The 72,089-nt window shown below is 42.6% G+C and overlaps 2 protein-coding genes across 2 annotated transcripts; both read right to left on the bottom strand.

The window, feature by feature from the left end:
- Positions 1–5,335: 5,335 nt before the first annotated feature.
- Positions 5,336–32,093, bottom strand: LOC133236370 (adhesion G protein-coupled receptor F4-like). The gene is made up of 10 exons (XM_061398371.1): positions 31,874–32,093; positions 22,949–23,057; positions 21,662–21,716; positions 18,893–19,044; positions 17,676–17,927; positions 14,823–16,202; positions 12,403–12,444; positions 11,906–11,965; positions 10,402–10,458; positions 5,336–6,214 (listed from the first exon to the last, which is right to left on the bottom strand). Exons 2-9 carry the CDS (start codon positions 23,033–23,035, stop codon positions 10,411–10,413), a joined length of 2,076 nt encoding a protein of 691 aa, XP_061254355.1. The 5' UTR covers positions 23,036–23,057; positions 31,874–32,093; the 3' UTR covers positions 5,336–6,214; positions 10,402–10,410.
- Positions 32,094–32,832: 739 nt separating this feature from the next.
- Positions 32,833–69,556, bottom strand: LOC133236369 (putative adhesion G protein-coupled receptor F2P). Its single transcript, XM_061398369.1, has 10 exons — positions 68,999–69,556; positions 60,583–60,689; positions 56,879–56,921; positions 55,293–55,444; positions 53,272–53,502; positions 50,132–51,490; positions 43,833–43,874; positions 42,133–42,192; positions 37,444–37,520; positions 32,833–36,262 (listed from the first exon to the last, which is right to left on the bottom strand). The coding sequence occupies exons 2-9, from the start codon at positions 60,661–60,663 to the stop codon at positions 37,473–37,475; spliced, it is 2,016 nt and encodes a 671-aa protein (XP_061254353.1). The 5' UTR covers positions 60,664–60,689; positions 68,999–69,556; the 3' UTR covers positions 32,833–36,262; positions 37,444–37,472.
- Positions 69,557–72,089: the final 2,533 nt, after the last annotated feature.

The following is a 72,089-nucleotide window of genomic DNA, read 5'->3' as shown; positions in this document are numbered from 1 at the left end:
CTGTTCAGTTCAGCTCAGTTACTCAGTCGTGTCCGACTCTTTGCAACCCCATGGACTGCAGCAAGCCAGGTTTCCCTGTCCATCACCAACTCCCCAAGCTTACTCAAACTCATGCCCATCGAGTCAGTGATGCCATCCAACCATCTCATCTTCTGTCGGCCCCTTCTCCTCCTGCGTTCAATCTTTCCCAGCATCAGGGTCTTTTCCAATGAGTCGGCTCTTCGTATCAGGTGGCCAAAGTGTTGGAGCTTCAGCTTCAGCATCAGTCCTTCCAAAGAATATTCGGGCTTGATTTCCTTTAAGATTGACTGGTTTGATTTTGCCATCCAAGGGATTCTCAAGAATCTTTTCCAGCACCACAGTTCAAAAGCATTGCTTCTTCAATGCTCAGTCTTCTTTATATATATTTATATTTATATACATATATATATTTGTTGTTTAATTGCTAAGTCTGACTCTTTGGGGACCTCATGGACTGTAAGCTACCAAGCTCCACTGTCCATAGAATTTCCCAGGCAAGAATACTGGAGTGAGTTGCCATTTCCTTCTGCAGGGATCTTCCCAACCCAGCATCAAATCTTTATCTCCCGAATTACCACTGAGCCACCAGGAAAGCCTATATATATATGCACACTTTGGTTGTTTCCATGTCTTGGCTATTGTAAAGAGTGCTGCAATGAGCATTAGGGGGCATGTATATTTTTGAATCATGTTTTTCTCCAGATATATGCCCAGGAGAGGGATTATGGAATCATATGATAGCTTTATTTTTAGCTTTTTAAGGAACCTCATATTGTTCTCCATAATAGCTCTACCAGTTTACATTCCCACCAGTAGTGTGTAGTACACCATACCCTCTTCAGCATTTATTATCTTTTGGTGATAATAATAGATAACAAAATATAGATTTTGTGATAAATGGCCATTCTAACCAGTATGAGGTTATACCTCATTGTAGTTTTGATTTGCATTTGTCTGATAATTAGTAATGTTGAGCATCTTTTCATGTGGTGACATTCAGTTGAGAACTCTGACCTCCAGAACTATAATATATAAAATTCTGAGGGGTTTTTTGCTGTTGCTGTTTTATTTCTTTTTGGTTATGTGGGATCTTTTTGCCATGTGGGCTTTTCTCTAGTTGCAGGGAGTGGTGGCTACTCCTTAGCTGAGGTGCTCAGGCTTCTCATTGCTGCGGCTTCCTTGTTATGGAGCACAGTTCTAGGCACACAGGCTTCTGTAGTTGCAGCTCCCTGGGCTCCAGAGCACAGGCTCAGTAGTTACCATGCACCGGCTTAGCTGCCCTGGAGCATGTGGGTTCTTTCCAGATCAGGGATAGAACCCACGTCTCCTGCATTGGCAGACAGATTCTTTACCACTGAGCCACAAGGGAAGACCAATTCTGTTGTTTTAAGACACTAAATTTGTGGCAACTTGTTATAATAGCTACAGATAACTGGCATTCATGCCTATCAAGTCCAGCCCATCTCTCATCCCTACCCTGGCCTGCTGCTACCCATTATCTCCTGCTTTCTGCTTCCTGTGTACATATATTGTTACAAAAAATACATATATATTTTTCCAAAATTTTCTTTCTTTCTTATACAGAATTTCCATACTATATACAAACTCTTTGCACCTAGGCTGTTGTTTTTTTTTTTTTTTTTTTTTTTTTACTAAACAACATACATTCATGTTCTTTGTTAGCACCTGCACAGGACTCCATAGTGAGGATGATCTATAACTCATTCAACCAGTCCTTAAATGATCAACATTTAGGTGGATTCCGATCTCTGCTAATAAAAACGGAACTTTATTAAGAATGACTTTATGAACATGGTCTCTAATAATCAGGGAGCTGTGTTCTCACACTAGATTTCTAGACATGTTTCCCTACAGTAAAAGTATATTTTCGTGTGTGTGTGCTTGCTGAAATGCGTCAGTTCTGTTGGGCTCTTTGTGACCCCATCGACTTCTCTGTCCATGGATTTCCCAGGCAAGAATACTGGAGTGGGTTGCCATGCCCCCCTCCAGGGGATCTTCCTGACCCAAGGATCGAACCCGGGCCTCCTGCACTGTCAGGCAGGTTCTTTGCCACGAGCACCACTTGGAAAGTCCATGTTCTTTTGTAAATATTGTCAAGTCCCCTCCATAGAAGTCATACTGCAACAAGTTTTCACTGCAACAAGCAATACATGAGAATCCCTACATCTTCACAATCTCCCCAAAAGCACGAGCTGTCAAACGTTTGTGTTTTTGCCAATCTGATGGTTGGAAATCGTTTTTAGCGTAGTTTTTAATTTTCATTGTCCTTATGTGTGACAGTAAGACACTCAAATAGGCCATATATGTCCAGGCAGGTTCAGATTTTCTGTACAGAAAAGATCTAAGGGTGCTTTCTAGTTAAACAAGGTTGAGAAGTGTTGATTGTGCATAACTAGTATCGGGAGAGTAGCGGTCTGATAAATTTGATGGCGTTAGTAAGGCTTGAATGGAATGAGAGCTCCCCCAGGCACTGGCCACCACCGTCACTGGCTAATGGTTCGTAGGCAGGTCTTACAAGCTGCCTGTGTTCTATCACGGGTCCTTGTAATAAAATGCTGTATCCTTGAATGCGTGTAAGTTGAGTTTCTTTTCCCACTGTATCGTTAGGTAATCCATCTGAACCATTTCAACCTTATTTCATCATCTGATCACAATTAGCCTCCTGGCCTGCTTGGGGGATAGTATGCCTGCTCTTTGTGGGGAAAAGCTATGGGCAGATGACATTTCAGGTCCTTCACTGTAGGATTTCAGCCACCAGGTGGCACTAAAGTGTTTATGCTATGCTATGCTAAGGCACTTCAGTCGTGTCCGACTCTGTGCGACCCCATAGACGGCAGCCCACCAGGCTCCCCCGTCCCTGGGATTCTCCAGGCAAGAACACTGGAGTGGGTTGCCATTTCCTTCTCCAATGCATGAAAGTGAAGAGTGAAAGTGAAGCCGCTCAGTCGCGTCCGACTCTTAGCGACCCCATGGATTGCAGCCTACCAGGCTCCTCCATCCATGGGATTTTCCAGGCAAGAGTACTGGAGTGGGGTGCCATTGCCAGCCACCAGGTGGCACTAAAGTGTTTAATGTATTCAAATCAATCATTTACACTGTCCGTTTGTCAAGACTGCGGCTAATTTGCCTGTGAATTATTTATGACAATGTAGTTACAGCTACTCTATTAGCTTCCTATCACTGCTGTAACAAACTGCTACAACGTATTGGCTTAAAACAATACAACATATTATCTTACAGTTCTGCTGGTCAGAAGTCCAAAGTGGGTCTTGCTGCCTTAAAAGCAAGGTATTGACAGAACTGCGTTCCTTCTAGAAGCTCTAGGAGAGAACTCTATTTTTGGCCTTCCCCAGCTTTTAGAGGCTGCCTGTATCTTTTTACCAGTAATGTCACTTCCCCCATGGAATGCTTTGTACGATCTCAGTTTCACCAGACAGAGGGCCCTGACCACTAGTCCTCCATGAAATGTACATTGGATTGTGGGATTAAGTGACTAAAGTAGTTCAAGAACGGAACTTGTCAAAAAAAAAAAAAAAGAACGGAACTTATCTTCTGCATACATCATTACTCTGAAAACTCATGTTATCCAGGTAGAGTTCTTTGCTCTCTGGCATCACCTTCCAGATCCAGTTTTAACTTCTATTCCTTGCTCTGAAACCTTGTCCCTTTTCCTATCTTGGGACCTGGCCAATCCACTAGAAGCACACTGACTCTTGCTCTTGAGTCTAATGAAAGCGCTAGGTCCTCAATTTCACTTCTTTATTAGTTAGTCCACACCACCACCCTGCTTGCTGCAGAGTCAAAAGCTCTGCCACAGGAAAAGCAAAGCACACACGCCCCATCCGCAGACAGGTGGAAGGATGGGGAAGGGAACTAACATTTCTCGGGCATCTCCCATGGGTGCAGGGACATTCACAGACATCCTCTTCTTTGCTCTCCACAATACGATAAAGCATGTTTCATGGGACCATTTTATAGATGACCAAAGTAGGAAACTCCTAAGGACTAAATAATAGCCTCCCCAAGTCACTCATTAGAAGATGGAAAGAATGGACTCCCCTGGTGGCTCAGTGGTTAAGAACCCACCTGCCAATGCAGGAGGAATGGGTTCAATCCCTGATCGGAGGAAGATCTCACGTGCTGTGAAGCAACTAAGCCCGTGCACCACAGCTACTGAGCCTGTGCTCTAGAGCCCATGCTCTGCAACAGGAGAAGCCACTGCAATGAGAAGCCCCTGGGCCACAACCAGCAGAGCAGCCCCCACTCACCACAGCTACAGAGAAGCCCTTGCAGAAGTGAAGACCCAGCACAGCCAAAAGTAAATAAAGAAAATTACAAATTTAAATCTTCTACAATTAAAAAAAAAAAGAAGGTGGTGGTAAGGTAAAAATTGAAACACATATCTGTCTTCAAACCCTTTTTTCTGGCCCACACAGCTTTATGTATAAAGGATATCACTGAACCACGTCTGAATCCATGCCGCCCCCTCCCCAAATTCCCCAGGCCCAAAGGCTGAGGTGTTTGTGGTCTTCACCTCCTGAGTTTCACAGCCCATTCTTGTCTCTGAACAAAGTTTCTACCCCTGTCTTAAGATGTCTTCTGTCTACACTTGATTGTTTCCTGCTGAATGAGTTTCAGCATTCTTCATTTGTTTTATCAGCTGAGAGCTTCTCTTTGCTGCCTCATCATATCCTGTGCTGAGGGCTCTTAAATCTTAGCAGAAGATTGAAGAGGAAATTGTGGGAAAGCAGGATATGCTTCCTTCTCTGTTGCCTCTTTAAGTCATGTTGCTTTCTCACGGACTGCTTCCCAGAGATCTTGTAACTCTTTGAAAGCCAATTCCCCTCTCCCTGAGCAGTTGTTGGCTCTTGAAGACTTGGGTTGGGAAACCAAACACTAAGTGAAAGCCACGCCTGCTGTTTGCAATGCAAACTTTTAGCCACACCTCTTTAAGCAAGGAATGGGATGTGGGAAGGTGGAAAGAGATGATAAAGCATCACCAAACCACCTAACAAGGGTGAAAAATCTATTTCTCAATGGAGGCATTGAGTTATGCCCAAAGATGAGAATTACCAGGAGGGGAAAAATTCCAAGGAGAAAATTAGTCTTCAAACTGAGTCGCTCAGGTCTAAGATATCTCTGCCTAAGGTCACTCTTGGATGCTGGAGTCAGAAAACAAGATATTAATATTTTCAAGAAGGTGAGTATTTCACTTCTGAAAGCATAGGATTATGCAGGAGATATTGTATGTTCTATTTTGTAATATAATTATTTTAAATAAAGAGACAAAAAAGAAAATAAAAATTTTCATTTTTATTTCTAAAATAACACCCAAAATCGTTTTACATATGTACAGTGGTTTAAACAGACACACACACACACACACATGCACACACAAATAATAATAACTACAAGAATTTTTTTTTCTGCTTCACAAATGAAGAAAGTAAGGTCCCAGGGGCAAAATTATTTTACTCAAGGTCTAAAACAGAGCAAAATAGCAAGCACATTGAAAAGTCCTCTTGAGAATTGCCTGGTGGTCCTGTGGTTAGGATTCCACAGTTTCACTGCTGAGGGCCCAGGTTCGAATCCTGGTCGGGGAACAAAGATCCCACAAGCTGCACAACCAGCTCCCCAAAAAAGTCCTCTTTATTATTATTATTGTTGTCCCCTATCTTTAGGAAACCTAGCATGCTTTAACTGTCTCCAAAGTAAATAAAGTGTGTTTCCTGCCACCTCATTTCCCCCACCCCACCCCCATGCCTATCCCAACCTGCCCCAAACCTGGATCCAGATCCTGACCTCCCAAAGGGCCAGGATCCATTCAGAGACATGGGAGGTTGAGCCAAGGAACCGCAGAGCAAGTCCTCGGGGGTGAAAGGGGATTAAGTCTTAATCTTGCCAACGCTGACCAAGAAGCTAGGCTTTTGCAGGTCACGGGTAGATCAAAGAGCTCATAAATCCACGTCCTTAAAACCCAGTCACCAAATGCTCTCCTCAATTTTTCCTCGGCAAACCTTCTTACTGAGAGTTCAGGCGTCATTTCTGGCAAGAAGAGAAAGTCTTCCAAGGAAACATGACTGTCCCTCTACATTCCAGCCTGCCTTCCAGCCTCCCGCAGGAGTTCAATTCTCCAGCCAGGACCCAGGACTTCCATGAAGCATGGGGCATCCTAGGCAAAATGATTGACATGCTGGTTAAGTCAGAATAATAGCTGGCATGTATGGACAACTTGCCTCCCAGGTGGCTCAGTGGTGAAAAAAAAACTCTGCCTGCCAAGTCAGGAGACACAGGTTCGATCCCTGGGTCAGAAAGATTCCCCTGGACAATGAAATGGCAACCCACTCCAGTATTCTTGCTTGGGAAATCCCATGGACAGAGGAGCCTGGCAGGCTATTCCATGGGGTCGCAAAAGAGGTGGATACAACAACTAAACAAAAAAATCAAAACCCGATAACTTAATTCGAACCAGGTATTAGTCTATGAATCTTGAGTATGTTGGCTCATTGAGTCCCGTAACCTGAGAGGTATGTACTATTATTAGCTTCATTTTACAGATGAGGAAGTGGAGACACTGAAACATTGAGCAATTTCTTCAAGGTCACACAGTAGGAAGGCTAAACTCCCAGCTTTATTTTTCTGTGCCTTTTGCCTTCTCCATGCCACTCCCACATGCCTAAATTTTCAAGGTCCCCCTCTCGCCCTTCTGCTAAGTAAGCTTGATCTCTAGAATGACTCAGTCCTCTGAATTTGCAACTTCCTAGGAAAACCTTGGCGCTTCTCTCCAGGTATCCGTTCTATCCATCCCGTTTCTCACTTGGAATAAAGAGTTTTTTTAAGTGAAGTTTAACCATGAATACATGGAAGAGATTTCAGAACGGAGGAGCCATCCTAGTGACTCTGAAATCACACTAGGTTAATAACAAGTTCTACTGGGTCTATTGGAGAAGGAAATGGCAACCCACTCCAGTGTTCTTGCCTGGAGAACCCCAGGAACCGGGGAACCTTGTGGGCTGCCGTCTATGGGGTCGCACAGAGTCAGACACGACTGAAGCGACTTAGCAGCAGCAGCAGCAGTCCGTATGAACAGCAGAGGGCGCTGTGCAGCGTTGGCCGCGTGTTAAAAATGCCCTTCCTTTTCCTCCCCTCAGAGAAGGCAATGGCACCCCACTCCAGTACTCTTGCCAGGAAAATCCCATGGATGGAGGAGCCTGGTGGGCTGCAGTCCATGGGGTCGCTAAGAGTCGGACACGACTGAGCGACTTCACTTTCACGTTCCTCCCCTGCTTCCCAGGACGGGGTCCCCCAGTTGGGATGTGGGGAAAACATCCCGGTTTTCACACTGCTGCTGCCCTTCCACAGTCCCCGGGCCTCTCCGAACACGTGTCCAGACCTTGTTCCTAATAACAGTCCCACCTGAGGTCCCTGGGGTATGTGGTGTTTCCAACAATGGAGGGCCCCGTACCTCACCTCCGGCCGCTTTTCTGACCCAAAACCCCTTCAGTCTAAGATTTTGTGTCCTGGTTTAAGATCTGAAAAACTGCCTTTGCGTTGTGATTAACCCCAGCCTCGACCACGATCCAGCCTTGTGCTCCCCAATTGCCTGTGTCTTGAGCTGTAATTCTGTTCTCAGCCCCCTGACGGGAGACCTGCTTTCTTCTGCTGAAAGACCTTCCCATGGCTGCCAGCCCTCCATTCTAGACTTGGGAGGATCCCTGGTCATGAACTTCCCATCCTATCCTCTGAGCCTGTTTTGGCTCCAGCGTGGTGCCAGCTGCTGCTTCTGAGCGCTTCTAATTCTTCCTGGGTCCAGATGTAAAAAGCAAAGAGACTGCTATTACCGGGAGAATTCAATAGGCCCAGGGTCACCCACCGAAGATGTGCTGAAAAAATGCAATCCTCATCCATCCCCCACTTCACAGGTTTAGAAATAGAGGTTGAAAGCTGAAGAATGAGGTGGTGAGCATTTCTCTGGGGCAAGTTGTTGGTGTGTTTCCACCTCCTTCCTCCATTTCCTCCTGATACTGGCCAAACACTGAGCACCTCTGATTCTCCTAAATGGTACAGTCCCTGACTTTGTCTTCTACTGGTTGTCTCAGCTATTGATACAGTCAGCCAGATATGCTGAACTAGCTAAAGTGGAGACTTCATCTACACCTCTCTTCTCTAGAATGGTTAGAGATCGTATCCCCAGGTGGCCCAGCCTCCTCCACCCAAGTAGTCTAATACAGGGGTCCTCAACCTCTGACATCTAATGTCTGATGATCTAGGTGGAGCTGATATAATAACAATAGGGTTAGGGTTGAATCATCCTGAAACCATCACCACCCTCCGGTCCATAGAAAAAATGTCTTCTACAAAACCAGCCCCTGGTGCCAAAAAGACTGGGGACTGCTAGTCTAAGAAACTTCCCCAAACAGATCAAATTAGAACCTTGATGGAAAGACTGGGCTTCCCTGGTGGCTCGGTGGTAAAGAATCTGCTGCTAATGCAGGAGACGTGAGTTCAATCCCTGGTCCAGGTAGATTCCCCTGGAGAAGGACATGGCAACCCACCCCAGTATTCTTGCCTGGGACATCCCATGGACAGAGGACCCTGGTGGGCTACAGTCCTTGGGGTTGCAAAAGAGTCAGAAATGACTTACGACAACAGTGGAAAGATTGGCTTTACTTGGTCATCTGAACTGCCTCTCCTTACTGACTAATCAAGAAATTCTAAAGCAATGTCCTACCAGGGAAGATTCCTATGGACTAGGAAAAGGACAGAAGTTGGGGGCGTTAGCTCTTCAAAGTTCTACTGAATCCTCCCCTTTAAAGTTCTAAAATTAAAATTCAAACATGAAGGCGATTAACTAAGGGTAATACACCAGTGTTTTCCCCTTTGTTTTATAGCACCCGGTACATGCCAGTCAATGTATATGAAAGAGCCCCTTCCCTCTTCTGGGGACCACGTGCCAATGTCCACAGCAGCATGACAGCAGGTTTGCGTAATCTCTAATCCAGGAGGGCCCTTAAAGTTTCTTCCAACTCAGAGAGTCTTTCATTCCATGAGATTGTTTCAACCCCTTCCTTTGCCCCATTGCTCAATAGATGGGCCATGATTCAGAAAGGAAAGGAATGTAAAAGAGGTTGTGCCTGCCGCTGGGTGGTGTTTAAAAAAAAAGTCTGAGACTCCTCGGTATCCATGCAGAAAGGCAAGACACCTCTCCAAGACAAAAGCACAGCAAGTTCCATCACCCTGCCCACATTCCGCTTTTACCTCTCTGGCTTCAGGCTGCCACTGTGTGACTTATCCTCCCCTGCACGACTGACTAATATTTGTTTCCCCCTGATCTCACCTGTGTAGAAATAAGTCTCAGAAAGTGCCTGTGAGTAGGCAGCTGATTTGTGCAACTCCACCCTCATCCCTTTAGGAATGATTCTGAACACCAGCTTCTTTAGGGAGAGACGTGCTTGTAGCTTTGTGATTCCAATCAATTAAGACTTCCTTCTCAACAATGGGGCTACTGCAAGTGTCAACACTCACTGAACAATGAAATTAAGGTGTGTGTAGTCACTGCAGAGGGCAACTGCAGCCAGGAAATTAAAAGACGCTTACCCCTTGGAAGGAAAGTTATGACCAACCTAGACAGCATATTAAAAAGCAGAGACATTACGTTGTCAACAAAAGTCCATCTAGCCAAGGCTATGGTTTTTCCAGTAGTCAAGTATGGATGTGAGACTTGAACTATAAAGAAAGCTGAGCACCAAAGAATTGATGCTTTTGAACTGTGGTGTTGGAGAAGACTCTTAAGAGTCCCTTGGACTGCAAGGAGGTCCAACCAGTCCATCCTAAAGGAGATCAGTCCTGGGTGTTCATTGGAAGGACTGATGTTGAAGCTGAAACTCCAATACTTTGGCCACCTGATGCAAAGAGCTGACTCATTTGAAAAGACCCTGATGCTGGGAAAGATTGAGGGCAGGAGGAGAAGGGGATGACAGAGGATGAGATGGATGGATGGCATCACCGACTCAATGGACATGGGTTTGGGTGGACTCCAGCAGTTGGTGGTGGACAGGAAGGCCTGGTGTGCTGCAGTTCATGGGGTCACAGAGAGTCGGACACAACTGAGCGACTGAACTGAACTGAAACATCAAGATGTATCCTGTATCAGAATGTGGATGATGACTGCATCCTCTCACTGAGGACAGGAAAAAAAAAAGATGTATTCTTAACATTTGATCAAGTAAACTGAGCTGACGTGGGTTTTAAAGATGTGTGTATTTTCATTTATGTGCTCGGCAATAAAGACATTTCCATTCTCTGAAAGATATCCCCAGTTCCCTTCCCGAAGCTTCTCCTTGATTTTTTAATACTCACGTCTTATCTTCAACGATTCATTAATTTAGATCCATAGGTTGGGCTTAACGATGCATTCTAAATAGGGGAAAAAATAACACTAATGTCAGTGAAGAATGGCATTGACTGGAATGCACATAGATTTATGTCTATACCTGACTGAAGATAAACATGTAACAATGGAAGCATGAAGTACCAGAGTTGACACAGCTACCCTGAATTAAATTATCATATTTCACTGAATCTCACATTGTAAGCAACATCATTATACTTTATGTCTGTGGAGGAAGGACATGAAAAAATAACTTGCCAATTAAGTCATGACATGTTGCTGATTGCCCAATGTGTTTCAATTTCAGAAATATTCAAAGGTGGATAAAAAATGCCTATCTTGGAATTGATGGTCTTTGGCACTAAAAGTCACTCTAAGTACTGCTGCTGCTGCTAAGTCACTTCAGTCGTGTCCGACTCTGTGTGACCCCATAGATGGCAGCCCACCAGACTTCCCCGTCCCTGGGATTCTCCAGGCAAGAACACTGGAGTGGGTTGCCATTTCCTTCTCCAATGCATGAAAATGAAAAGTGAAAGTGAAGTTGCTCAGTCGTGTCTGACTCCTAGCGACCTCGTGGACTACAGCCTACCAGGCTCCTCCATCCATGGGATTTTCCAGGCAAGAGTATTGGAGTGGGGTGCCATTGCCTTCTCTGCACTCTAAGTACTAGCTGATTGTAAATTCTGATTCTGTGTGTCTCCAGAGAGTTTTTTATTTGTTTGTTTTAAAAGCAGCTCTTATTGAGAAACTGTTGATTGAGTAAATGACTTCTTTCTCATTAATATAACAATGGTGGCAATTTCAGCTGGTAGTTGATGAGACAGATAACTAGGTCAAAAGTCATCTTCAAGATCTTTAGATACACAGACACTGCAGTTCAAGGGAGTGTGGTTCATTGCAGAAGCCTGTGGCAGGAAGAATGCTAATTCTCATAAATTACTGGGTTGCTCTGGTCAAATCTCATAAGTACTCTGGGCCTTGGTTTCCTTACCTATGAAATGAAAAGGGGGTCTAGTATCTCATTTCTAACTCATGTCTTATTTCCAGCTCTGGCATTTTACGAATCTATGGTCTACGCGTTCACATCGTCTCTCTCTCAATGGTCCAAATGTATGTAATTGAAATACAACCAGTATGGAAACTTTGCTTTTTATCTTTTCTCGCCATGCTGCAGGGCTTGCAAGATCTTAATTCCCCAACCAGGGATCAAACCCAGGCCCGAGTGTGAAAGCATGGAGTCCCAACTACTGGGCCATCAGGGAATTCCCTGGAAACTTTTCTTGAGGGGTATGTTCCAGTGACCCTAAGCTCTAGCAGGATACTCCAAATTTGTTGATTGAAGAAATGAATGAATAAAGGTATGCCCTCATGATTCTGTTTGCTAACAAATCCCCAATATTGAGTATTTGTCTCTGCATGACTCTACTGAGAACACCGACCTTCCAGTATTGAGACTGAAAGGGAGAGGCTTACCTCTGCTACCCTCGACTGCCCCTTCAGTGAAGACATCCTCATCCTCAAAGCATCTCGTATCTACAGAAGCAATGAGAGTGAAGAAATGACAACATCCTCAAGGTCTAGACCTGGGTCCTGAAACTTTGAGGCCAGCAACTCTGGCAGAAGCATCATCAGATGGTTCAACACCGTGCTTGGAAAATAATGAAACTTGGATAAAACTTGAGGTGTAATCATAACTAGATTTAGGATTAAGATGAAAATTCTGGTCATGGTTTCTATTTTTTTTCACCAGCTATGTTCAAATATAACCTCCAGTTGACTTGAGAAGGAGCAGGACAAAACAGAGTATGGTTCTTCCCTTTCCACCCCCCACCCCCTGCAGCTGATGCCTTGAATCACCCCACAAACTCAACTCTTCTCCACATTCTCTCTGATCAAGGCTGCTTCATCCTCCTGCTCCCCCCAACCACATGGAAAAAACATTTACAGTGAGTGACACAAATTCAAGTTACCTTGTGGTCCATAATGGTTCCAAACAGCAAGATGAAGAACCCCTGTGACAGAATTCAACAAAAGTATGAGGGACAGTTCTGCAGACCATAACCCAGAAGTTATTTTAACACTACTCTTCTAGATTCCTTCAAAGATAGTTATCATATATTAGAAACCTCAGTGTCTACGGATTCTCTTGCACTAATGAGTGTTTTCTTTGAATGGACCTCAAAAACAGAGGACAACCTTCCAGCTTGTGCATGAGAGTGATTGATATTTCCTGAATGGCTTCAAATGTAGGATAGTTTTCAAACTTAATAAATCTGTTTACATTTGTTCCCAGGTATTAAGGTGGTTGTTCTTACTCATGATGATAGTAACACATACATAAAATTTTGTCATTCAAAGTCACAATCAAGGAAGGTGTCATGGGAAAATGAAATGTATTCTAGTCTACTTTCAATGGAAAAGTCAAGAAACAGGCAGCTAGAGTCTCTAAAACTGGTGAAAGAAGTTACTGCAAAAAAAAAAAAAGAGAGAGAGAAGTCTAAAGAAACCCATAAGACCAGGGTCTCTAAGAGTTTAAATTATCTGGTCACCTACAAAGTCAGAATAATTGCCAGTCAATCCTTTTAAGGAATGGGAGTTAGGAGTCTTGCAAGGAAAATCTGAATCCTGCCACAAGAGTGAAGGGAAGCCTGGTTTCTAAGGACAGTTTCATGGAGAAGAAACACTGATCAGAAAACTGAAAATGCTGAATTGTGAGTCACAGAGAACGCTTGTTTTAGAAAAATGGAATGTGTGTAACTAAAGGGAATCTAGAAATTGTCTTTCCATCAAGAAAATAGAAAGAGAAATGATCCGAAAGAGAAATGCAGAACAAAATTTTCTGGGGTTTAATTAAATTGCAAAGTAAAAGTAGGATGAGATCAGTGGTAATGAGTATAACTTCAAGAGCAGGGGAGATTTATGTGAGTCCAAGAGCTTTTGATCCCCACTCCCAAAGAAAACCTTAAGTAAAATGTTTCTCTTTAAAGCAATACAGAGGAAAGAATGAAATAAATGTTCTCCATAGTTATTAAGAAATTATGAGTAAGATGTATAATTGTACTGAGTTGGCATTACTTTGAAGTTGGCTTTATTATTTCACATTAGGTTTAGAAATAGACTAATAGTGATATGGAATACTTTGTTGCTTTGTTAAACAGTTATATTTAATTTAAATTATTGGTCAAAATTTTTTTGAAGATATTTTTCTGAAAAGAAGCAGATAATAAATATTTCAGGCTTGCAGGCTTTACAGCCTCTGTTCCGACTATCTCACCTTTGCCCTGTAGCACTAAAGCCACCATAGGCAAAATGTGTGTGTGTGAGGTGTATTTCAATAAAACTTTTTCAATAAAAAGATGTGTATATAAGCCCATGTGTAAGGTGTATTTCAATAAAACTATTTACAAACACAGGCAGCAGGCCACAGTTTGCCAGTTCCTGATTTAAAATATATTAAAAATACAAACCTTCTGAGATTTCCCTGGTGGCCCAGTGGCTAAGACTCCATACCATTAATGCAAGGGGTCTGGGTTTGATCCCTGGTCTGGGAACTAGATCCTACTTGCTGCGAGTAAGACCCAGAACTGCCAAATAAATAGATATATTTAAATAAATATATATATATATATATATAAACTTCCTAAATTTTCTATTACTCATGGGTGCAGAAAGCAGCCTAATGACAGCTTCCTAAAAGTGGCTTAGTAGCCAAGATGAAGTGGAACGACTTTTAGATGGATAATCTTATCAAAGCAAGCATGTTAAGCAAGAAAAGACATTAGAGATCATTTTAGATCCATCTTTATTTTACAGAGGAGAAGTCTGAGGACCAGAGAAAGTGACATTGCTGGGATCCATTTCTGTGAATAACAAATGACATTTATTTTACAGAGAATAGCAGGGAAGGAGTATGAGAATCCCTGACCGATTAACATCCAAAGTGAGTGGCATGGACCATCTCTGCATGCTGTGAAAAATGACTATTATTTCATAGATTGCCTAGACTACTTGAGAAAGCATAAAAATTGTGCTTGTTTTGAGGCATAATATGTGCCTCACACATCCCTAACCAAAGACTAGTCCTCCATAAGTGAAGGTCAATGTCTTTTCACATTGAAACTTTAGAAAAGACAAAAGGAGATGCCTACCCAATCAGCCTGATCATCGAAATCCAACTGGACAATCAATAGACAGAGAGATGTCACAGATAAATGTCTCTAAGATATGAAAGGAAATGGAAGGAATATGTGGTGTTCTGTATTTTTAAACCATAGCCATATTTTGTTGTATAGCCAGAATGCCAAATTATAAGGTAATAATATTTTGTAAATAAAAAGTAGCTAATAGTATCAATAGTATCAGTCAAATAAGTGTCTCTCACAGAACTTACCTGGAAAGCATTGAGCAGGGCAAAGATTATGTGGAATGTCAAGGAAGTGCCTTCTATGAGTGTAGCTATTCCAAAACCCCAGGTCAGTCCCAACAGTGGGGTGAGGATGGCGACATTTTTGCTGATCCTCAGGATTATGGCCACATCTTGAGACTTGGAACTGCCAATAGAGGGCCTCTGAGTGTTGACAGCCACAACCAATACCACAATAAGATTCACAGCCACAATGACCAAGGCTGGGACGGCAAAGGCTAAAAGGGCTTTGGTGTCATCCCAGTTAAGCCAACAGGCACCACGTCTCACGTAGCCTTTCCCTGGCACTGTGATAGCCACAGTGGTGGCAGCAATAACTAATGGGCACCCATAGCCAATGGCAAAGCCAATGGCCATCATGCGGGACTTCATCATCCTCCGGAAAACAACCAGCAGTCCATAGATGATGAGCAGGGCTTTGAAGAGCATCCAGAAAAACAGACAGAGGTAGAAAAAGTGGCTAAAAAATGTCACCGCAACACACCAGTTGTAGTCCTGGGCCTTTTTGTTGAAGTTGGAGCCTAAGATGAACCACACATTGGCAGTCAAGAGCGACACAGCTATATTGACAATGCATACATGCCGCATGTATGATATGTCCGTCATGACCACCCGGGACCAGACGGTGGCTTCAATCATCAGGCAAAGAATCAAGCTAAGGATGGAGACGCTGAGCCCAATGCAGGTGATGTAGTCCAGGACTTTGTTGTCCACAGATATGGGGGACATGAGGATGGAAAAAGACATCATCACGTTGGTGTAGTTACACCGGCATTGCACTCTATTCTTGGTGTCCAACTTTGTTTCACAGACATTCTCATCCCACCTCCTTTTCCTGGAGTGCCAGCCAACACACTTGGCTCTGGCATTCTGGGATTTGTTGATCTTCTCAAACGTGAATAAGATTTGCTCCAATTTTTCTGGTAAAATCACTGAAAGGACCAGTCCGTTTACCAGCCTGGGAAGACGGGTGTTTTCCAAGTGGGCTTCTTTCAGGACAGCCCCCAAGGTGGGAAAAGCTATGCCAACAGCTTGGGATGCATCTGGGGGCAGCTTCCACAGCTCTTGCCTGGGGATTTCTATGATTCCTAGGATACCCTCCACTGTGTTGTTCAAGCTCATGGAGAAACGGAGACTTCTCTCTGAGGTATTGTTGTTGATGGGGAACCCTTTCGTCTGAATGAAGAATTCATCCACAATGTGCTCAGGTTCATTTTGGATGTGGAGTTGCCTCGCAAACCAATTCACTGACTGCAACAAATCGGAGCTGACATTTTTGTCTGGAATGAAAGCCCAGTTTGGAATGACCGCTGGGTCGAGGATGTGGTTGGCCACCTTGCTGTAGCTCTGCAGTGGAGAAAAGTGGATACAATACTGGGGATGTACACGCTGCGGTACAAAGTTGATTTCTAAAACCTCAAGTTTCTAAAGATCAGACGATTTGATATTATTTGACATGTTTCTCTTCAAATTCACTGTTTATTAGAATCTCATACTAGTAGGACTTCGGAGAGAGGAAAAAAATTAGAAATGCTAAAAACGAAATATGGTAAAAAGCAATGAAATAAAATAAGATTGAGGGTTGACATATATACACTAATATGGATAAAATAGATAACTGATGATATTGATAACCTGCTGTATAGCACGAGAAACTCTACTTAATGTTCTGTGGTGACCTAAATAGGAAGGAAGTCCAAAACAGAGGGGATATATGTATACTTGAAGCTGGTTCACTTTGCTGTACAGCAGAAATTAACATAGCACTGTCAAGCAACTATACCCCAATTTTAAAAAATCAATAAATATAAACTAAAAAAATATATAAGATAAAATAAAATGAAATAAGCAAATAAGATGAAATGAAATGAGATGAACTACAGAGAAGGGTTGCCTGCTTTATTATACACCCCAGGCAGCATTTCCAACTTCAATTTGTATAACCCAAGTTTTCCATGAGATATTAATGACTGTTTAAGGAGGAAACAGTCCTATGGAAATCCAAGTACAGCACACCATATCCTTATCCTCCGCCCCACCCTTGTGAAGAATGCCAAAGTTTATTAACACATTTAAAGCTCTAGAAAGTCCTGCTATAAGACCTACTTGGCTTCATTTACCCCAGAATTCCTATATCTGCTGTACTACAGATCTCTCTTTTAAGAAATGAAACCTCTGCTAACATTTCTCAGTACAATTACATTTTACAAAAATAAAATTTGGGAAACTTTACAGTAGTCAAAGTCTTCCTCACAGGATCATTATGTGATAAGTTCCTTGAAAATATTCAGTCTGTACAAAAACCTGTATTAAAAATGTTCTTATTTCTTGAAAAGGGTTTCCCTGATAGCTCAGTTGATAAAGAATCCACCTGCAAAGCTGGGGACCTCGGTTCAATTCCTGGGTCAAGAAGATCTGCTGGAGAAGGGATAGGCTCCCCACTCCAATATTCTTGGGCTTCCTTTGTGGCTCAAGTGGTAAAGAATCCGCTTGTAATGTGGGAGACCTGGGTTTGATCCCTGGGTTGGGAAGATCCCCTGGAGAAGGGAAAGGCTATACCCACTCCAGTATTCTGGCCTAGAGAATTCCATGGACTGTACAGTCTATGGGGGTCACAAAGAGTTGGATGCGACTGAGTGACTTTCTTTCACTATTTCTTGAAAATGTCCATAAACTAGGATGAATCCACTCCCAAAACTGAAATGAGTTGTTATTCTGGTTATGATAGTTTTTACCCTGAAAACTATTTTGAAACTATTAAAGTACAAGATTTTGAAACAAAAAATTGTCAGATTTTTGAATGAAATTAACATAGAATACCTTCATTTTCTCTCGGGTGACATTATCAGACAAATCTGTTGAAATGTTTTTTAGTAACTCCACTATAAATGCAATATTTCCAGACGTTGCTTCTGATGATTTCACAGCATTAATTATGCAGGCATAATCCAGTGGACAATTCTTTTGGATTCCTTGAGCTACACTCCTGATGGGCTCTGGGGTTTGGTAGTCAAGAATGTGCAGAGTTATAGACGGTGCTGCCACGGAGAGGCGTGATGCACTGTTTGAGTCCTGTTTGTAAAAAGATGGTTATTTCACTCAAAAATGATTAAGCACGCAACATGTCAAGGAGATCCAACCAGCCCATCCTAAAGGAAATCAGTCCTGAATATTCATTGGAAGGATTGATGCTGAAGCTGAAACTCCAATACTTTGGGCCACCTGATGTGAAGAACTGACTCATTTGAAAAGACCCTGATGCTAGGAAAGATTGAAGGCAGAAGAAGAAGGAGACAACAGAGGATAAAATTGTTGGATGGCATCACCGGCTCAATGAGCATGAGTTTGAGTAAACTCCAGGAGTTGGTGATGGACAGGGAGGCCTGGCGTGCTCCAGTCCTTGGGGTCGCAAAGAGTCAGACATGATTGAGCAACTGAACTGAACTGAACTGAACTGAAGTGACAGAGACTGTATTGATACTCCTGTTCTAAAAACAGTTGACATTTTAGGAGATGCAGAGATAAATGTGCTTCTACAGGGATGAAGGAGAGGCAGAAGGAAACAGTGGCTAAGTGAAAGGATACAACATAAAATATTTTAATTGAGAATTGTTTTATTCATTGGATTTTTATTCTTTCTGGGACACACACCTTGTCTTCCTTTGGTCAAGTGATTGAAAGTATGAGAAAAAGATATCAAAATGAATTTAACTGTAGACAAATTCAGTTGCTTAATTGATTAGCATAAGAGGTGTGAAAATCCATTTTTAAAGCCAAAACTTTAATCTCTAAGTGTTTATCACTGTCTGAATGAATTTCAGATCTTTTTTTTGGGGGGGGGGGGGTAAAGATTTTGAGAAGGCAAAATAAAGTGGTTGAGAGTTTGGGTGAGGAAGGGATGATAAGAAACAAATTTGAACCCACTCTGCAGAATTCCTCAAGTCCAGATCTGAGACTTATTGTCATGCTGAACAGAAAACATTTAAAATGTTTCTTGTAGAATATGCAAATAAGATGCAAATATGCAAATACATCACCATAAAGAGTGTTTCCACAGAAAGGCTTGTACATGTTTCAGTTGATTTCTGCCACTTGTTTCCATTACAGATAAATCCTATTTCTCCATGAAAGTGCTGAGCACAGGGCTGGCTGCAGTTGGAAGAAGTGCTGCAAGGTCCATGGCATTTTTCTTAGAAGAGAGAGAGAGGCCTGATTAGCATTTCCACACTTTGACAAGGACATCTAACTCCTTCCCGAGGCTTGGGGGTTGCTTCCCAGAGGAGATGACATTGAACTGGGTTCTCAGCCATCAACCACTAAGACCTGCCAGGCAGACTGTGATATCCAGCTGATATCCAGACAGAGCGATGAACATGTGGAAGGGAGGTTCATGCATAAAGACTGATTCAGAGTGTCTGAGGGGAGAGGGGCAAGAGATGAGGGTGGGGAGGAAAGCAGGGTCAAGTCCTGCAAGACCTTGGATTCTGTGCCATTTAAAGACATCTTATTTAATATATGCTTTTGATTCACTGACATTGAACTCACAGCCAAGGGCACTGTAACTTGTGACAACACATTAACAAAGCTTATCTAGCACATATATTTTCCCCATCAGGCACATCACAACCCTCTTAGGCACACCATACATCACTCTGGAACTATATTTGGGGGCGATTTTAAACAGCAAAATCACCAACTAAAAACAAAACCACAAAACACGTGACACTACATAGACCACAAAAAACACTTGTTTATAGTAGGAAGGTCAAGTGCCACCTCATTCAACTGAGAACATGCACCTTGGCTGACCATTTTTCTGTTCTTCTGTGCATGTCTGTTAATAATTCAGAGAGCTCTGTGAGTGCTGATTTGGAGAAGATGCAAACACAGAATCCACGAATAAAGAGAACTGATTAAAAATGTTCGGTAAAACAGTGGATAATTTTTCATTTATGTATAACCCATGAAATATCACTCATGGCTTATCTGAAATTTAAATTTCACCAGACATTCTATGTTTTTGCTAAATACAACAAAGCTGGCCAGAGAGTAAACATTTCAGCTTTGAGGGCCATATGGTCTCTGTCACAAATACTCGGCTCTGCTTAGTAGCATAAAAGCAATCAAAGACCATGTGTGAATGAGTGAGCATGGCTGCGTTTCAATAAAACTTTATTCAAAAAAACTGGTGGCAGCCTAATTTGGCCCATGAGGAGAGTGGATTGACTTGATGAAGCTGCTGAAGTATTCCCAGGAAGAATTGCCTTCAGATAGCAGCAGGGCAGTAGGAAGAAGTAGATGATACTGAGAACTATCAAGGTATTGAAATAAATACAAACTGAAGTGCCCTATTGGCTGTGAGCCAAAGAATATTGATGACAAATATTTATTACTCGGACAGGAGAATAGAAGCAGGTTGTTTTGCATCTTTCCTTGACATCCACCCAAGTGTATCTATTGTTGCAATTTATTTAAGCCAAGTGCATTTCAATTCCCTCATTCATATAGTTTGGAGGTAATGCCATATTCTTGTTACAAACATTGAATGAGACAGCATCTTGTACAGCACTTGGATCAGTGTTGTCGTAAATGTTCAATGCATATTAGATACATTTCTCTCCTCTTTCCTTTCTTAGCTCCAAATCTGTATAGATTTGTATTTGCCCCCAGAAATATACTTGGCCATGACTGTGCAGATCCCAGTAATCTATGTGGATGAGAACCGCAGGATTTCACTATCTTACCTCTCATGATGATTCCACAGTTTGTCTCTCACTTCTCCAGAGTAACCAGTCTTGCCAGTTCCGTTCAGTTCAGTCGCTCAGTCATGTCCAACTCTTTGCAACCCCATGGACTGCAGAACACCAGGCTTCCCTGTCCATCACCAACCCCTGGAGCTTGCTCAAACTCATGTCCATCAAGTTGATGATGCCATCCAACCATCTTATCCTCTGTCAATCTCACCAACATGATACCTATTACATCACTGAATAGATCACTCAGCCTCAGAGTGCTACATGCTTTTAAGAACCTTGAAAGTATCTTTGAATGAAGGAATGAATGATCCTGTCCTCTTCACTCTTCTGCCTCTTGTTAGCTCATTAGTTCAGATTTCCCTTTTGAGTTTTAAAAGGGATTCTCATCTACTATTCTTGGAGAAGGTAATGGCACCCCACTCCAGTACTCTTGCCTGGAAAATCCCATGGATGGAGGAGCCTTGTAGTCTGCAGTCCATGGGGTCGCTAAGAGTTGGACATGACTGAGCAACTTCGCTTTCACTTTTCATTTTCATGCATTGGAGAAAGAAATGGCAACCCACTCCAGTGTTCTTGCCTGGAGAATCCCAGGGATGGGGGAACCTGGTAAGCTGCAGTCCATGGGGTCGCTAAGAGTTGGACATGACTGAGCGACTTCACTTTCATTTTTCACTTTCATGCATTGGAGAAGGTAATGGCAACCCACTCCAGTGTTCTTGCCTGGAGAATCCCAGGGATGGGGGAGCCTGGTGGGCTGCCATCTATGGGGTCGCACAGAGTCGGACACGACTGAAGCAACTTAGCAGCAGCAGCAGCTCATCTACTATTCTAGAACATGTATGAATATCTGCCAACTTGTTTCATTGATTATGCCGTGGGTAATAGTATAATTGCAAGAAAATCTGTTGATGATGTTTAACATTTAGAACTTATTTGAGATTGTTATTCTGTGTGAAAACTTGTGGTCTGGGGATTGATCTGCAATATCCATGCCCTTCCTTTATTCTGCCCAGTCTTCAAATGGAAGAAGACTGTTCTGTAGCTACATACCTTGAATTCTTCCAGTCTTGGGTTTTCTTTCAGGACCCTGAAGTTTATCTCCATCCTGTAAAACATAAATTCTCAAAGGTTTTCTTTACAGTGGGACTCTTCTCTCTCATCTCAACTTAGAGACTCCATGTGAATATGAAGAGAAAATGTGTTCAGGACTAGAAAGAAAATGGCATCTGATATTGCAGGAATTTGCTGAAGGGATGTGAGCCCTGGCAGAGAACATGCTGCCCCGAGTGAAGGCTAGAAACTGGGTGTGGTCACATAGGCTCTGAAGGTCAGGGGATTGGGTACATCTGTTGGAAAGCTTAAGGACCCATGGAGAGCACAGTGGTGACAATTAGAGCACTAAACTGTTCTCTGCTTATATTAACTGTAGCTATGATAGGGAACTAATATGGTCCACCTGATACACAGAGAAAGAAGTGAGAAGATACTAGGAATGAGTGCTAGGTTGCAATAATAGAATCTTTTTGTAGCTATGTTGCTGTTGTTAGTTGCTAAGGGCGTCCGTCTCCTTTGCAACCCCATGAACTGTAACCTGCCAGGCTCCTCTGTCCATGGGATCTCCTAGGCAAGAATACTGGAATGGGTTGCCGTTTCTTTCTCCAGGGGGACCTTCTTGACCCAGGGATCAAACCCGAGTCTCCCTAGTAGTTCAGTGGTTAAGAATCCACCTGCCAATGCAGAAGATATGGGTTCAATCCCTGGGTTGAGAAGATTCCCTGGAGAAGGAAATGGCAACCCACTCTAGTATTCTTGCCTTGGAAATCCCACGAACAGAGGAGCCTGGGGGGTTACAACCCATGGGGTCACAAAAGGGTCAGACACAACTTCCTGACTAAGCATCTTGTAGCTATAAAGGACTGTAAAAATCTAAAAGAGGAAAAGACACTCTTCGTGTTATGGTAAGGAAATTAAGACCCAGAGAATTGAAGCAACTTGTGCGGCTAACAGATAAACTTAAGGTTTGAACCTAAATGGCTTGACTGCCAAGTTAGTGCTTCTGCCTCTCAAGAGTTGCCTGTCTACATACTCCATGGCTTGCAAAGTGGTTTTTCTACTAGACTGTCGCACCCTGTGACAACAATACTGTACTGTCACAAGCTCCAGCCAACTCTCAACTTTTCATTGTCCCTTCCTTTCTTTAGAAAGTTGCCATCAGAAAGGGTAACACTGTAATCATTTGAAAATTTCTTTGAAATGACATGTTATTTATTATAAATTAATCGTCTCAGAGACCTGATTGATTTCTCTTGGGACCACATAAGAATTAATCAAACTTACTTTTGCGCGGATATGGAATCTACTCTGAGAATATTCTGTGGCCAAAATTAATATTAAACAGCAAATCGTGGTTGCCTGGGACTTCATTTTCACACACGAAGATCTTCACCTGCAATAGACAAGGGTGGATCAAGCTGAAGATGACAATACCACATAACTAACCTAATATTTAGTCAGCTAACCAACCACTGAGTTCGCAACAAATGTAAATTTCCTTATGCTCCAATGGAGATACACTCACTCTGATCCATTTAGGCTCCCGAGGCAAACTGTGACCAGGAAGCAGACAAAACTCAAGGATCTTGGATCAAAGCCTTCCTAGTTGGAGTCAAGACTAAGAGGGACTTTCATGACGCCACTGTGCCCTCTGCCGAGATGACGATCCACAGGCACTTACAGGAAGGCTTCCAAGTTGTCTTCTAGTTTAAAATTGTCTTTGAGCTCCTAACCAATGAACAGAGGGAAAGTATGTTTTGACTTATACCATCATCTTGTAGAACAAGTCTGAGCAGGGGAAAGGGAACGTGGCAGAATGACCGGCAAAGTCAGTAATGGATTTGCATAGGTGTTGAAACAGAACTGTGGAATTCACAGTCTTATAGTGTGGGCAGAAAGAAGTTTTCACGTATGCAACCAATCGGTGGATGGGCACAGAAGGCAGTTTTCAGTATCAATATTGTTTAGGATAGATTTTTAACTGATCCTCACAAAGAGAAGTAACAGAAGTACCAGTATGAGTTGTCTTAAAATAACTGTTTTACATATAATTCTCCTGTAGCTTTCAAGATGATGCTTTTGAACTGTGGTGCTGGAGAAGATTCTTAAGAGTCCCTTGGACTGCAAGGAGATCAAGCAGTCAATCCTAAAGGAAATCAGTCCTGAATATTCGTTGGAAGGACTAATGTTGAAGCTGAAACTCCAATACTTTGGCCACCTGATGCGAAGAACTGACTCATTAGAAAAGACTCCGATGCTGGGAAAGATTGAAGGCAGGAGGCGAAGGGGGACAACAGAGATGGTTGGATGACATCACCAACTTGATGGACATGAATTTGAGCAAACTCTGTGAGTTGGTGATGGACAGGGAAGCCTGGTGTGCTGCAGTCTACGGGGTCACAAAGAGTCTGACATGACTGAGCGACTGAACTGAACTGAACTGAACTTTCAAGAATTTTTTACCATAACGCAATAATAAACAGATCTTACATTGTGACTCAGTGTGTACTGACAAAAATATGTGTGTATAAAGCTATCTCTATATAAACATTTGAAAATAAATGATTTTTAGATTTTAAAAACTTTTATGTTAAAATACAATTCTTCCTATCTGCAAGTAAGACATTCTGATAGTCACAATTTTTGTCTTGTATCCCACTTTATTCTATCTGACATTCTCTCAAAAATTGGTTGCTACCCACTTAATTGAATTCACAAACCTCTAATGGATGGAAACTGCAATCTGAAAAACAGAAATATAGACTATAAGATTCATTTTCCTTGTCAAGTCAAATTGGTCATGTTGATCCTTTCTCTTTGCTATTCCTCACAATCTGATCACAATCTCCTTCCCCAGGTACACTTCTCAAGGAGAAAAGATATCTACATTCAGAACCAAAGAATAGGACTGATGGGTGAGTGTGATTTTCCTCTATCTGGAGAGCATTGTTTGAAATGCACAGTTAAATGATCAAAGTCAAGCCAAAGGGAGGCATTTATAAATAGTAATGCCTGCTATCCAAGGCTTCAGGTGAGAGGCCACTCTTATTCTTCATTATTTTCATTACAGGAATCCTGCTTAAAGTTAATCTTGCTGGAAGAAAGTCAAGGGTTTGGCATAGTGATGTGATGTGATTTATGGAACCCAAAAATATTCCCCAACCAATGCTAGGGCCTCCAAGGCCACAGTTCCAAAAAATGTTCAAGGAATAGACAGCCCAAAAGCCATGGCATTTTCTGTAGATCATTATGCTCTTTGTGGAAGACTATGAAATGATACATTTTATGTATTCATATAAACTAAGAAAAATTTTACTGGCATAAATATTTATGCAATACGAAATCATAAGCATACACATAAGGAGCACAAATTTTGAACTAAGCATTCTTGGTTAGTTTGAGGTTAATTTACTACATAATCATTCATGTTATCATTGTCTGGTATGTGCAACCCAGATACCACTTGGTAGGATAATTATATGGTAAATTTCCTTCAGTTACTACACATGCTAGGAGATACTGTTTAATGATATTACTCAAGAGAAGTCCTAGCATTCTCAATTGTGTCCAGTTTGACAATGGGGATGAGTCATATGGATAGATGTTTTTAGGTTAGTTCCAACTGGGTTGTTTCTCTTCTCACCAGAAGGAGTTAGATGGAATCCCTCCCATCAGAATTCAGATGTTGGCTGAGGCCAAAAGCCAGAGTGCTCTGCAGAGCAGTGGGGAAAGCTTAAGACCCCTGAGAATGAGGAATTAAAAAATAATAAGCACTGCCAGCATAATCCATAATCAGAGGTTGATATTGTACAGAAAAGAATGGAAGAAACACGTTCTCTTAATCGTTGGTAAAGACTTGATGGGGGCGTCTCTGCTGGCTCAGACAGTGAATAATCTGCCTGCAACACAGGAGACCTGGGTTTGATCCCTGGGTTGGGAAGATCCCCTGGAGAAGGGACTAGCAACCCACTGCAGTACTCTTGCCTGGAGAATTCCATGGACAGAGGAGGCAGGCGGGCTACATTTGTCCATGGGGTTGCAAAAAGTCAGATATGACTGAGCGACTAACACACGCAAAACCTTGATAACTAGAACAAACTTTGAGTTTGTGTAATACCAAGCTGAAAATTTTCTGGAAGTACAAATAAAATGCCTCTCCAAGGCCTAGCACAATGTCTACATATAGTAAGATTCTCTTTGAGGTTTTAACACTCATATCTTATCCTCAGTGATTCATTAATTTAAATCCATTGGTTGGGCTTAATGATGCCTTCTAAAAGGGAAAAAAATAACAGTGAAGACAATATGAGAAATGACATGGACCAAAATGCACATATATTTATATTCATGTCCATGCCTGACTAGAGATAAACATGTAAAGATGGAAACAAGAAAGTACCCAAATTGACATTGCTACACTGAATTAAATTATCGTGTTTCATTGACTCTAACATTGTAAGCAACATCATTATTTTCATGTCCACTAAGACAGGAAAAGAAAAAAAGCTTGCCTATTAAACTATGACATGCCACTGATTGTACAATATATTCCAATTTCAGAAATGTTGAAAGGTTAGAAAAAAAATGCCTATCTTAGAATTGATGAATTATGGCACTATAAGAGGGGCTTCCCAGATGGTTCAGGGGCAAAAAAAAAAAAAAAAAAAATGCCTGCAGGAGCTGCAGGAGACTTGGGTTCAACTCTTGCGTCAGGAAGATTCCCTGAAGTAGGAAACAGTAACCCACTCAGATATTCTTGTCAATATAATCCCATGGACAGAGGAGCCTGGCGGGCTACAGTCCATGAGGTCTCAAAGAGTCAGATATGACTGAGCTCTCACATACGCAGCACTAAAAGTCTCACTCAGTACTAGCTGACCATAAATTCTGATGCTGTGTGTGTCCAGAAAGCTTTTTATTTGTTTCTAAGGAAGCAGCTCTTCTTGAGAAACTTGGTTGAGTAAATGATTTCTTTCTAATGAATATAATAATGATGGCAATTTCAGTTTTTACTTAAAAAGATAGACAGCTAGGTCAAAACTCATCCTCAAGCTCTGTAAATACCCAGACACTTCAATCCAAGGGAGTGTGATTTTCACTGAAAAAGCCCGAAGCTAGGAGACTCCTAATTCTCATGAATTGCTGGATGGCTTTGGGCAAATCTCACAAATGTTCCATGCCTTGGTTTCCTTACCTTTGAAATGACACGGTTGGACTAGAATCTCATTTCTAACTCATGTCTTATTAGAAAAATCTAGCATTTTTTTTTAAATTTAAGGTTCTTGGGTTCACGTTGTTTCATCTCAATGGTCCAAATCTCAAGTTGAAATGCAACCAATATGGAAAATTCTTTTGAGGGGTATATTTATATAATTTAATTCCTGAAAACATAACAGTCAACTCTCTTGAGGCAGCACAAGCCAGCTCCAGCCCAGTAGTAGACTGGCACTGCAATCATGTATATTTATCATGGGAAGGATGCATATTATCCACCATCAGTTGGGCAACAATTTGTCCCAGGCATCAAAAGGTAAAGAGAAAAAGGATGGAAGAAAAACAACACTGAGGACTTTTATATACGTAAGCTGATGCTAAGTCACTTCAGTCGTGTCTGACTCTGTGCGACCCCATAGACAGCAGCCCACCAGGCTCCCCTGTCCCTGGGATTCTCCAGGCAAGAACACTGGAGTGGGGTGCCATTTCCTTCTCCAATGCATGAAAGTGAAAAGTGAAAGGGAAGTCGCTCAGTCATGTCCGACTCTTAGCGACCCCAAGGACTGCAGCCTACCAGCCTCCTCTGCCCATGAGATTTTCCAGGCAAGAATACTTAAATGTTCTACAAATTCAGGAAATCTCTCTGCTTTGCTCTTAGTAGGCAAACAATACAGAATTTGGTGTCTAATGGATTTTGCCAAAGCATTCTGGTCTCATAGAAGAGCAGGGGGGTCCATGGTCAAGTCCATTTGGGAAACACTGCATTCCACCACCACCACCACCCACCCCACACACACACAGGCTTTCATATAGCAAAGTCCCAAGAGTTCTTGAAGTGATAAGACTGTCACCCAGCTTTTACCAAATTTACTCCATCATCAAAAGTGCCTTGGGTGCATGGAAAGCTGCTATCCAAAGACAGTATGCTATTTGGGAACACATTAATCTCCCCAGATTTGGGCTTCCCATGCCTTTGTCAGACCCCTACCCCATGCTACCACCAGGGACTTCCCTGGTGGCTCAGATGTTAAGGGGGCTGCCTGTAACGCGGGAGACCCTGGTTCAATCCCTGGGTCAGGAAGATCCCATGGAGAAGGAAATGGCAACCCACTCCAGTATTCTTGCCTGGAAAATCCAATGGATGGAGGAGCGTGGCAAGCTACAGTCTGTGGGGTCACAAAGAATCTGACAGGACTGAATTACTTCACTTCACCCCATGCTAGTCCTGTGCTAATTCCTTTAATTCACTCAAATTGTGATGCAGAGTAGCCCAGCAGAGGGTGATAGTCCTGGTGTTAGCACATCCTGAAAGAAGGAGGCAGTGTAGTGGTCATCTTTAGTCCATGAAATAAGCCAGAATTATCCTGAAACTAGAGATGATGCTTGGCGTAGAGAGGGAAGGGAGGCAGGCACACATACATGGCGGTCAGAAGTTTGGGATGACCACAAGGGAGGGCAAGAGAGCCTCAGAAATGGAGAATAAAAAAGAGGAAAAGAAAGATGCAAAAGAACTCTCACCAGAGGCCATCTGCGGTAATTAGGTAAATAAATAGGTATCTGATTTACAAAGAAACTCCCTCCAGCTTCTGTACTAGTCACCCAATAAAGGCAACTCCACACTTTGTCCCAAAGTATCCAGAAGGAGATTTATCTCAGAGATAAAAGCAATGATCAGGGGACCCTGGTGGGCCAGTGTTAGAACCTCACCTTCCAGGGCAGGGTGTGCTGGTTTGATCCCTAACCGGGGATCTAAAATCCCACAAGCCTCTCAGGCAAAAAAACAAACAAAAAACGGAAACGGCATTGTAACAAATTCAATAAAGACTTTAAAAATGGTCCACATCAAAAAAACTCTTGAAAAAATAAAATTAAAAAAAATAAAAGCAACAAGCAATCTGGAATGGCAGCTTCTCAGGAACTAGAAAATTTCCAATTACTCCTCCTTATTCCCGCAACCCAACTCTCTGTGCATCCTCATAGAGGTGTGAATCACCTCCTTTTGCTTTTCACTTAATAAGAAGCAGCAGTTCTAGGCGGCTGAATGGAAGCCAGGCTCCCTGCTCTGACATGGTGATTACTTCGGAGAGAGAGAGAATCTAGTGTTTGCAGCCTTCAGAGGCTTAAAGGAAAATACAGCTGCACTCAAAAGTCCCAGAGGGACTGCATCTCAGGCTTTAACTTGCTGGAGAATTCACAGCCATAGGCATCTCGCACACCATTCACTGCCTGTGCTCTGAGCCCTAAGGACATGGGATCAGCACAGCACTGGGCTTAATGCTTTTAGCCCCAGAACCCTAGAGAAAGTAGACTGCACCTTGTGGGAAACTCAGGTTATCATTACTTAGGAGGTAAACATAGAAGGGCATTTCTCCGTCCCCAGCATCCAGCAGAGCATAAGGTGTATAATAACCTCAGTAAATATTTGTTGGAGAAATGAATAAAGGAGTGAATAATGCCAGCTTCTGATGTTTTTGTTTTAAAATCACAAGATCATTCTCCCCAGGTGGAAGGGAGGTCCAAGAAGGAGGGGATATATGTATGCATATGGCCGATTCAATTCATTGTACAGCAGAAACTAGCACACCACTGTCAAGCAATTATATACATTCAGTTGCTCAGTCATGCCTGGCTCTTTTCGACCCATTGGACTGTATCTCTCCAGGCTCCTCTGTCCATGGGACTTTCCAGGCAAGAATACTGGAGTAGGTTGCCATTTCCCTCTCCACAGGATCTTCCCGACACAAGGGTAGAACCCTCGTCTCCTGAGTCTCCTGCATTGCAGGCAAATTCTTTACCTGTTGAGCCATTGTTCAAGCCTGCTAAAGCAATTACACTCCAATAAAAATAAAGTAATTCGATGATTAATTAAAAAATAAAATCACAAGTTATCTTAGGGGATAAAATCCCCTATCTTAGGGGAACAGATGAGCATATTTGCAAGGCTAGATAAACTTCAGTTCAGTTCAGTCGCTCAGTCGTGTCTGACTCTTTGCGACCTCGTGGACTGCAGCATGCCAAGCTTCCCTTGGATAAACTTGGAACCTGGTAATGTAAGTTGAAATGCACCCAGTCTAATGGACCTCCTCTTTGCTATACTACGTGGAGCCTTATGTAAAAAAAGGTTTTGAGGTCTCATCTAGTTTCAGTAGGAAACTATGGGCTGCCAGATTAGTGATGTCTTCCACAAGCATGACAGTGCAAGTGTCTCCACACTGTTGCCACAAAGTCGGGAATCACAAAATACTGTTTCCCTGGACGGACCTAGAAGATGCTGGCTATGTTTAAACACCATCTTCTAACTGTCCCATCTTCCCTGAACCTGGAACTGAGTTTCTGAATGCGTTGGAATTCAAAAATACAGTCAGCCTTCGTGGATCATGGAACTGTTTCTGATACTAGATGTTAGATGGTGTTGGAGCAGGTGACTCACACAGGCTCAGGCGCTCCCCGCCTGTCTGAACATGCTGAGCTAGGGCTGGCATCAGGACTTGCCAAGAAAATAATAGGAAGTGCAACCTGGGAACTGTAAGCACAGTCAGGCGGGGAGGAATGCAAGGAAATGTGTGATCTCTCAAACCTCTTCATGCAAAACGCTCGGAGGTGAGCTGCCTGAGAATGTTTGTAAACTCCCTGGACACTTTCCCAAAGCATTGCGCTCCACTGAACTTCACCCCAAGGTGAGAGGAACAGAAAATTCATTTTCAAACCTTCTAGATGGCACCTCACTGCATACTCAGCCAATCCCACTGGTGGGAAGGATCAATTCAGAAAGGTTAACTGGAGGGTGAGTTCAGTGACCCACATTTTGTTGTGTGTGTGTGTGTGTTGCTCCCCTCAGCTTAATCTCCTGTCTATCCCACTAGTGTAATTAAGACTCTGATTATTTAGCCAGATGGCAAGTTGTTTGTGTTTCTTGGCCTCGATAATAGAATATATTCAGTCTCTCTTACGGGTTCTCCCTTGCCATGGATGAGTTGATTCATACAGAGCCTTGAGGGAAGAAAAAGATACGAAAGATTTGCTAGTAGAAACATCTCATCCGATATTTGGCAAAACTAACACAATATTGTAAAGTTTAAAAATAAAATAAAATTTAAAAAATAAATAAATAAATAAAAGACAAAAAAAAAAAAAAAGAAACATCTCATCCTAGATTATTTTAGATGGCGTCCAGCCCAGGCCTTTGTAGTTTAGCATCTTCTCTGAAAATTGCAGTCTGGATTCAAATTCTGATAAGTCTGAGTAATCACATCATCTCAGAATTGGAAAGCTTCCAGCATCTCACCAACTATCTTGATACTTACATGATGTTAAAGAAATTGATAAGACAGGCAATTTCCCTGCTTCATGAAGAAAGTTCCCTGGACGGTTGACACTTAAGGGAAAAAAAATAGCATCTTTAGATGCACACTTTAGAGGTTCCAGAATTGTCCTCAAAGTATGAGGAATATATACCATCAAATGACATAGTATTGGCCACAAAATGAGGGTGAGATGCCTTTGCAAAAAGGTTTCAGCAGTTCAGTGGAGGAAATGTTTCCCGTTTAAGGGCAGCTTTGTCAGTCCCACTAAAGAAGAAGCTACTAAAGCATGCTTCATTTAAAAAAAAAAAAGAAGAAGAAGAAGAAAGAAAGAAAACATCTAGCTTTACGCTCAGCCTAAATAAGGGAATTGAAAGCTAGTTTTCTCATCCAATTATCAAGCAAGGGAGACTATTGGAAAACAGAGGATTTAATTGCCATTTTCAGCCCTAGGAGTGAGCAATTTAGAGCAAATGACAAATGACTTTTTAAAAAGAAACCAATGCAAAAGAGACTGAGGAAATACTCCAGACCTGAGTTAGCCAATCTCTAAGTAATGGGAGGGAAGTTTCCTGCAGAGTCAAGCATTCCAGAAAATACCATCATAAATCACACATCTTCCCCACACTGGGATACGTCTAACGACAATCCTGTCTTCAGCAGGAAAAGGTGCTAGTGTGGTGTGTGTACTCACGGCATCCAGGAAATCCCGCAGCCCAGCAGGGGGTCGGCGCTAGGCTTCCCCCCAGGGTGCCCCACCATCACTGTGTCCGCCCTGGCACCCCCCACGATGTCAGCGGCTGTGATCTGCCTTCTCCATGTTTGAAAGGAGGCCGAGGAGGCCCTGGTGCTCACTAGCCTCGGTGAGAAGCCGATGTGAGAACTGTGAACCTGCCCTGGGTTTCGAGGCTTGTGTAAGTCTGTGATTCACTCCTCAGTGGGTCGGTCAAACACGCCTAAGAGAAATTACAGGTTCCTCTCGTCTGAAACAAATCCATTAAAATGAGTCAGTTGTTTGTCCTTTCTTTCCTCCTCTTTAGCTCAGATAATCACATGAGACTGTTGCATCTACTGCACTGGGGTGATGAGAACTCAGACAGGCGGGTGGTAAACGCAGGATTGTGCCCCTGTTGTTGTTGATGTTAAATTGTTAAAAGGAAATCCCATTTTTGCCTGTACTGACCTTAAACTTGGAGAACACTGGTTAAGACATGATCCAATCGCTGCCTTAACACCAAAAATATCTTTGGTTTATTTTTTAATGACTCGTCCAAGGAGTTCTTACTGAACCTCTTCCTTGGTGCACAGCCATGGGGAATTCAGATGGAGAATTTTGCCTGGGGGAAACTTCCCTTGGTCTGACTTGGGACAGGGTAGCCAGGTGGATTGTCCTTGTCACCCCCAAATGGTCCCACACCTCCCAATTCTAGCCCCTCCCATTAATCTACCTTCCTGGCTCCTCCATATGACTGCTGCAAACTTTCATTTGACTATTACCAGGGGAGATGTAGACATGAAGAAGAAATAAGTGAGAGGAGTTTTGCTATGTCTGTTGTACTCAAGAGGCTCAGGGAGACGATGCATGTAGAAATAGGTCATCCCATTTAGGTCATTAGTTAAGTACTGTGTCATTTGGAAATTTTGAAAAATCAGTATCATCAAACTTTTGGTTGTGTAATCAGAGGACTTTATTAAACATTCTATGTACAAAGCACTTCATTCTGCTCTTTGGACATACAAAACAAGTGACTTATTGAGTAACAAGGGTAAATCTGTCTCCAAAGGTTTATGGTCTTATCTGGGAAAGAAAATACATGCACACAAGAAAGCTAAAAGTAAATAATACTATACAATAAATACTGACTCAACAGTGAATGGCCCAGATATACATATTGCAAGAAATCAGTGGAGAGAATCAGCACTTCTGGTTGACTGATTAGGGAAGGCTTTACAGGGAAGGCAAAAAGTGATGCACAGTTCAGACACAGAAAGCCCTGGATATGTGTATAGTCTCTGAAATATACTCTTTCCAGGGCAGGATACCAAGTATCACAATTCTGTAAACACTGAATGAAAAGATCCTTCAGTAGATTTTGCTGGCTGGTCACCCTGATGAAAGAAACTGAATCCCATGCTCAACACTTTCATTTAGATGCCAGTGAACCAAGACTTCCCTGATGGTCCACATTTCTGAAGCAGCGGGCACAGGTTTGATTCTTGATCAGAGAACTGAGATCCCACATGCTTCACGGCCAAAAAATTTTCTTTAAAAAGAGAAGAAATTAGATGCCAATGAACCAACTCCTATGAGAGTGTCTCATCCACACTCATGCAAAAGATCATGGCTGTTTGCTGTTTGTGCGTGTGTTGCACATACATGAATTCATAGGGACTCTAATACAAACAGCTTATATTTTAATGCCAATTATTATTTGCCAAGTACTATTCTCAGTATTTTATCTACATTTGTTCATTTAATCTTTCCAATAGCCCTAGAGGGTAAGCTCCATTATTCTCAATTTCTGGTTGGGAAAATCAAAGTTCCAGGAATGTAAATAACTGTCCCAAGGATTATCAAGTACTAAGTGCTTTGCCCAAGAATCTGGGCCAGTTTCTCCTTGAGCCACCTGGCCAAGTCACTTCCTTGGTGAGGTGAGAATGGGGCGTGCCACGTATCTCCACCCTGGGTCTTCCACAGTCAGCCTGATCCATGCAGTTCTTTGTCACCTTTCAGGATGGGACAGACTGAAGACTTGTGCGGGCCACAAGAGGGAGGGTGGACTTCTCCAAGAGATGGTCAAATGATGGTGGGGCTTCTCTGTTAGCATCCATGAGCCTTTATTTAATTATTTTTTATCTTTAGGTCACACCACGCAGCAGGCGGGACCTTAGTTTCCCTACCAGGGGTCTGACCTTCACCCCCTGCGCTGGCAGCGCTGAGTCTTAACCACTGGACCACCAGGGAAGTCCTCCATGAGGCTTTCTTAATGAACAATAACCCCAAGATAGAGTCTTTCGCACCTCCTCTCTTAGGGAGTGAGTACATCGGAGCAGAGTGTGCTTTCACATGAGATGTGGTTGCCAAACGCACAATACAGATGAAAGGCCAGCCTCTCCCTCTCTCTGTCTCTCAACCCTTCTCTCTTATGTTCAGACTTTCCATCTGCAAATGGAAGCACTTGGACTCAGTCTTTTCTAAAGTTTTTTCCAGAATTATAAATCTGAAAATCATCTAGCTCCATGACATTGCGTCCTTCCTTCAATATGTTGATTTGGGGTAAGTGACCTTTCTTCATACGGAAATCTCTGCATTGGGAAAACCAGGACTGTGTCTGCTCCATTCTCCTCCCTTGAAGAGACCCTACAGAGACACTGGGAAATGCCAAATTAAAGCTTCTTTCTGACCTCATTTGCAAAGGGTACAATTGTTGTCCTAAGATGAACAACACCACTTAGAATATGACTCATTCTCCCGGTTGGTATATTTTTCTACCTTCTGATTATTATATTTTTGCTTTCTTAAACATTCCTATTTACAGGAAATTTTCTATAGTAAAAAAAAAGAGAGAGAGAGAATAAAAAAGTTTTACTACAGTTTCTGTGGTTAAAAAAAAAATGACACCCCTCATTCACAAAGTGAGTCTCCCTTTTCCATTTGTAATGTAACATCATTAACACTGGCTTCTTTTGTCTATAACTTTAAAAACTTATTTATTTATTTATTTGGCTGTTCAGGGTCTTAGTTTCAGGATGTGGGCTCTTAGTTGCAGCATGTGGGATCTAGTTCCCTGACCAGGGATCAAACCTCAGCCCCCCTGCATCAGGAGCTTGGACTCTTAACCACTGGACCACCAGCAAAGTCCCACTACTGACTTCCTGGGGAGATAAGTAAGGGCTACTCATTGCCCCTTGCCCTTTATCCACTAATTTTTTTTTTTCCTGCTGTGTCTGACTGTGTGCTTGCTTTAAAAAGGACTTTTTTTTTTTTCCAGAAGGATTTTTATCTGTAATACTGTTCTATTATCAGGTGGCTCCTGATTTGAATGTTGAATTTGTTTACATACAAGGTAAGAAAATCAGTAGCTCTCTACTTGAAATATAATATTTCTCCTTTCTCATCCCAGGTTTCAAAACAGCAGATTGTTTGTGGGGGTTCATCTTACATGGGCTTCCCAGGTGGCGCTAGTAGTGAAGAACCCACCTGCCAACGCAGGAGACATAGGAGACGTGCGTTCAATTCCTGGGTCTTGAAGATCCCCTGGAGAAGGGCATGGAAACTCACTCCAGTATTCTTGCCTGGAGAAGCCCATGGACAGAGGAGCCTGGCAGGCTACAGTCCACAGGGTGACAAAGAGTCAGACACCACTGAAGCAACTTAGCACGCAAGCACCTCTTACATAGTCAGAGTAGACAGAGAGACCCTCGGTGGCTCCGTGCTCTTGAGGACAAAGTCCAGGGCTAGGAATCAACAGACTTGGGTTTTTACCTCTGGCTCAAATCTCTATTAGCTGTTACTTATCACTCCAGCCTTCAGTCTCCTTAACTTAAACACCTTTCTGGTTCAAAAGCTCTATGCTTTTTGCTTGGTTCACGGCCAAAGAAGTTGTGTCTAAGCCCACGCTAGGCTGACCATGCAATCAATTTAAATGTGGAGGGGTGGAACATATTGGCCCTTGAATTCCTTTTGTCCAAAGAACAGTGACCTAGTTAGAGTCGGCCCAATGTTGGTGACTATGCATGAAAGCCCTCCCTCAGCCACCTATAGAATCTAGCTGGGTGACATCCCTGGCCACCACTGCCAAGACAAGCCAGAGCTGTCTTCCTGATGAGGCTGGAGACCCTGGCAAGACCAGGATTCTGCTGTCCGCTGTTGGATACCCAGCATGGTATATATATGTAGACAGTGGATGGGGAAAACGTCAGCAACACAGAACGGCTTAGACAGAGGGGCTTTCCATCCTCTCTTCACGCCCTCCTCTGTCAGCACTACCAAGAGGGAGGCTTCCTTCATACTCTTCGGAGGCAAGAAGACACGAATGAGGACATTTCTCCTGGGGTCTCTGCTACTCCTGAAATGCATGACCTGGTCAAGAACAGACAATCACATCTTTAACATACAAGCAGCAATATCTAAAAGCATCATGACAACTGCATCATGGATCGACTCTTTCTTGAACAAGAAGCCCCTTTGGGTAGAGCCCCCTTGGCAAATGAAGAGTCGCTTCCCTTTAAGTCCCTTGGGAATCCAAGAATCAGCTTTGTTCTCTTGTCTGCAAAAGCTATTACAGAACTTGTTTGTCTCCAAGTTGGACCACGCCCTTTCCTCTTGGAAAAGACCTCTCTTTTGACCGAGGCCCTGGGTTGCTGCAGGAGGTCTCAGCCACATTGGCTACTAGAGCCCTGATGTACTAGGATCAGGGAGGCAGGCTCTTTCTATAATTCTTTTTCTGGCACTCTACATGTGTCTGTGTGAGTCTGTGTGTGTGTTGCTCTCTCTGTTTCTTTCTGTATTTCTCCATGTCTCTCTCTGTATCCCTCAGCCTCTCTCTGTACCTCTTTGTCTCACGGTGAAAGTAGGGGTCCTGCTGTAGACATCTCCATCTCCCTGCCTGGTCTTCTCTCTCTCGCTCTAGAGGGACACGGAGACAGAGGATTGGAAGTCCTGACTGCACATGTCTGATTGCTCTTCCATCTCTGAGTTGCCACCCCATGTCACTAAGCGTCCCTGTCTGTCTGTCTCCCCCTGTGCCTCCCTTCCCTTTCTTTCTCTCTGTCTCTGACCCTCCTGCAAATGAAAACTAACTTCTGCATTATCTCCAAGGCCTCCTGCAGACAGTGTGTATCATAATTCCCTGATCTTTTAAAACTAGGGAAGAGAGAGGGTGACAGGAAGAACTGTGGGGATGCTGTTGATATCATGGAGGATGTCCTGGGGATGGGGAATAAAAAGGAGGGAGAGAGGGAGCAGCTGGGACCACGGATCCCTCGGCTCACTCCCCTCTCAAAGACTCAGGCTGATTTACAGGCACCCCCCCCAGACAAGCCTGACTGTTTTACGGGGACAATAACAATTTCAGACATCCAAGAATCAGAAGTGTGACTATATCTCCAACCAGAGCTAGGTGAGAGTAGATTGCCTGAGAAGAATCATTTCAATCAAGAAAACATCATTTCTGATTAGAATGAATCAAATTGAGATTTTTTTTCCCCAAGAAATGTCACATACAGGCCATGTATATGGGGTCCCCTTCATTGTGTACTCACCTCCCAAGTTAGGAGTATAGCCTGGCTTACTAGCTTGGGCCTTTGGTGGGGTGACGAGAGAAATCAGAAGAAACATTCTGAGGAAGACAAAGGATAGTGGACTCGTCACCAGCAGTCTGTTCAATTATTCAGTCGTTAAGAAGATCACAATTATTCAAAGCACGTGGAGAATTATTTCGTTAAGCACAGTATTGTGCTTAGTGAAACATGTCAGACAAAGACAAACACTGAATCTTATCACTTATATGTGGAATCTAAAAAAAATAAAACAAACCAGCAAACAGAAAAAGAAGCCGACTCACAGATATCGAGAACACACTAGTAGTTACCAGTGGGGAGAGGGGTGGAACAGGAGCAGAGGATTAAGAGGTGCAAACTACTACGAATAAAATAAATAAGCTGCCAAGATATACTGTACCGCATGGGGAATAGAGCCATCATTTTTGCAATAACTTTAAATGGAGTATAATCTATAAAAACATCAAATTACTATGTTGTACACCTGAAACTAACATAATACTGTAAATTGATTCCATCTCAGTTTTCTAAAAAAGCACATGTAGAATTGTGACCCACAGCAGTTTCTTTCTTGCCTTCACCTCATCCCTGTCCTTTTTTATTTTAGAACCACTGACAACATGCGAATAGGCTGGTATGAGAGATTCTCTTCCTCCCTGGCTTGGATGTTTCTCCGGAAGCCTCTAGTTTGAGACGGAGGTGGGGAGAAGGCAGTTGACTGGTGTGGAGAGAGTGAAACAGGTAATCCCTAGTCTTCAGACAGCTCCACTTTTTAAATTAACTTTTATTGAAGTATAGTTGCTTTACAATATTATATTAGCTTCTACTGTAGAGGACAGTGAAGCAACTGCACATATACATCTATCCCCTCTTTTTCGGATTTCCTTCATATTTCGGTCACCAGAGAGCACTGAGTAGAGAGCTCCCTGAGCTACATCCCTAGAGACTGTCATACAGAGTGAAGTAAGTCAGAAAGAGAAAAACAAATGTCAGATATGAACACACATATGTGGAATCTAAAAAATGGTACAGATGATCTTATTTTCAAACAGCTCCTTCTCAGCTACTGAAATTCTCAACAATACAATCACCACCTTGCGATGCACCTGGTCTAAATTATCCTTGTGCTTCAGGTACATGTTGTGGATTGGAAATATCATCTCGCTGGTGGAATTATCACCACGTGAACATAGATTAATCCATCACATAGGATATAAAATGAATGCAAACAAGTATGTTTATTATTTTAGTTTAGGGGAGCTGGGACTGACACTCCCCAGGCAGGCAGCCCAAGGAGAAAGACTTAAATCTGGACTGTAGGATATGGTGACCTAGAAGTCAGAGACCTACAGATAGGAGAGGAGGAGACAGTTGATAGCCTACTTCCTCTGCTGCTGCTGCTGCTAAGATGCTTCAGTCGTGTCGGACTCTATGCGACCCCATAGATGGCAGCCCACCAGGCTCCCCCGTCCCTGGGATTCTCCAGGCAAGAGCACTGGAGTGGGTTGCCATTTCCTTCTCCAGTGCATGAAAGTGAAAGGTGAAAGTGAAGTTGCTGAGTCATGTCTGACTCTTAGTGACCCCATGGACAGCAGCCTACCAGGCTCCTCCATCCATGGGATTTTCCAGGCAAGAGCATTGGAGTGGGTTGCCATTTCCTTCTCCAATGCATGAAAGTGAAAGGTGAAAGTGAAGTTGCTGAGTCATGTCTGACTCTTAGTGACCCCATGGACTGCAGCCTACCAGGCTCCTCCGTCCATGGGATTTTCCAGGCAAGAGTACTTCCTCTGAGTAGGGCTAAAACACCAACTTACAGTGGCTACAGCTGGAGGCAGAGTGAAGGAAGAACATAAAAAGGTAAGAACAAATTTGCCTAGGACCCAGAAAAGTGATTCTCTTTTTAACACTTATTTTTATTTTATTTAGCTGTGCCAGGTCTTAGATGCTGCACGTGGGATCTAGTTCCCTAACCAGGCATCAAACACAGGCCCCTTTCATTGGAAATGTGGAGTCTTAGCCACTGGGCCACCAGGGAAGTTCAACAGACCAGTAATTCTTAACCCTAAGAGTACATTAGAATCACTGGGGAGCTTAAAAATAATAATAGTAACTCGGCTCTACTCTAAGACTTTCTAGTTTAATTTCTTCAGTGGAACCTGGACAGTGGTATTATTTACAAGCTGTCCAGGTGTTTCTGAGGTGCAGCCACCCTGGAAAACCACAGATTCAGACAATCAACAAGCTAATAATGAAATTCTGGGTATTATCCTGACTTACCTTGCATACAAAGACACAAAGAGAAGGAGGGGGGGAAATAACTATTTTCTATAACACCAAAGAGCAGAGCTTCCCTGTGGTAGCTGAATGGATAAATAACAGACACACGTAAAGGAGTGAAACTAAGCTGAAAGAGATTGGAAGAGTCAGATCTCTCTCCTGAGAGCATCCAGGCAGACCCCAGGGAAGAGGTGGGAATACATCAGATAGGCTGCTGCTGCTGCTAAGTCGCTTCAGTCGTGTCTGACTCTTAGTGACCCCATGGACTGCAGCCTACCAGGCTCCTCCGTCCATGGGATTCTTCAGGTAAGAGTACTGGAGTGGATTACCATTGCCTTCTCCAATCAGATAGGGTAGCTGGAGGCAAACATTTACATTGCTGAGATACTTCAAGAAGGCTTAGATGAGTATGTCTCAACCCTGACTACACTAGAACCACCTAGGGAGCTTATGCATCTTCCCAAATCCAAGTCACAGTGCAGACCAATCCAATTAAAACCTCGGGGGATGGCAGCGGTGGAGCAACATTTTTTTGTAAGCTTCCCAGTTGCTTCTGATATCCAGCCAACATTGAGAATCATTGCTTTAGATAATCATTAATGTTTCTTCTCAGTAAAAATTGGCTTTTTTTTTTCTTTTCCCCAGCTGGAAAGCATGTAAAGGTTATCAACCATCTTCCAGGTATGCAGACCAAGGACTGGGAAGGAGACCAAAGTTTCGGGAAGAGTAAGGCGAAAGGTATTTGCACCAATGTGGATGGACCTGGAGATTAGCATACTACATGAAGTAAGTTAGGCAGAGAAAGACAAATGTCATATGATATCACTTACATGCAGAATCTTAAAATGATACAAATGAACGTATTTACAAAACAGACTCACAGACATAGAACACAGCTATGATTACCAAAGGGGAAATGTGGGAGGGAGGGATAAATTGGAAGCTTAAAATTGACAGATACACACTACTATATTTAAAATAGATAACCAACAAGGACATACTGTATAGTAGAGGGAACTCTGCTCAATAGTCTGTAATAACCTAAATGGGAAAACAATTTGAAAAAAGAATAAATACATCTATAACTTTTCATACTGTTCATGGGGTTCTCAAGGCAAGAGTACTGAAGTGGTTTGCCATTCCCTTCTCCAGTGGACCACATTTTGTCAGAACCCTCCACCATGACCCATCTGTCTTGCATGTCCCTACACGGCATGGCTCATAGTTTCATTGAGTTAGACAAGGCAGAGACATTACTTTGCCAACAAAGGTCTGTCTAGTCAAGGCTATGGTTTTTCCAGTAGTCATGTATGGATGTGAGAGTTGGACTATAAAGAAAGCTGAGCACCGAAGAATTGACGTTTTTGAACTGTGGTGTTGGAGAAGACTCTTGAGAGTCCCTTGGACTGCAGTCATCCTAAAGGAAATCGACTTCATTGGAAGGACTGACGTTGAAGCTGAAACTCCAATACTTTGGCCACCGGATGCCAAGAGGTGACTCATTTGTAAAGACCCTGATGCTGGGAAGGATTAAAGGTGGGAGGAGAAGGGGACAACAGAGGATGAGATGGTTGGATGGCATCACTGACTCAATGGGCAGGAGTTCGAGTGAACTCTGGGAGTTGATGATGGACAGGGAGGCCTGGCGTACTGCAGTCCATGGGGTCGCCAAGAGTCAGACATGACTGAGCGACTGAACTGGAACTGATATCTGTAACTGATTAACTTCGCTGCCCACCTGAAACTAACATGACATTGTTAATCAGCTCTATTGTTGTTTCATTTCTAAATCATGTCCAACTCTTTTTGGGACCCCATGGACCGTAGCCCACCAGGTTCCTCTGTCCACAGGATTTCTAAGGCAAGAATACTGGAGAGGGTTGCCATGCCCTCCTCCAGGTCCCTAACCTTTTACAACTCCAGTAACCATGGAAACAAGCCCTCCTGAATATCAAGCTATTGATATTAGGAAAATTTTTGTGTTGGGTCAGAATTTGTTCCTCTGGAATTGTCACACCTTGAATATGGTTCAACTGGTGAGAGTCATAATGAATGAGTGAGCTGTCATGGGGACCCAAGACTTTTCATCCACTCTCATTTCTCTGTTTCATCACCTGCTCTCCTGCTCCATAGTTTGAGGGTCACCCCTCCAGGCCCTGCTGCCTTGTCACTCTCCTCTAAATGCATTGAAGTCTACTTTCTCTCTGTGGCTGTGGTCCCAGTGCTCTACCTAGAATCTGAACAGCTCAAAGAGGCACTCACAAAGCTCTTCTGAAAAATCCATACCGCAAAAGTGTTAGGTGATGGTTTGAGCAACACTCCAGGTGCCAGAAACTCCAATGTGGCTGTTACCTCGTCAAATTTTAAATACAAAAATGAACGTGAAGGCTTTACCTCTGATATCCTGGAGATCCATTGTGCAGAGTTTATTCGATCCTTTAAGGCATCTCTTATCTGGGGGGGTTAACAAAAGGAATTAAGGATTAGAAGACTATGAAGAACTAACGCATATGCTTGAGACCGGCAAACACTATGCTGAGAGTGTGTTTCCAGCAAGTACTGTTGGCGGGACCAACAAGAATAATGCTCTTGTTGGTACTTTGCCTACAAATACTAGCTGTGGTATTCGATTCATTTAAAAAGTAATCATATGGTCTATAACTACATAAAACCTTAAGTGTTTTTTATGCAGTTTCACTTGCAAAACTGCATTTGTTCTTTATCCTAATCTAGCAGAGAAGGCAGGGCATCCCAGGTGGCTCAGTAGCTAAAGAATGCCCCTGCAATGCAATCGCAATGAGAAGATGTGGGTTCAATCCCTGGGTCAGGAAGAGCCCCTGGAGGAGGGCACAGCAACTCACTCCAGTATTCTTGCCTGGATAATTCCAAGGACAGAGGAGTCTGGTGGGCTGCAGTCCATAATATCACAGAGTCAGACACAACTGAAGTGACTGAGGAGCACAGAAGGCAGGAAAACCATTATTATGTCTGTGATCCATTGGAAGATTCTAAGGCTCATGGGTTAAGGACTCTCCAGCAGCACACAGCTATTCCATAGAAATACCAGGATTAAAGAGCTCATTTCTTAACCCTTACCTATTTGCTTTTAGGTTGGTATTGTATCCCCATGGGAAAACAAAAGAACCTCTGTGAAATGTCTTTTACAAACCTTGCATATTAACTTAGTAGTAAAACAGCATTGATAGTACAATAAATAGATACATAAAATTTACAAAATAAGCCCTGCAGTGTGAGTGTTTGCATCTATGATTTAGAAGGTTTGCTTTTCTCAATTCAAGAGGCAATGTAATAAAATAGAAACAGGGTGATCTTAAAAGTCTGAATAAACATCTGATGTTTTGTTCCTTTTTTTCACTTATTTTCATCATACCACCTACACACACTCATCTGTATTTGGAGAATTTCCTTCCTTAAGTCCACTGCTCTTTAAGGTAGAAGCCAGGAACTCACTTTCTCAGCCTCTCTTGCAGCTAAGATGTAGCCACGTGACCTGGGCTCAGCCAATCAGACACGATAATGTAAGAAGCATGTATCAGTGATCCTCCCCAGGCAGCATGAAGGGGCTGCAGTAGCAGGAACTGTAGCTCAGCACACACTGTCTCATGTTGCCCTGCCGAGCTGTGCTCTCTGTGCCCAGCAAAGTAGGAGGGGCAGAAGAGCCTCCTGTGGAGTCATCTGCGCTGTGAATCAGAAACTATTCTTTATGCATAGCCTCCATGCCTCCCAGCCACAGAGAGACCTTCCCAAAGATGTTATCGTGAGATGTAATAACTTTTTCTGCTTCAGCTAGCTAGAGTGGGTTTCTGAGCTACTTCATCACTCTGAGTTTCAATTTCCTCATCTGTAGAACTAAAAATAGGAATAACCAGGATTGCTTTCAGGGTAAGAGCTAATGAATATAAGAGCTTAGCCCCATAAAAGCTTGAAAGCTTGCATCATTGAGACCTCGATGTCCTGTTCAAGTGTCTGCACAAATGATTGAGGTGAAAGACTCCCAATAAGTGGTATTTACAAGTGAGCATTTCAGGGCCAAATACTGATAATGCATAAAGCAGCAGCAGACTTTATTGTACCTTCGGATCCAGGATTGTTCCAAACACCAGGATGAAGAAGCCCTGAGAAAGGTGGAAGAGGGAGGAAGAGCCATTAAACAAAATAAAATGATAATAATAAATACCAGTACTTATTATCAGCTCCTATTCTGGTAGAAGGTAAAAATAACTTTCCTAAATCCTTAAATAGAAAGACAAAAACCATTTTATTAAATCTTTGACTCTCTCATTTTAAAGTTGCAACACCTAGATTGATCCTTTCAACAAATATGGATACAGAATTTTTCATGCACCAGCCGCTGCTCTCGACACTTAGAATACTCAGTAAACTAAGCAGACTGAGGTCCCTGAGGCATGCAAGAATACTATAGGAATTTTTTATTTGGGCAAAATAAAGTGTTTTGTGTTTATCAGGAGTTGTGCATCTCATCAGAATATAATGGTCCAAGAAAGTCCAAGGAGACAGGCTATGCACAGCCACCTCACAGTTCTTGAACAATCAGTAATGAAAGAAACTTCCACAGAAAATAACAAAAGCAGCTGTGTTCAGCTTTTATGAACACCCCCAACCTCCTTCCCCCATCCACAACTAAAAACTCTTATAAAACTTGTGAAGAAAAATTAAGTCCACGGATACTCATAAAAACTCTATAGAGTTTCTAAGTATACTAACAGGTGCTCAGAAATGGGTGCTCCAGATATTATACTAAAAACTCTAGAGTTTCTTAGTACACTAACAGGTGCTCAGATATGGGTGCTCCAGATATTATAGTATAGAGAGAATTTATTAGTTCTCATATCTCTTATCTCATATCAATATTTTGGCTATCTGATGTGAAGAACCAATTCATTGGAAAAGACCTTGATGCTTGGAAAGATTGAGGGCAGGAGAAGAAGGAAGTGACAGAGGATGAGATGGTTAGATGGCATCACCGACTCAATGAATATGAGTTTGAGAAAACTGTGGGAGATAATGGAGGACAGGGGACCCTGGAGTGCTGTAGTCCAAGGGGTTGCAAAGAGTTGGACATGCCTTAGAGACTGAACAACAGCATCTCTTATGATTCATACAAAGACAGACCCCATTAAAGTCACACAGTGGCTGTTCTCCTATCATTATAGTCCATTTGAGTTTTCAACTTTTTTTTTCATGGAATTGGCACAAAACCACTCTGGAAGAAGGAAGGAAATGTATATGTCCCATTTTTCACCTAAGGAAGCTCAGAGATTTAACTTTCAAAATGTGAAAGGCAACAACAAAATACATTAGACAAAATTTCTCCTGGAGATGAGGTTACTCAGGTCTTGACTCACCAGACAAGAGACGTAAGATAATGACCTTCAATTTAGGCATCCTTGTTAAGCTGCTTCTATTTCATAATCAAATGTGATCCTTACCCAGGCTAAGGCCTGCTAAGGTACATAATTTAAGACAAACGGCACCCTAAAGATGTTGCAACCAAGTGACCATCAGCAGAAACAATATAAAACCCCCTGCAATCATGATCTGTAAAAACCTGGCTGAAGGATAGAGGACTTCACAGGGACCAGTGCATGGCTACCCGGCTCAGCTACTCCCCCAGACAGGCTAAAATACACCTCTCTGTTCACCCAGTCTGTCGAGCGCTCCAAAGCGTGGAATGATTCTTTCACATTACTCTTTCTAGTGTTTCTCTTAACCTACAAGAAAACCATTGAAATCTGTCATTGTGTCTATTAAGAAAATGTCATTGATTTTGTGAACCATTCAGTTATAAAGTACCACTTGTATAAAGATGCTTGGGCCAAATACATCCCAGTCGGGTTTTGGTACTAGGAATACATTTTAAACCAAAATCTTCACGAATTTTACCCAGGAAGTAATTTTCAAAGATCAGGGAACCACAATTCTAGCCTGTTTCCTGAAGGCTAAAGGACTCAGCTCTCTCTTTGAAAGATCTTTAATTTCTTGAGTTTGGATTAATTATATTCATATCTGAACATTTACCATAATGCTCAGCACAAAAGAAATAATAAACGTCATGGCTCTGTGTATTTCTGTATGTGCATGTGTGCATTTAATTGCTTTATTATACAACCTGCATCTATAGCAATAAATATGTAACAGGAAAACATTCCACAAGGATCACTTGTCATTGGTCCATGCCACCTTGGGAAAAGTTACAAAAATATCCTTCAAAAAATTCAGATAAGATTTTAGTCACAGTTTTATCTCTGAGTGAGAAGAATTCACTGGTAGCAGCTTCTTTGAATTTCCTTTAGTAGATAAAGCACAATTTGAGCAGGTAAATCTCAAGATGTTCTCCCGGGTTTTAAAGTATGTGCTTTAGCTGCTGTAGACTGAATGTTTGTGTCCTCCAAAAATTCATATGTTAAATCCTAGTGCTGGATGTGAAGATATTTGGAGGTGGGGCCTTTGAGAGGTGATTAGTCATGATAGCAGAATCTCCTGAAAAGGATTTAGGGTCCAAATAAAAGAGGCCCCAGGGAGCTCCTGGCCCCTTTCAACAGGCAGGGTTACGTCGAGAAAACTGTCCATCTGTAAACCAGGAAGTGGGCTGTCACCAGATAACTCAATCTATCTGTGTGTGCCTCGATCTTGGACTTCCCAGCCTCCAGAACCATAAGAAATAAATACCTGTTGTTTATAAGCCACCCAGTCTATGGTATTTTTTGTCACAGCAGCCCAAATGGACTGAAACATTTACTTTTCTCCCATCAAAACAGCTAGAGGGGGTCCTCAAACCTCCCACCCAGACAGTTATTCTGGGTAAATATGAAGGAAGACACGGGTCAAAAGTTACGGATTGACAAATAACAGTCAAGGTAGCTCTTGACTACATAATAACACTTCCCTAGCTAAAGGGTGGGGCTTCCCCAGTGGCTCAGAGGTAAAGAATTCACTGGCAATGCAGGAGCCACAGGAGATGCGGGTTCAATCCCTGGGTTGGGAAGATCCCCTGGAGGAGGAAATGGCAACCCACCCCAGAATTCTTGCCTTGAGAATCCCATTGACAGAGGAGCCTGGCGGACTACAGTGCGTGGAGTCACAGAGAGTTGGACTTAGCACACACACAGCTTGAGCTTTAAAACCTGTGGAGATGCTCCCACAGAGAAGGAACCATGAAATCTTTAAGAAGGTCTTTCTCCTACATCCTGCTGACCTCCTGCATGTTTAGGAGTCTCTCTTCTCCATCTGCCCCGTCAGCCTCAGCTGCCCCACATCTCAGTTCCTCCTTAGTCCCTGCATGTCCTGCTTCTTCTTGCTCCGTTGATTCTGTCTCCTCCATCAGTGAGGGCTGATGACTGTCCTTTCTCTCCTCCGGCACTGGGCATCCTCAGGATACTCTGATCCACAGACTTGCTGGTAAACAGCAATAACCAACTCACCAACTTTGTAGCTCTTGCCATTCTCCATGGTTAAATACTTCCACCACAGCTGATTTAAATCTAGCAACACTACCATGTGTAAAATAGATGGCTAGTGGAATAGACAGCTGCTGTATCGCACAAGGAGCTCAGCTCAGTGCTCTGTAACGATGGGTGGGGGATGATGAGGGAAGGTGGGAGGCAGGCCCAAGAGGGAGGGGATATATGTATACACACAGCTGATTCACTTACTTGTACAGCAGAAATTAACACATGTTGTAAAGCAATTATACTTCAATAAAAAAAAGATAAAAAATGAAAATAATATCAATCAATCAATCCAGCAAGATGGCATCACTGAACATGGAGTCAGGAAGAGATGGACACATCATTACACAGTGTTCCCACCACCCAGACAAAATAGTTGCCAATAACCTCAAAAGTACAGTGAAAAATAGACACAAACAATTACAAAGTGATGCATTTTGAGGATGTATGACCTTTGTTTTCAATCTAACTTATTTAATTTGTAAGGATGTCTATGTTTACAATCAGCTCCCCAAATTCCTGAAAGGTAACAGTCAGCTCTCCTGAGCCAGTACAAGCCAGTTCCAGCCCATCACTGCCTCATGCCTGCACCAGTGTCTGACCTTCACCCTGACTCTGCTCTCAGCTCCTCACTGTCCCAAGGATCCTGGCATTTAGCTGGATGGCCCCACCCTCCTCCTTGTCAGGAGTCAAGGCAGAAACAGCTGAAATTACAGGTTGACCCTGTAATAATAGGTAAAGGAGTTCATGGTATCAAAAATAAATGCTCACAGCCTGGTTTAAAACAAAAGTCACAGTAAAGTGGCCCCAAGGGAGACAAGGGAAAAAAAAATGCTTAAAAGTGAAACATGAATTCATTAAGCATTCATGATGAATGGCCATGGGGTACCCAGAAGAGAAGTTTTAGGAACATTACAGTTTTTTAAATATTTTTTATTTTGGGGGTCTTGCTGCAAAGCATGTGGGATCTTAGTTTCCAACCCATGTCCCCAGCAGTGGAAGCATGGGGTCTGAATCACTGGAGTTCCAGGGAAGTCCCTAGGAACGCTACATTTTGAACCCAGTTCTACCAGTGACTAGCTGCATAAATGTGGATAAGGCAATTGATAATTACCAAGAGCTATACAAAAAATGTATGGCACAATTAATATTTTTCATACAAATTTAAAAAAAATTTGAAAGGTGAAACACCTTTATTTTTGTGTTTTTTTTTAAACTGGAGTATAATTGCTTTATAGTGTTGTGTGGGTTTCTGCTGTACAACGTGAATCAGCCATAAATATATGTATATCCCCTCCTTCTCGAGTCTCCCTCCCACACTCCCCATCTCACCCCGCAAGGTTGTCCCCAAGATATCAAAACACTCGCTGTAGAATGAAATCATGTACACTTAAATTCTACAAGAGCAAAATGAGGAAACATTTGACTTAAAATTTCTATTATAAATAAAACATTTATTTGAAATAGTCTTATTTTCTAATAAGTACACAATTAGGAACAAAAGCAATATTTTAGAGGGCTTTAGAAAAATAAAAGCTCTCTTTTCAGTTAGTTACTATCTACATTTAACATTCAGTATAAGAAACTTTGGCTCTTTGGTATACCATAACTGAAAAAACGAAAAAAATTTTCAGTCAGGTAAGGAATCATTAAAGATACATACATAGTCACCTGGTAAAATGCTCGGATGTATTTTTAAGTAAAAACATACATTGTTTTTTAACCCCAATCCTATGTGAAAACATATTTGTATATAAGCATAGAAAACTTGGTAAAGATACATATAAAACTGGGAATATCGCTTAATCCACAAGAAGAGAGACTGTCTTTAATACCACTCTGGATGGCTTGCCTCATTAAAATAAGATGGTTTCCAATGGTCACTAAAAATTCTAAAATGGTGAGGAGGGTGGGAGGGAGATCCCAGAAGGAGGGAACATATATGTACTCATGGCTGATTCACATTGTTGTACAGCAGAAACCAACACAACATTGTGAAGCAATTATCCTCCAAGAAAACAATTTTATGAAAAAAGTAAAAATAAATTAAATTTTTTAAAAATTTTAAATAGAAAGAAATATGTGGGCACATTTTAGTACCTCCATTTACATGCCTAGATTTTTGGGGAAGTAGTATTATTTAGTTTCTAAACAGCAACAGCAACAGCTCAGCTTTTAATATTTTATTTATTTATTTGGCTGTTATAAGTCTTAGTTGCAGTACGCACGATCTTTAAGTTGGGACGTGAGGAATCTTTGTTTACAGCTAGTGGGATCTAGTTCCCTGACCAGAGAACGAACCTAGCTCTCTGCACTGGGAGTGCAGAGTCTTAGCCACTGGACCACCAGGCAAGTCCTCCATTCACTGTTATCTTTCCTTTTTAAACAGTCCTATAAAATGGGAATTCTTCTACCCATTTTGTAAGTGAAGAAAACATGGCTTGGCAAAGTTAAGCAAATATCCCAAGAGAGTGTTACACAGGCATAAGTCAGAGAATCCAGATTTTAATCCAGACCTTTCTGGAACAAAAGCTTACTTCCTGCCTCAATTTCCCTTCCACGAGCACGCTCAGTCATGTCCTACTCTTTGCCACCCGTGGATTGTAACCCGCCAGGTTCCTTTGTCCGTGGGATTCTCCAGGCAAGCATATTGGAGTGGTTGCCATTTCCTCCTGTAGACGATCTTCCTGACCCAAGGCTCAAACCTGAATCTCCTGTGCCTCCTGCACTAGCAGGCAGATTCTTTACTACTAGCACCACCTGGGAAGCTCTCCTGACTCAATATGCTATTTCAAATCCTTTGTCTTTTACAAAGAAATACGATGCTACGAGCTCCTGATCACAAAACTTTCTCCTGAATTCTCTCACTGTGGACTCAGTCAGAAGGCTCTGTCTGGACTTACCTGGAAGGCGTTGAGCAGGGAGAAGATGATGTGGAAAGCCAGCGAGCTGTCATTGAGAACTGTGGCTATGCCAAATCCCCACGTCAGTCCCAGCAGTGGTGTGAGGATGGCAATGTTTTTACTGATCCTCACGATGGCCCTCACCTCCTGGAACATGGAACTGCCGATGGCCGCTCGCCGGGTCTTGACAATCACCAGTGTGACTGTGACCAGGTTGACAACCACGATGGCCAGAGCCGGAACCACAAAAGCCAGAAGGGCCTTGGTCATGTCCCAGTTGAGCCAACAGGCCTCAGGCCGGAGATTACCTTTGCCAGGCTCAGTGGCAGCGACCGTGATAGAAGCGATGAGCAAAGGGCACCCGTAGCCCACCGCAAAGAGAGCTGCCACCAGGACGGACTTGGGCAATGTATGGAAGACTATCAGGATTCCGTAGAGAATGAGGAGTGCCTTGGCGAGCATCCAGAAAAACACAGAAAGGTAAAAGAAGTGAACAAAAAAGGTTGCTGCCACGCATGCGCTGTGGTGCCTCGTTGGGCCACTGAGAAAGGACGCCACGATGAACCACACATCAGCCATCAGTAAGGTGGTCGCAATGTTAGCAATGCACACGTGGCGTAAGTATGAGATCTCTGTCTTCGTCACCTGGCCCCAGACCAAGGCCTCGATGGACAAGCAGAGGATCAAGCTGCAGATAGAAGCACCCAAGCCTATGTACGTGATGTAAATCAGGATGGGGCTCTGCAAGACATGGGGTGCCATCAGAATCGAGAAAGAGGTAAACGTCTTGCTCGGGCTACATTTGCAGACTACCTGCTGGGAGTTCTCCTGAATCTTTTGGCAGACCCTGTGATCCCATCTGCTCTCCACGGAGTGCCAGCCTGCACACTGTGCCCTCCTGTCCTCCGACTTGCTGATCTTTTCAAAAATCAGCGAGATTCTTTCAAGTTCCTTGGGCAGAATGACAGACAGGACAAGCCCATTCACGGTGATGCTTTCCAAAACACTGGCTTCTAAGATGGCCCCGAGAGTTGGAAATGCGATGCTGACAGCCCGAGAAGGAGAAGGCACCTCCTGAAGTTCCTCTCTACTGATTGACACCTTCCCTGTGACTTCTCGGGTGTCGTTAACTCTCATTGAAAAGGTGAAATTCTTTCCAGCGTTGTCTCTAGAGAGGATGGTGCCCACTGTGTGGATGAAAATATCTGCTATTTCAATGGGATGCTTATTGACAAATAGCTTTCTTGCGAAGGAATTGACTGAATGTAGCAGGACACAGCTGCTGTTTCTTTCGGGGATGAAGGTCCAGTTTGAGATGCTTTTGCTATTTAGAATGTGGTTGGCCATGATGCTGTAACTCTGTCAATGAAGAACCGGGATTAGTACTGAGCCACTCTCTGAATCTGCCAGAACAATCAACATTTACTTTTAAAATGTGTGGTCCTGGGACTTCCCTGGTGGCTCAGTGGTAAAGAATCCCCCTGCCAGTGCAGGAAACACGGGTTGGATCCCTGAACCAAGAAGATCCCACATGCCATGGAGCATCTAAGCCCGTGTGCTACAACTGTTGAGCCTGTGCTCTAAAGCCTGGGAGCCACAACTGCTGAAGCCCACACACTCTAGAGCCCGGGCTCCGCAATAGGATAAGTCACCGCAGTAAGAAGCCCTCACACTGTAACGAGAGTAGCCCCTGCTCGCCGCAACGAGAGCAAAGCCTGAGCAGCAACAAAGACCCAGCACAGCCAAGAATACATAAATAGATAAGTAAATAATTAAAATAATACATAAAAAAGTGGTCCTCCAGCTGGCAGCAAAGGCATCCCCTGGAACTGCCTGGAGATCCAGAATCTCAGGCCCCACCCCAGACCTAGTCAATCAGAATCAGCATCCTTTTCTTAAAACTGAAGTATTGTTGATTTACAGTGTTGTATTAATTACTGTTGTCCAGCAACAGACTCAGTTACACACACACATATATAAATACACATTCTTTTGCATTTCTTTTCCATTATGGTTTATCACAGGATATTGAATACAGTTCCCTGGCTATACAGTAGGACCTTGGTGTTTATCCATTCTCTGTATACTAGTTTGCATCTGCTAATTCCAACCTCCCAATCCATCCCTCTGTCACCACCCTCCCCCTTGGCAAACCACCAGTCTATTTTCTATGTCTATGTAGAACCAGCATCTTAATGAGACTCCCAAGTGAGGTTAGTGCTGCAAGGGAATTGCCTTCCTCACATTTTGTGCAATGCCTTCCTTCCACATGCCCATTGCCATCATCAATTCCTTTTCATACCTTAGTGAAACTAGCATTTGTTTACCCAGGTCAGAGCACCTATTACGTAATTAGCATCTAATGAATCCCGCTTGTGTGGAGCACCCTGTATAGGAACATTTGTTATTGCTTAGTTGCTAAGTCGTGTCCGACTCTCTTGTGACCCCATGGACAGTAGCCTGCCAGACTCTCTGTCCATGGGATTTCCCAGACAAGAATGCTGGAGTGGGTTGCCATTTCCTTCTCCAGGGAATCTTCCTGACCCAGGGATCAAACCAGTGGCTCCAGCATTGACAGGTGGGTTCTTTATCTCTGAGCCATCAGGGGAGCCCACGTATAGGAACATACCAAATTGGAAATCGATCCTAGAGGCTAAACTTACTTTTTAATATCCTCTGCTTTGAAGATCAAAGCAAAAAAAAAATGGATCTAGTTTCATTTTATATTCCTGAGACAGATATGTATGATTGTTTTCTTTGCACTCAGTTATTTTCCTTTTTTGCAACCAGTTCAGACTCCAGATGAAAGTAAAAAAAGTCTCTTTCTCTCTGCAGATCTACCATGGTTCTTAGTTTTCAGTAGCCAGATACTGGAATGTACCCTGGGGTTTGATCCACACCCCATAAGTGGTCTCTCTAAATGTTTGTTGATTGAATGTTTTCACTTTTTCATTCTTCTATTCATTAGCTCTTCATTCACTTATCAATGACGATTTACTAAATACTTGCTGTGCTAAGCACTGGAGATACTGAGATGAAAAACACAGTTCTCAGACCCCCAAAAGCTCACAAAGTATCCAGCTCACCTGCATTCCTTTTCTATCAAGATGATTCTCTGCCACACCCTCACCACCACTCACCTTCATCTTTGTCTCATCAACATCCATCATTGGCACAGTGGAGATGTTGTATAAGAGTTGCACAATCAAAGCGATGTTACCCGGAATCCGAGGAGACTTCTGAATGTTCCTGATCACACAGGACAGATTCTGTGGACACTTTTCCATTAACAAATCTGTAATAGTCTCAGGCTTATTGGTATATTCATTTATTTTTGATCCTCCAAATGTTTGAACAGAATTTGAATCTGCCTAAGAAATGGCAAAAAACAACAAAAAGTTTTTTAATGTTCCTTTTGTTTTAAATAGAAAAGGAGTTTTACTAAAATTTAGGACAGTCTGATTACATGATTGTATATTGCATAATGTTTTTGTATTTTACATTCTCAAGCTCATACTCGCTGTGAATAACCTGTTTCTGTTATTCTGTTATTTCTGTTATTCTGTGAAACCTTTTCTGTTTCAACAGAAAAGGAAAGCCCTGCCTTGCCAGCCACCTGCTTCCTGCCCAAAATAGCAACTGTGGTCTTTAGTACACCTCTTCTGACTTCTATTTATGTATGCTGCACATTCATTCTGTAGGTAGATTTCTAGTGCCCTCTAAGCTTATTTCTACTATTCTTGAGGGGCAAAGCGAGAGATATGAGCATATTTTTAAAATAGAAATTCTGAGCTGAATTTGGATGAATCCGTTGGAACATCCATAGAGAAGGACTGAAAGTATTGATAGATCTCCCATGGATTCTGGCTTGAGTCTCACCCTTGAGAGCAAGCAGGGCAAACTATGGCCCCAGGATAATCATCTGATTTGGGGAGGGAGAGTGGGCAGGGCATGCTCCATGGCTTATTCCATAGTTACATAGGGCATATTCCATAGTTACATAAGGAATCAAACCCAGGCTCTCAGCAGTAAGAGTACAGAGTCTTAGCCACTGGATCATCAGGTTAATGCGATAGTCAGCAGGTTGCTGCTGCTGCTAAGTCGCTTCAGTCGTGTCCGACTCTGTGAGACCGCATAGACGGCAGCCCACCAGGCTCCTCCGTCCCTGGGATTCTCCAGGCAAGAACACTGGAGTGGGTTGCCATTTCTTTCTTCAATGCATGAAAGTGAAAGTGAAGTCGCTCAGTTGTATCCAACCCTCAGCGACCCCATGGACTGCAGCCTTCCAGGCTCCTCCGCCCATGGGATTTTCCAGGCAAGAGTATTGGAGTGGGGTGCCATTGCCTTCTCCTTATCACCAAAAATGGCCTGATTTTTGGTAAATATAGTTTTATTGGAACTAATAGATTTATTGGACAAGTACAAACACATTTACCAACCACACAGCCTCATGTCCACTTTCCCCTTATTGAGTGCTACGTGCATAATTTCTTATTTTTTAATTGGAGTATAATTGCTTTACCATGTTGTATTAGTTTTTGCTGCACAACAAAATGAATCAGCTATGTATACATATATCCCTACGCTCTTGAGTCTCCTTCCCACCCACCCCCATCCCACCCCTCTAGGTCATCACAGAGCAGTAAGCTGAGCTCCCTGTGCTATATAACAGCTTCCCACTAGCTGTCTATTTTATACATGGTAGTGTATATATGTCAGTATTACTCTCCTAATTCGTTCCACCCTCCCCTCCCCTGCCATAGCCACATGTCCATTCTCTATGTCTGTGTCTCTTATTCCTGCCCTACTAATAGGTTCATCTGTACCATTTTTCTAGGTTCCATATATGTACATTAATATACAATATTTGCTTTTCTCTTTCGGGCTTACTTCACTCTGTATGACAGTTTCTAGGTCCAACCACATGACTACAAATGATCCAATTTCATTCATTTTTATGGCTGAATATATATATATATTTTTTATGGCTGAATATACATATATATATATACACAATATTCCATTGTATATATGTACCACAACTTCTTTATCCACCTCGATGTTGATGGATGTTTAGGTTGCTTCCATGCCCTGACTATTGTCAATTGTGCTGCACTGCTAGTCTGGGGCTCCACTTTGCAAGTGAGAGAAAGGATATTACCTCGAAGATGTTGAAGGCAGTGAGAGTGCGGCAGGATTCAGTTACTTTGTGCCATTTCTTTTGCCTGCATAAAAACCCCATATCCCCTGGAGTGTCTGGAGGGCAAGGTTGGCTGCAGTAGGAATTGTCCACACAAGTGCCATGGCATTCACCTGAGAAAAGAAAAGGTGTCAGCATCGGATGGAGAGGTCTGGGCTCTGGACCACATGGGCCAGTTACCACGGTGTCCGCACAGTGAAGGCACATCAGTCCTATGGACATCAGGTGTCTTTTCTTTGTAAAGTGCAGGACGATTGAAATAGATCAGGGATCATCATTTGTTTCAGTGACAACCTCCTATTAATTCCAACAAACTAGTATCCTGAACTCTAAGGTTTAAAATAGATAAAAATGGTACCATCCCAGCTGAAGTGAGTAAGAGAGAAGAGCCCACAGTTCAGTCCACCAGCTCCCTATCTCACCCCATAGGAACCCCCTAAACACGCCTCATGCCTGCAGCTCCCCAAGAATACAGTTTGGAAGCCAGCATGCTTGATATCCTCTAAGAAATTTCTCAGCTCCAATTTCTTAAAAAGCTAGGAATGAAACCACATATGACCCAGCAATCCCACTTCTAGACATATACCCTGAGGAAACCAAAACTGAAAAAGACACATGTTCCCCAGTGTTCACTGCAGCACTGTTTACAATAGCTAGGACATGGAAGCAACCTAGATATCCACCGACAGACGAATGGATAAAGAAGCTGTGGTACATACACACAATGGAATATTACACAGCCATAAAAAGGAACACATTTGAGTCAATGCTAATGAGGTGGGAGAACCTAGAGCCTATTATACAGAGGGAAGTAAGTCAGAAAGAGAAATATAAATATCATACACTGACACATATATATGGAATCTAAAAAGATGGTACTGATGAATTTATCTTCAGGGCAGCAATGGAGAAACAGAGAGAGAGAACCAACATATGGACATGGGGGGAGGGGAGGAGGGAGAGGATGAGATGCACAGAGAAGGTAGCATGGAAACTTACAATACCATATGTGAAATAGATAGCCAGTGGGAATTTGCTGTATGACTCAGGGAACTCAAACCAGGGCTCTGTGACAATCTAGAGGGGTAGGATGGGGAGGGAGATTCAGAAGGGAGGGGACATGGGAGTACCTATGGCTGATTCTTATTGATGTATGACAGAAAACCACAAAATACTGTAAAGCAATTATCCTTCAATTTTAAAAAAATAAATTTTAAAAAGTATTATACAAAAAATTTCTTAGCTCCAGAACTTTACAAGGAGTTATGTCATCAGCAGGGTGTCATAGACCCCCCCATAGCCACTGTTCTATTTTGAGTTGGTTCAATCCAAAGGATTTATGGCAAAGAACTCTCAGACCAGGATGCAGCAAGAAGGGAGCAGGGGTCAAAGGTACAATTTAAGATGAGAAGAGTAAAAGAAAATCCAGATACATGCCATCGAGGTGTGCCATCTACCACGCCATGAGACAGAGGGCTGAGAAGAGCTCTGCGTTACAACAGATGGATAGGAACACAGCCAACTGTTAGTAACTGCTGCCAACATACCGTGTGGCCTGGTAGACACCTGCTCCTTGCTCTTGCTGGAAGCCTAGGAAGGAAAATTAAAACTCAGGTCAGAAGCAGTCACTAAAATGTGCAGCCAGTGATTCACTTTCACGACATCTGACTCAGCTCTGATGCCAGCGTGCCACTAAATCTAAGACCATGAATTTGTCACCACAGTCCCATTTCCCCTCAACCTGAACAGATGTCTTTCCACGGCTATTCAGCAGGAGAACTCCTTTCACTCCAGGAAGAATGATCTGCTTTCTATCTAGGAAATACACCCTGGGCAGATGTGGGCTCACTGGAAATTAATGAAGGTTGAGGTGCAGAACCCCTTGCTTGCATGGGCCCCTTCTTTGTGCTGAAAAAGAGTGTAGCAATGTGTTCACATGATCACTGTTGTTGTTGTTTAGCTGCTAATTCGTGTCCAACTCTGCGACTCCATGGACTGTAGCCCGCCAGGCTCCTCTGGCCATGGGATTTCCCAGGCAAGCATATTGGAGTGGGTTGCCATTTCCTTCTCCAGGGGATCTTCCTAACCCAGGGATCAAACTCACGTCTCCTTCATTGGCAGGCAGATTATTTACCACCGAGGCACCAGGGAAGCTCCATCATTATCATATGTTTGATTAAATTTTCAGAAGCAAAATAGTTTAGCCATCATCTGTTCAGTCTTTTTTTTTTCCTTTTTCCAACTCCCCCTCCTTTATATTCTCTCTTATTTTGGAGAGCACTCGAAGGATGTAGCTGTTTGGGGTAGAAGTTGAGTTGGGTATATGTTTAGATTGGATTCAATAGCATATATTTATGTAGTTTGCAGTCGTATCTGCATTACAAGGACATCAACATATAAGAGGCTGTGAGTGTGTGGCAGATACTGTTCCTGGAGCACCAGGGCTGAGTAGCGTGTCCCTACAGACAGCAGGACACGCTCTTCTCTGCAGACTGCAGTCTCGGTCCTGGTCTGTGCTGGACTCTGTCGGGTACTGGAGACAGGCAGGTGTTCCCATCCCTCCCTGTGAGGAGGCGACGGGCCCCGCTGAGTCCTCCAGGCTTGTTTTCTTGCCTACAAGAGGCTGGTAACAATGGGGTTCCATGTTAACTTGTATTGCTTTGCTCTAATGTGTAAAGCTTCTTCCTCAATAAGTGATAGAATAAGTAATACTTGGTTATCTGGCATTTTTCACTAAGAAAAAAGCTTTAATAAACACTGCTTTTATGGAAAAAAAAAAAAAGAGGCATTCATTCTCAGAGTATTTACAATTTGTCATAGAACAAGAAAATCGTACGTGCTCAAGATACCTTGCAACTAACATATGAAAAAAATTTGGTTTCCCCAAATTTGACAACAGTCTTTCTTACATGTTTACATAACATTATTAACAATGAATTGAGAAGCTGAAAACTATTTTTTTTAACTAGCAATAAGAATGAAAAAAATCTGATCATCAATTTTAGAGGTAAAACTGAAGCATCTTTCTATTTTTCTTATAGAAAAAAACTACAAAATTATTGACATGTAACTATGCAGCCAAAAAATGTAGAGAGGAAATCTTGGCAGTTTATTTATAAAAATATTGTTATTAATTTATTACTGGAGGGACTGCCCTGAGAGTCCAGTGGTGAAGACTCCATGCTTCCAATGTAGGGGACACAGATTTGACCTCTGGTGAGGGAACTGAGATCTCACATGCCACTCGGTGCCAACCAAATAAATAAATAAATAGATGCATGGACATGCAAACATTTCAAGATGCCCTCAGCCCATCTTGAGTGGATCATGATCTCCAATGCACCATAACAAAGCACTTCAAAATGAACAATTCTGGATAACACTTGGCCCATTAAACAGACTCCAGTGAGGTCACATCCTGCTAGTCAGATAGGAAGGCAGAAGGCAATGGTATGTTATTTACAAGAAATTCTGGAAACTGTCTTCTTAAGTGAAGGAACTGATTCACTTCCAGTTAATCTGCCAAAGTCCAGGTATACAACTCCACCTGATCTCTTCATTTCTAGGGTGGTATCCGGTCTGGGCCACTTAAGCTTCAGATAGTAACAATCCATGGACAGAGCAGCTTGGCAGGCTACAGTCCGTGGGATCGAAAAGAGTCAGACACAACTGAGCAACTAACACACACACACACACACACACACACGGCAATAATCCTCAGACTAATACTACGAACAAGACACTTGCAAACCCATCACCTGTTAAACCCACAGAACTGCCTGAGAGAGGTTGGAAGACAGATAGCACCCCAAAAAAGCTCAGCCCCCAGCAACTTGTAAATTGAGAAGAAAAGGATGGAACATTTCTGGTAAGGTGAGTCCGCGATAATCAAGAAAACAAAGGCAGCCTCCCATGCTCAGCCTCCAAGTTCTGTCTTGTGGAAGAGCGTGGATGAGGAAATGAAGAGGAAATAGTACAGAACTGTGGAGTTGGGTGCCTCCTGGAAAAGGCCTTTCTGAGGGAGTCTCTAAGTTTTCCCAGAAACTGGGCTGTAACTCAGTATTAGGAGGAGGGGCGTCATGGAGAAAATTCCCATCCAGGGGCACATTATTTACAGAGTGAATATTATTTGGAAACTTCTAGAAAGAATTCTTTAGCTTTTTATTTTATATCGGATTATAACTGATTAACCATGTTGCAATAGTTTCAGGCGAACAGCAAAGGGGCTCAGTTATACATATACATGTGTCCACTCTCCCCCAAACCCCCTCCCATCCAGGCTGCCACCTGACCAAGGTGCTCACTGCTCCTTCCTGCCCATTGGTGGTGTTCACCATCAGACTTCTCGAAGGAGATGCCATTTTGGGTGGGACAGTGTCTCACGGTGCCTGGACCATTCCTAAATCCTGCTCACTCAATGCCATTAACCATTTCCCAGTCAAGGTTGGAGACTTCCCTACAGTTCGGATGGTAAAGAATCTGCCTGCAATGCAGAAGACCCGGGTTCAATTCCTGGGTCAGGAAGATCCCGTGGAGAAGGAAATGACAACCCACTCCAGTATTCTTGCCTGGAGAATTCCATGGACAGAGGAGCTTAGCAAGCTACCATGGGGTCGCAAAGAGTCGGACATGACTTAACTAACACAGACACAGTCAAGGTCACACCCCTCCCAGCCTCCACATTCTCAGATGCCTTTAAGGAAGAGGCACTACCCTGTTTACCAGCCACTGAAAGCTTCACCATCAAAGGATATGGGAAAAAGAGTTGATTACCCTTACATCATTCAAACCCCTTTGCATCTCAGGAAATTATGGAAAAAGCAGATGGGAAAATAATTGGCAGCTATTGACTAAAATGGGTTTTGGTGACCTGCAGTTGCAATTTCTTCTGGTTGGAGCATTTTACCCCATCTTTGGGCTTCCCTCATGGCTCAGTTGGTAAAGAATCCGCCTGCAATGCAGGAGACCCCAGTTCAATTCCTGGGTCGGGAAGATCCCTTGGAGAAGAGATAGGCTACCCACTCCAGTGTTCTTGGGCTTCCCTTGTGGCTCAGCTGGTAAAGAATCCGCTGGCAATGTGGGAGACCTGGGTTCGATCCCTGGGGTCACAAAGAGTCAGACACAGCTGAGCGACTTTCACTTTCACCCCTTCTTCTACATACCCTTCAGCTCAGATGGGCTGCCTAACTCATGGGTTCTAGTTTCCATTTGGTCTCCCCACCAGTTCATCCTCCCACCTCCCTCTTCTCACCTGGCATAACGTCCTGCAGGACTCTGTGGCCAAAAGAAACACGAAGCCGTACAGCAAGAGCAAAAGCATCTGAGTCATCATCTTCAACACAGTTGCCTTTCTGGCTACTAGAAGAACAAACGAAAAGGCAAAATGTCTCCAATCGGAAGCTTTCAGTGTTCCATGCAGAACCAGTCAGCCTGAGACTGGGTTCTGTCCTTAGCGCTGTCTGCTTGGGCTCCACTGCTTCAGAGGTGGGGTCCCTGTGGTCTCCCTAGACCTTACCAGGATGCCGCAGGTATGCGCACCAGCTGGCCCTGGGAGGTGCAGGCAATCGCCGTGATAACCTTCAGGTTCTGCTGTTGTCTTGCATGTAACACCTAGCATGGGAATCCCTCCAAAGGCATCTGCCTACTGGGGTGTGACATATCCAGCCCATATTTGGGGAGCAGGAAGGATGGCGCACTCTCTGGGTTAGGCAGGGCTGAGAAAGCTGTGGGTGGCTAGGGTGGAAGGTGAGCTGGCATTCCAACATGCAAACTCAGATTAGAATCACTTTTGAAGGAGAGTAAGCACCAGGCTTGACCTGTGGTCCCTCATTTCCCCCTAACTCTGGAGCTGTATTTTCATAGGTAGGTAGCAGCTCCTTCAAAACGGATCTTAGACATGCCCTGGTATTGTTATTTCTGCCAAAACTGATGTCAAAACTAAAATGATTTCTTAGCATCTAGAACCGTGCTGGACACATGATGGGGACATAGAAAATTCCATAAGAAAGAAGAAAGGAAAAAAAAAAAAAGAAAGAAGAAAGGTGGGACGGAGAGAAGGGAGACCGGAAGAACTGAGGATTTGCATCAGAGCCCATGCTATATAGATATAAATTTTAATAACTTCAATATTTTTCATCCCTGAGTAAGATATTCTTTGAGAGGTGTTTCTTTACTTTTAGATAAAGAAGGAGAAGACTTGGATGTCATCAACAAAGGCCAGGAGCTTTTACAATGGTTGATACTATTTGACCATTTTTTGGTGAAAGAGAAATAGTCTTTATCCCAACTATGCATAATTCTATAGAAAACAATGCCATTATTTTAAAGACTAGGCAAATTACATTTTAAAATCATGTTTGCTGCATTGAAATGATTGTCTAGCTGAAGTTCCACTGAAATCGAATGATTATTTAAAATATTTTGCAGTGCCTGTTTCAGACCATCATTAACAGCTTTCTGAAGGTCCTATAGTATTTTATTCTCCTTTAATTAAAAAGAATTCTTTTAATTGAACTGTAGTTGTTTACAATATTGTGTTAGTTTCACATGTACAGCAAAATGAGTCAGTTAAACACACACACACACACATATATATATATATATATTCTTTTTTCAAATTCTTTTCCTATTTAATTCCTGGGTCAGGAAGATCCCCTGGAGAAGGAAATGGCAACCCACTTCAGTACCCTATGCCTGGAAATCCCATGGATGGAGAAGCCTGGTAGGCTACAGTCCATGGGGTCTCGAAGAGTTGGACACGACTGAGCGACTTCATTTCACTTCACTTTCCTATTTAAGTTGTTACATAGTAGTTTCCTGTGCTATCCAGTAGGTCCTTGTTGGTTATCCATTTTAAATTCAGCAGTGTATACATGTCAATCCAAACTCCCTAAATATCCCTTCCCCCCAACCCCCACCCCTGCTTTTCTTAGCAAACATAAAATGAGCTTCCCGTCTCCAAGTAATGCCTTAACAGAAATTAAACAATGGTGTCCTAAACAGAAATTAAACAATGACAGCAAGGATGACTACTTTCCGTGTCCCCTCAACATCTCGGGAAGTCGCAGTCCAATGGCACTCTTGAAGCACCACCCATTGGGTGGCAACTTGGCTAGGGTTTGCTCCCTGGAGATCTCCAGACCCTTGAAGTCAAAGCCAGACAAGTAGACATGACAGGAAGTGTCCCCAAGTTTCAGATTCCACAAAGCAATTCCCATATTTGTTAGCAATTCAATTCTGAAATATTTCTTCCTACCTTTATGTCAAATTCCTCCATCCCGAAAGCCATAGGTTGAGTGACAAAGACAAAACAGGCAGAAAGAAAACATATGTGCTGCACCCTGGCTTGTGCTTTGCATATGGCTCCATCGGAAACAAACATCTGTTTAATTTAAACACACTCACACACACAAGTGATAGAGACCAGAGCAGCTCTATAGAATGATTGGGGGTGGGGGGGACTCTACAACTTTAACCCTTAAATCTTGACTAGGAAAAAAGAAAGTATTGGAATAGCAATCATGGCAAACACAAACAAGAGTCAAGAAAACTCCAGACATATTTTGATCAGACACCCAGGAGTATTTCAATCACCAGCCTGGTCAGCTGAGTCTGCGGCTCCTACTTGCATAATTAGGTTTCGAGGTGAATTGCTGAGGCTTCTAGTGAGATCCACAAAACACTATGTAATTTCCCAGACAGACTGTGGGAATACACTTCAGATGATCTCAGGAGTGGAAGATTCCATAGCGTCTATCCTGTAGACATTGTACTATTTCACCCCTAGTCAATGGCCAATCCCTTCCTCCTGCCTAAATGCAGACACTATGAAAGGCAAGAGATTGGTAAAACAAATAGACACTGTCTATTACTGTGTGTCTGACACTATATTTACATTCACTCTTGTAATGCCTTTGGATAGTTCTAAGTAACTGAGTGATTGCCACAATTTTTTTTTTTTAAATTAAGGGGCTAAAAGTTGACCCTGGCTAACCTCATAGTTACTAAGTGGCATAGCTAAGATTTAAACCCAGATCTGCAATTTTTTTCAGTATATCACATGTCTTTTCTGATATAAGAAAGAGCTGAGCTTTGTATGGAGTTAATTCCTTCAGAACATTTCACATATAACTTTCACCTTGACCTCATAAAATTTTATGCGGTAAACAAAAAAGTTACCATTTTTCCTTTTTTATCAAAGAGGAAATTGTCCAGATAGAAGGTGGCTTTTCCAAGATCATACTCCAAGTTACTAGAAGAACCAGATTCTTTTGACTCCTGATCAAGGGCTTTTTAAACTATATCGATCTGTCCCTGTCCTCCTTCCTGTCCTCATTGGAGACGTAAAAGAACTGATCAGTATCTCTATCTCTCAGTAAAAAAAATTATACACATAGACAGACAGATGGAAATAGTGATGTCAGAGATAGATGATAAATAGAGAGATCTAGGTTTAAATAATCTTTTAGAAACATACAAACTAAGTAGAATTGCCTTCAGAACTCCTTCAGTCTTCATCCTGAGTCATCTCCATGCTGTGCCCAGATGCTCAGGGTCTCATTTTGACTCCAGTCTAAAAATCTCTGTCCTTGGACAAAGCTCCTTCCTTACTCTGATACAAACTTTGCCACATCAATGAGCTCCTTTCTCAGATCTTAGCCATTTGGAATTCTTCTGACTGCCAAGAACTACCTTCAGTCAGGCTGACTACCAATAATGTGAAAGTGAATATTAATGGTTTGTGATTTAATCATCCCAGGTACGTGTACATTCTAACAGGAATTTCCCAGAGGCAATCTCTCCAACTTTGGCCACCTGATACGAAGAACTGACTCATTGGAAAAGATCCTGATGCTGGGAAAGATTAAAGGCAGGAGGAAAAGGGAACGACAGAGGATGAGATGGTTGGATAGCATCACCAACTCAATGTACATGAGTTTGAGCAAGTTCCAGGAGTTGGTGATGGATAGGGAAGCCTGGAGTGCTTCAGTCCATGGGGTCGCAAAGAGTCAGACACAACTGAGCAACTGAACTGAACTAAACCTCTCCAACAGTAGGAAGTAAAGGCACTGACCTTGGTCAATGGGCCAAATTCCTGGGCACAAGGATAACCCTCTATGATCCCAACCATATCCGCAGAACCACCTCCTCTGATATGTTTATGTAAGTCCTCTGTTTTCTCCAGATGCCCAGTTTTTTGAACTTTCCATCAATTTCATTGGTTCCCCTGAGCCTTGGCAAGCTTCACTAACCTCCTTTTGAATTGGATGTTTTTCTCTTAATGCATGCAGATTTCAAGCCATGATGAGTAATGAATTACTCACACCTGAAAGGTAAACAGCAAACAGGTAGGAACATGGGTTGATGGTGTCTATGCAGGCACTTGGTAAAGGTGTACCCCAAGAACCACCAGCCCCATGAGTCACCACAAAACCAAAGAGAGAATTTACTCTGACAGAGACAGCTGAGATAAATTCAAGAGATCATAAACATATACAAAATTTGGAAAAGAAGATTAAGTAACTAGGTAAACCCAAACTATTGTGGCTTTGAAGCACTTCTGGGACTCCATCATATAGAAGTAACTTGAAGTACAGAAAAAAGCATGATTATGTAAGTTTGCTGATCACGCTTGGATAATATATAGTAGGTGGCACTAATGGTAAAGAATCAGGCTGCCAATGCAGGAGACGCGAGAGACCGGGGTCCATCCCTGGGTCAGGGAGATCCCGTGGAGTAAGAAGTGGCAACCCACTCCAGTATTCTTCCCTGGAAAGTTACATGGACAGAGGAGCCCAGCAGGCTACAGTCCATGGGGTCACAAAGAGTCAGACACGACTGAGCGACTGCACACGTAACTGTCAAATAATAATACAGTGCATAGTAAATTCTGATAAATCTATATAAAGGAATATTACACAAATATTAAAAATGTTTATGAAGAGCTTTGATAATATATTAGTATGAGGTAGCAGTGTTTTATATATATATATATATATACATGTATAATTTTGTAATAGTAATGGGACATCAGTCAATAGGATGCAACAGTCTCATGGGTTATCTTTGTGAACTTTAGCTCCATCTTATTTGACATTTGGTATTCTCTCATTTATATTATATATATATATGAAAATAGCTGTTCACAACTCATATGTATGGAAATTATGAATATTTTCTAATATAAATAGAAAGAGGAGAATGTTTCCAAATAGATCTTCAGAAATTTTTTAAAAACTGTGGAGGGGCTTCCCTGGTGGTTCAGTGGTAAAGAATCCGCCTGCCAATGCAGGAGACACGAGCTTGCTCCCTGATCTGGGAAGATCTCACATGCTGCAGAGCAACTCAGCCTGTGTGCCACAGTATTGAGCCCATGCTCTAGAGCCGGGGGAGCTGCAGCTACTGAGCCCACGAGCTGCCAACGACTGACATCCTCTCGCCCTAGAGCCGGCGCTCCTCAACAAGAGAAGCCGCACTGAGAAGCCTGAGCACTGCAACAGAGAGTAGCCCTTGCAGCAACCAAGACCCAGCACAGCCAAAAATTAAATTAAAAAAAAAAATTATTTTTTTTTAAATAGTGAGGAGTTTAAAAAAAAACAAACAACAACCCAATATGGAAACAAGGCATCACCTAACTCCTAAACCTGAAACAATATGTCAGTCCTGTTCAGCTCTGAGTTTCTGAAAAGAGACATTGCTCCTCCTGTGGTCCCTTAGGTGTCACATTCTTTCTTGTTCTCTGTGCCTTTTCTCTATGTTCACTTAGGTCTTGCTGGAATGTATCTTCTCAAACTTCTGCAGTGAAGATCTTTGAGTGGTGAATCCTCTTAATCTTTCCTTCCTGAAGATTCCTGAGGTGAGGACTGGTCTACCCAGCTTGGGTCAGCTGCCCTCCCCTAATCCAATCAGCTGTGGCCAGGCCCATCTTTCAGCTCCATGTGCAGTAAACACGGAAGACATAGGCAGTTTCTAGAAAAGTGTGGGTGGGGTGAGGGTTTATCTAGGCAAAATGATTAATAATGCAATAATAATAATAGGTGTCCAATGTATCCCTCCAACAGAAATGCAAATTGAGTCCTAAACTGCTGCATCTGAGAATATCTGTTGATAAGCCAAAGCCATTATTTCCTATTTTAGCTATTTTTCAAATTATGTCATTGTTTTCAAAACACTCACTCTCTTCTAGAGAAGCTGAAAGAGACAGCAGCCCATGCCAGTAGTTTTCAACTTTACACATTAGGATTCCCAGAGAGCTTTATTTTTAATTGCCAATGTCTGGATCCTACCCCAGAACCACTGAATCGGGATTTCTGACAGTAAGGCTCAAACACTAATATTTTTCCCCAAACTTTTTATTTTGAATAATTTCATTACTACTGAAAAGTTGAAAGAATAGTACAGTGAAAACCTACATATCCTCCACTTAGATTGCACTAATTATTAGCATTTAGGGATGAGTAGGGTTTTTTTTTTAACTCCCCAGCTGATGTTAGTGTGATGGGATTGAGAACACCCCTAACTACAAAACAAAAAAGAGCACAAAATTAAGTAGATACGGCAAGAAAGATAAAGATTAAAAATGGCTTCCTGGCGACCCTCAAGATCCTGTATTTCATGCCCTGGGTTCTATGAGCCACCTTAGTATCATCATCATAAAATCACCTTCGGGGCTTAAAGTAGCATGATTTAGGACTTTGTTTATTGCTATCAAAAGGGTCAAGAATAATATTCAGAGGCAATAGAATTCTATAACCTCTTTCCTAATTTAGCAACAACAACAGAGGGTTTATTGACTTGAAAGATCAAGATTACATTAAGAGGAATATACTTTTTTCTTACCAACCCAAGAATTGAACCAGGGTCTACTGCCCGGCAGGCAGATTCTTTACCATCAGAGACACCAGGGAAAGACCTTTTAAAAACCAGAAGCTGTGTATTCCCAAGAGAGTGGGATTAAAGATAACTAGACCACAGGCTATGGTTTTGTGGAAGCAGCAACCGCTAAAGTAGCCGGTTGGTGAATCAAGTCAAACCTTGCACAAGCCAGGCTCCCTCTGAAAGGGGAGGTGTGGGGAGGAGGAGGAGAGGGAGGGGAATGGTGTGTCCCCGAGGTGACAAGTATTGTATCATAACACTGATGTGGTTTAGAATCACCAAAACCTGATAATAAAAGTAGACTGAATCTCAGTTAGCTCTATTATTCTTTTCAGACATATTTAAACATATGATTGTCTATGGATACTGCCTCCCATTATTGGCTGGACCCGGGCAAACCACCTCTACTCCCAACGCCTGTGCCTCTGCACCCATGTCCAATTTTAGCAAGATCAGGCGGTCACCAGGCTTGGAGCTGTCCCCTGATCACCTCATATTCGAATGACAGCCTTGGTTTCTGTTTACAAAATATCATTTATTTTGCAAAAAGACAATGATGCCATAACTCTATATCATGCAAATACTGTTGGAAAGGGGTTTAGGTCTGTATGATCTTAAGATGTCTCTAAAGACAGAAAATAGTTTTTGCTGTCTTTTAAGTTTTGCAGGGGTTTTTTTTTTTTTTTTTTTGGTCTTTATTGAATTTGTTACATGTTTTATGTTTTCGGTTTTTTGGCCTCAGGCATGTGGGATCTTAGTTCCCTGACCAGGGATAACCTTCACCCCTGCATTGGAAGGCAAAGTTTTAACCACTGAGTCACCAGGGAAGTCCCAGTTTTACAGTTTTTAAAGCTAAACAAAAATCATTCCTGTGAGCTACAAATAAACTGATTTTTCCAAACCATAAAAATATGAATGAACTTTCTAGGAGAAAATTTAATAAACCCAAATAACGTAAGGTCCAGTCAAGCCTCATTCTTTAATCGGGCAAGTTTACTTTAGAGGGGAAAACTCATTTTGTCAAAATTCAAAGAGAAAAAAGTTTTTAAGCAGAACTAAACTTTCAAAATTCACACTCAACAAATACAAAGAATCCTTCTGAAAAAGGAAAGAATCAAATTAAGCACCAATTTCAACAATATTTTAAGGAAGAACATGAAAAGCAATGGACATGGAGATGTTTGGGTGTCTACCATCTCTCCTCGACCCGCCATACAAAGAACACAAGTCAAGAGAAATCTACCCAAACTTTGTATTCCTCCTGAGAAAGTCTGATCTCAGGAAAACAGTGTTTAGGATCAGGAATTCTTAATGCCATAGGTTAGTCATTAGAAATGCAGAATTTGTGTGTGTAAGGGTGTAAAAAGATTCCTCTGTATTCAAGGAGACTTTAAGGCTGGTGATGACTTAATAATAAGCCAAAATTATAGACAAAACATTACAAAGTGTGATGAGGGAAATTATGATTTTTAAAAAGTTAATTAGCTTCTGTATCTGTACTTAATCACTGTCAAGTCACCAAAGAAAAATTCCTTTAAAGATTCTACTTTCCTGGCCTCTGTTTGCATGGGATCAGAGAAGTGGAGAGTAATAAATAAAAACAAAAATATTGTCCTACCAGATTAGTGCTCTTATTGAATTATGCCAAGTGCCCCTAGGTTACCAAATTCCTTTTTAAGACTAACTCTCTGTATATGTTAATGAAAGCCCATACCACACAGCCTCACTGGCTGCTCATCTCTGAAGTTCTCCAAAGGAAGGCCTTGGACTGAGAAGGTCATGGGGCTACTCACCGTGGCTAGCCAACGACACGGGCGAATTTGTCACTGGCAAATTCGACCTACTCCCGGCAGCTGGAGACGCAGATGTCAACGACTTCCCTTTGCCATATCTCACAGCAAACCAGCAAGCTGGGCTCCTGTATCTCTGAGCCGTCAATTTAGCCCTGAATGGTGGCTCCCCTGGCTGAGACAGTCAGGCTGGGCTCTGCCTGACAGGCAGCCAGCCCCATATGCCCTGCAGCCTGCCAGGCAAGTCCTGCCTGGGAGTAGCCCCTGCCGTGGGAGGGGCAGCGTGGTGGAGAATGGATGAGTCATACACGAGGTGAACACATGCAGACTCTCACAAAAGGCCAAGGCTTCTCTTTCTGGCAAAGGATCCAGGACTATAGAGACGGCACAAGATTTGTGGTATTAGGTCACAGCTACTAACATCCTCACGCATCTGCCTAAGCCTGAAAATGGGATACGGGAAACACAAGTGTCTGCGCTTGGAGCTCTTTGGCTGGCTTTCTGGTCACGAAGATTATGGTTGTATGGTTTGCTAATTGTCTCTGGGTGTCCCTAGTTCAGATACAAGGTGGCACTGCCATTCCCAACCTCCTTGTAGTTGGATGGGGTCATGCAAGTTGTTCTGCCATGGGGACCAGCAATTTAAAATGGTAGCCACTCCATCCTGACTTCCTTGTAACAAGTATGGGGCCTGTTGACCTCTGATGGACATGAGTAAAAGGTGACTATTATTTCTAGTTGCTAAAATTTGTGGGCTATTTGTTACTTCAGCCATAACTTAGCCTCTGCTGATAGATACAAGGTCCAAGGCTCTTGGAAGATGACATAGATAGTTATACATCTTTCTAACTTTGAAACCCTCACAAATCTTTTTCAAATTTTTTTAGCATTCATGGACTTTCTAGCTCTCCCAAGTCCATGTTTCAAAAACCACACTCACATTTATCTAAGGTGTGGCATTTTCAAAACCTGTATTAAAGGGTTCTTGTAACACAGAAAGAGGCACTCATTTTTAATCCCAGAGATCCCTCATCCTCATTTGACTTCCTGGGTCTTCTTTTGCTCCGGATCTTCTAAGGAAAGAAATCTGAGAATCCCCTTTGGGGCCAAAACCCACTCAAGTTCCACCAGCAGATGGAAAAACTCAGTATTTTCATTGTATATGTACCATACACCCAAGCATCCCCTATATTAGTGGATATATGTAAATTATGTAAATTTCACAGTTGATCTCTCAGAGCTCACCGTCTTATTGGGAAAAAAAAGAAACATAGATGTGAGACTTCCCTGGTCATCCAGTGGCTAAGAATCCACTTGCCAATGCAGGGGATACAGGTTCAATCCGTAGTTGGGGAACTAGATCCCACATACCTTGGAGCAACTAAGGCTGTGTGCCACAGCTACTGAGCCCGAGTGCCCTAGAGCTGTGCTCCACGGCAAGAGAAGCCACTGCAATGAGAAGCCTGTGCACCGCAATTAGGGAGTAGCACCTGCTCGCCACGACTAGAGAAGGCAACTAAGCACAGCAACTAAGACCCGGAACCTTAATCAATCAATCAGTAAGAGAAACATAAACGTGGAAAACGAGTAAGACCAAAGCAAGGATGAGTTGATGAAGGCTGGTCCAGGGTCATTTGATGCAGCCTGCAGGCCTGGAAGGGCATTTCCAGGTTATAGTGATGGCAAAGTCGTGGCAACAGGAGAAACTGAGGCTCATAGTTCATATGCTGGCTTAACTTTTCTTGAGCATCTACTAGAGACACAGAATATGAAAGACAGAGGTGTTCTTGGGGATCATCCAAGCCCAACCTCACACTGCCCACAGGAGAAAACCAGTTCATTTATTTTTACCAGGGACTCTCAACTTTGGAAAAGGCGAGTCTTGGCCTAAATTAAGTACAGCAGAGCTCATCAGCATGGCTTGAATCTCATCACCAGTTGCTCTCTGACTCATTCATGGCACACTGGTTGAAGTTTTCATCATGTTGTTCCAAATCTCCAAAACTCCAAACCCACTGTCTCTTTCTTGAGGAAGTCTCCACAGCTTGAAGTGAAACTGAGTGCCCTCCTTTTGCATATAATTACATTATCATGACTTTTGTAATGTTGGAATTGGAATCTTCCCATCTGAAGTCATCTTCACCAGGGTTGCGACCTAACCTGTCTTGTTCGTTTCACTCTTGCTTATAAACTGGGTCACATTCCTCTTCCTTTCCATTGGCCTCTCCTGCCACCTGAAAGGCCTCCACCCATCTCCACCCAGAGTGATGGCCTCCACCCATCTCCACTCATTCTTGTCCTCAAGTGTCTACTCTGCTTTTGGAGCACCCACCAGGAACTAACGTGGCCCAGGTCCCCGTCTGCACCACCGAGATATGTGGTACACAAGATTGGCACCACTTCATCATTTAGGTTTTGGCTCAAATGTCATTTCAGAGAGGCATCCTCTGATTTGGTAGCCATTTATTTACCTAGCCAAGGTCATTCTGTCTTCTTGCCAAAAATCTAGACTTGATGACTCATCGTTATTTTGAACCAACGATGACAATGCAAGTCCTCTTACTGATCACTGAATTAGATGTAGATGGATGGCCATTTGTATTCAATGAGGTTTAGTGGGAAGTCTGCTGGGGGATAAGGGAACTTCTAGGAAGGATTTCTCCTGATAAAATGAGGGAGCTACACCAGGGGGAAAAATTTATCTTGCCCCTCTTCATCTCCCCTGTTCTCCCTTCTGGCTTTGGCAGCTTTAAGAGGATATAACATCTGCAGCTATAGAAGTCATCTTGCAACTGCAAGGAAAATGTCAATGTATTGAAGATGGGGAAACACAAAGATTGAAAAATTCTTGGTCCTTAATGATACCACTAACTTACTGAACCCACCCTGGGATTGATAACTTCTGGACTTTTTTGATAAATAATTAGTACTCCTAGGATTGATATGATCATAAGATTTTCTATTATATGTAGTCAGAGTAGCTTGACTGATACTCTAGTGCCCTCTCCAAAGTAGCACCCGTCATTATCTATGATATTCCATGTATTTTCTTCATACATATCACCAGTGCAAATTATCATACTTATTGAAATAT

This window comes from Bos javanicus, chromosome 23, assembly GCF_032452875.1.
Source record: "Bos javanicus breed banteng chromosome 23, ARS-OSU_banteng_1.0, whole genome shotgun sequence".
Taxonomy (NCBI): domain Eukaryota; kingdom Metazoa; phylum Chordata; class Mammalia; order Artiodactyla; family Bovidae; genus Bos; species Bos javanicus.
The sequence above is the reverse complement of the archived record's forward strand: the minus strand, read 5'-3'. Positions and strand labels throughout refer to the sequence as shown.

Bases quoted from the DNA above. Each gene is read 5' to 3' on its own strand.
- LOC133236370 (XM_061398371.1), bottom strand. From the start codon at position 23,035: ATGAAGTCCCAGGCAACCACGATTTGCTGTTTAATATTAATTTTGGCC. The intron at 19,045-21,661 runs GTATGTAGCTAC...CTCTCTTCTAAG, and splicing joins CAAGACTGGAAGAATTCAAG to AAAAATGCCATGGACCTTGC. The intron at 11,966-12,402 runs GTAACTTGAATT...TTGCTTCTGTAG, and splicing joins GAACCATTATGGACCACAAG to ATACGAGATGCTTTGAGGAT.
- LOC133236369 (XM_061398369.1), bottom strand. From the start codon at position 60,663: ATGATGACTCAGATGCTTTTGCTCTTGCTGTACGGCTTCGTGTTTCTT. The intron at 51,491-53,271 runs GTGAGTGGTGGT...CTTCATTGACAG, and splicing joins TTGATGAGACAAAGATGAAG to AGTTACAGCATCATGGCCAA. The intron at 43,875-50,131 runs GTAAGTCCAGAC...CACCTTTCTCAG, and splicing joins CCCTGCTCAACGCCTTCCAG to GGCTTCTTCATCCTGGTGTT.